Here is a 71,545-nt window from a genome sequence, read left to right as displayed (position 1 = left end):
CTTGAAAAATGAACGATTTTGAGAGAAATGTAAGTAGAAGACGACTGAGAGAAAAAGAGGTGAAAATATTTAAGAAAATAAATGAAGATGGGTATTAGTAGTAGTAGCCATAGTTTTGAAACCCGGGCCGGCCCGGCGGGTCGACCCGGGACCCGGCCGACCCGGGGCCGGAACCGGGCCGGGTTGATGAAAAAACGGGGGAAGGAAAAACCCGGTGTGACCCGGCTGACCCGGCGGGTCGACCCGGTGACCCGGCTGACCCGGCAAGACCCGGTGACAAACCCGTTGACTTTTGTTTTTTTTTTGTTTTTTTTTACTAAACCGACGTCGTTTTGATTTTTTTTTTAAAAAAAGAATTGACCCGGCCGACCCGGTCAAACCCGGTGACCCGGCCAAAACCCGGAACCCGGGCCTTAGACCGGGCCGGCCACCGGGCCGGGTCTTAAAACTTTGGTAGTAGCTGTTGTTTTATTTTATTTTTACTTTATTTTATTTTGTATTCTTATTGAAGAAGCTTTATAGTTGAAAGATGATTAGCCGATGCTGCTGAAAAATTATTTTAAGCTACTGTTTCGTTAGTATTTATACCTATAGGTGACTTAAAGGGAAAGTTTGTTTGCGAGGAGTGGTGCTATTGTGAGTATGATTTAAATAAATGGATTTAAAAAATATTATTAGTTATGATTAAAAAAAATTTAAAAATATATAATTAGTTAAAACTGTTGTCGATTTTTGCATACAAAGTAAATAAAAAATAAATTTTCATAAATAAAAAACATGTTATTTTTAACTTTTACAAAATTAAGATTTAAAATATAATTATATGTGAGACTCAATATAAAAACACAAACGATATGGCTATCCAAATAATTTTTTCTATGTGATTGAGTATAAAATAGAAACTATCATGATATCAAACGATATTTTAATTAATTCTAAGACTCTTTATATACGTTGTGTTTTTTTTCTATTCTTTTTTAATCAAAGGGGTTTCCTGTTTAATGTGATGATAGATATGAAATCCTTTTTTTTTATGGTAATTGTTATAATCCATTTCAACCTCTTCGTTAAAAAGTAAATTGAAAATTATTTTCCTCACCAAAGAAGGATTTTAAAGGAAAAATTAAACTATCACATTAAAAATCAAGCTTCTCATAAAAAATAGCTAAAACTATAATTTTACGATGAAAACAAAGTTCATCGCGTCAAAATTAATTTATCAAGGTCAACATTGTTATTTTATGGTCAAAATTGGATTTCTCATCAAAATTAGCCAACACCATCATTTTATTGTCATCATCACATTAAAATTAGTCCAAATCAATATATCAAGATCAAATATGTCATTTTATAGTTAAAATTGGCCAAAACTATTATTTTGCAGTCAAAACATTAAAACTTGTAAAAAATAATTTACATGGTTCAAATTCTTTAAAATATTTTTTATAAAAAAAAAAATTTTGATGGTCAAAATTGGTTTTCCAGTGGTCAAAATGGTTTCTTACACTAATTTTTAATGATTTTTTTTCTACATTAGCACAGTAGAAAAACTTATTTTTCAAACTAGCACAGTTGGGAAAATAATTCTCACTCTAGCACACAAATAATGATCATGCATATACTAAATTGGGATCGGTTAACTAACTAACGTTAAGAAAAAATATATATTCAGAATATAAATTGATGTATTGTTTTAATGATTGATTTTAATTTCTGTAAATGGATGTCTACTTAAAACCAAGATTTGTTCTCTTGATATGTTTCTGAATTGTTTAATATAGTTTGATTGTTTTATTCTACTATAGCCTAGATAACCTTAAAACCCCTCCAAATTGCATATCATCTAATATAAAAATCTGAAATATACCTTCGTTGAGGGATCGACCCCTTACTTGCTCTATAATATTTTGTTTATTTAAGCTAAGATAATTAATTTATGTGACCGCGACATTGCAGTATTGTTGTCAATACTTATTAGTGGACACATATATTGAAACCTCTGAATTGAAGTTCTAAATGCCCACAATTCTCTTCCAAATACTACTATATCACTATCATCCATCTTATGATCCTACTTAGCAACTATACTAAGATTTGATTCTTTTAGAGCTAACAACATCCTAGGAAGCATTAGAAAAGATTCCTCATATAATCCAAACAACCTTTCCAATATTTTTTATTTAGCCAGCCAAGCTTTTTTATACAATATCTCGTACAAAAATCTCTATGGATAGTTGCTTGAATGGTTGCAATTATAATACTTATTTCAACTTTGACAATGTTCAACATCATATTTGTAACAAAATCAGAGCCAATTTGAAGGTGAGCTTGCATAACTATTGGATTATAATATGTGTGGGACTCTTTCACTTTTGAAATATCAAATGAATCAGAATTCTTGTGATATTCCCCACGCAAATACTATTGACATGATGGTTCATGCTTACATTGTAACTGCATATAAGTTGTGGTTGAATGTTACACTTTATATTGAAATGAATTTTTTACATGTCACCACTTACATGCATTGATTAAATCAATCTTGGTTCAGAACATTTTTCCAACCTCTGACTCAGTACTTAAGTCTAAATTCCTATGACCCAAAGCCCAATCAAAAAGCTCATCTTGTAAGTAAATCCACTAACATCTTCAAATTCAGGAACATCGGGTCTCATTATTTGGTTTATTGGCTTACATTGCTTAACTTCCTTAACTACATCATTAACATGATAATCATCTTCCTTGTCACTCAATTCAAATTCTTTATAACAATATGGAGTTGTCATCATACCTAACTAAGGTTCCATATGGACCATTTCTTGAACTAATATTAAGTTTATTGTATCACTAACTGTCCTAGATGGACTTGCAACATATGATGATTTTATGGTCTTTTGACTGTGACTTAACACCCAAGTTAACTCCAAACTCGAAGAGTTTCCTACTTTAAATTTTCTACTTAAGTAAAGCTCTAATATTTGCAACCCATTTGCGGTGATCAATCCAACCATTGCATATTAAAACTCGTATCACTAGTAATGGGCACACCAATATAACAATTCAGATGACACCCACCTAACATCTTTCAAGTAATATCAACATCAAATTCTACCAAATTCCACCCAATTCCTCAACATATTAAATTTTTAAATTTGTCAAATGAACTGTCTAATCTCAAGCTATATAACTCGGTACTTCCTCCATGGTAAATAATATTGCTATCATTATCGATGATTTTACCACCATAATAACATAAAAATCCCACTATAGAAGACATGTTTTATAAAAATCACAATAAAGCACAAAGTTAATTTGTCAATATAGCAAATTATTCAAGTTACATTAAAAAATCCAAAATTAACAAAAATCATAAACTAAACTCTAACACTAACATAATTAACACAACATAACTCATTGATTCTTCTTACTGAATAAGATAATATACACACTTACTTAACTAATTTTATATCTAATTAATCTTCAATTAGGCAAAATCAACAAAAACCTTAACTTAAACCCTAAAATTTTTATCATAAGAAATTCACAAATTAATCAAGTAAAATAACAAATTAATAGAACGGAAGGTGAATATACTTCAAATTAGTTAAATAGGGCATTTATGTGTGGTGGCGGCGACAAAAATGGTGGGAGAAATCACTAGTTGCCGCAGGTGGATGGGTAGAGAAAGAACTAACGGTTGAAAGAGAGAGAAATATGAGGCCTGTCATGAGGATAAGATAAGGATTTTTTTTATGGTGAAGAGAAAAATCAGGTTGCTTAAGTTAAGAGCGATGCCAAGAGGATGAAGAACTAGTGGAAGATAAAAAGAAGTAAGGGAGAAGAAAAGAAAGAGAAATTGTCTTGAAATTAATTAACTGGGTGGCCTCACATTTGCTACATGCACAACCTATAGGTTGTGAATTTAGTATATGCGTAACCACTGTTTGTGTGCTAGAATGGGAATTATTTTCCCAACTATGCTAGTTCAAGAAATAAGTTTTTCCACTATACTAATGTGGGAAAATACTTGATTTTTAACACACACACACACACACACATATATGAATGGTTATAGCCCATGTGATTGGGCAGTGCAATGAGATCTGATTAATCATTTCTCATTACTCAAATGATATACTAGGTATAAATAGCCAATGCACCCTTTGAGGTTAGTTTCTTTTAAAGGATTAAAAGCTTTGAATGTTAAAAGCTTTACAAATAGCTGATTCCTCCCTCTTGTTTTTTTACTTTTTCATCATCCTAAAAAAGAAATATATCTTTTTTTTTAAAAAAAAGAACGAATCTAAGTTATTGATAAAAAGAAAAGAAATTAGGTTGTTAAACGTAAATACCCAATGAACCTTATAAATTGATTTAAGGATCTAATCTATATCACCCACACCCGATAAAAACCCAAACAAATCATAATGTCAATTCCAAAAATCCACTGAATCCCAACCTTTGGTTTAAAAATTTCTTATAGGATTATCCGTAATTCATAATGTTATTTCTATGTCATCTGATCATCATTCTCCTTAAGATCACCATAGAAAGTAACTCCTCCTCTATCTAGCCAAAGCCCAACCAAACCCTATTGTCAACGTCATTGATAATAATATAAAACCTAAGTCTTCATAATTGATAATCTCCCTCCTTGTAACGAGATCGAGATCCCCCTAGTTAATAGATTGGCATGTCGAAACCTCGTTAGGATCATCAACAATAGTGACATATGATGCACATATACTGAGTGAATAATGTAGGTGCACTGTTAGGGGCCAAACCATAATTTCATAATATTGACTAGGAAAAACAATAATTTCACTTGGCCATCTAAATTTTATTTTATTTTATTTTTCTTACATGTATTTGTGATTAAAAATAATTATACGTGCATGTGTATTTGTAAATATCTAGTTGAATGAAGTGTGTGCAACACACCAAACATAAGGGGTTTGAAATCCCATGTAATTATAAGGAGAGGTAAGTATTATATCAATGGTCCATGATGAAAATGAGAGGATAAGATTTTAACTTGAGGTAAGTATTATATCAATGGTCCGTGATGAAAATAAGAGGATAAGATTGTAACTTGATTTTTTAGGATTACCTATGAGCAATTTATTTTGAGCAGTAGATTTCAAAACCTATGTTTTTCTTATTAGTTCACCCATGAGCGGTTTGTTTTTAACCGATTTATTTTTCAAAAATCTTGTGTTTAATTAGTCCTCCCACGAGCAATTTATTTTGACCAATTGGTTTCTAAACCTCATTTTCTGATTAGTTCACCCAAAAACAGTTTGTTTTTAACTAATCCTTTAAAAACTTATGTTTTCTTACCAGTTCACTCGAAAGCAATTTATTTAACAATTTTTCCCTTTTAAATCTTGTGTTGATTCACCTTTAGCGGTTTGTTATTGATTGACCACTTAAAAAACATTTTTCCTTATCATCTTGTCATATATGTAATTTCTTATGTGATAATGTGTTGCATGCTATATATATATATATATATATATATATATATATATATATATATATATATATATATATAGTTGGTTAATGATGATGATACTTTATATAGCCCGTGCTTGATTCCATTAGGTTTGCCATATCTCCTTGTGTTAAAAAGGTGATAAAAATCAAGAATTCATCATTTGTGTTTAATAATTTGAATCTTACTTCCTTATGTATTTATTTTATTATGTGTGCTATCGAGTCCCGAGAACACCATGTTTTCAAGGAACCGATTCATATGTATTTGTTTTTGCTTCTCCCCACTCTTTTTTTTCTCTTGTGCATTATAACTGGTGATTTTTTTTTATGATTAATGAATACACTATAGTTGGCTTTAGGTCAAATGCTACTAAGGTATCATTTGTTGAGTTCATCTTAGCTCAACATAATCGACCTTTTCCCTAAACTCTAATAGATTAGTTATTAGGTTACTAGGATCAATGACCCTAAATGGTGACTCTTTTACTTATTTATGTGATTTGTGATCATTATGTTTCTTGTTTCATGTGGAAACCCTTATCCAACATCATCCCGCAATCATACAAGAATTGTAGTCGGACGGCCACCGACATTAATAAAAGTTATCAGAATTTTTTGTTAATAAGAATGTGAATAACATTTATGCAATAACTTTGTAATTAGTAATAGGATAAGTGATTAAGAATATTTTCTTCATGGATATAAAAAAATAATTTTATGATTTTAAGTCATAATTTCAAAAAGTAATTTATATGAGTTAAGTTATAAGTATATTTGGTATAATAATAATAATAATAATAATAATAATAATAATAATAATAATTCAAGGAAACATTAATAATAAATAAAAGAGATAGTATAAATTATAATTAACATATGAAAATAAATAATTTTGAATATAAGTGTGAAATTGTTTAAAGATAATATATTTTTTGTTGTAATTGTTCATGGTTTTATCAAGTTTATAATTGTGTTTATTTTATTATCTAAAATAACCAATTGGTTAAGAGTAAATATAAGATTTTAATAGAGTGTTTGTTTGTGAGGTGCCACGCGCAACACATCTTTCAAACAAGCATACGTCAAGTGTGTTTTTAGAAGTGTGGTAAGGTGAGGTTGAGTTTGAGTTTTTTGGTGAAGTATATAAAAAATATATTAAAAAGCATGTGTGTTTGAGAGTGTGGAGAGGTGAGATGAGTTTGAGTTTTTATTGTGGGATCTAAAAAAAAGTAATAAAAAGCTTATTTGTTTGTGTGGTTAGACCATACTTTTTAAATTTTTTGATTTTTTAGCTTCATACTAATTTTTTTTAGGTAAGGTGAGTTTGAATTTTTTTTAAAGGTACAAGTCATTTAAGCACAACCCACACCTATTACGTGTTTGAAATTGTGGTAAAAACTATTTTTAAAAGTATTTTTTTGATTAAAAATACATCAAAATTATAATTAAACTACAATACCAAACACCAAAGCATTACCACTCTTGTGAACAAAATTTATGATTTACTATTGATTTTTATTTTGATTTTTATTTTTTAGGCCTCATCCTCCTTAATAATCTCTTTGGAGCTTGGACCATTAAGTTTTCAACACAAAGAAAAGTCGAGCGTTTTAACTACTTTCTTTACATGATCAAATCTTTTTTCCCCCGACATTTCAGGTCTTGAATTTGAACCTCAGAAGAAAGTTCGTTGGCCTCTACTCTCTACGCACCAGCCGGTCCAACATCCTTTTCTGCACAATAAAATTCAACAGCCCAAGGCACCTAACTATTTATTTCTTCATTCTAAAATCTAAAGTTTTTTTATTTTTATTAAGAACCTATAATGATTGAGTAGATAGTAAATGAACTTTCCCTCACATTATTATTTCCTGAATAAGTAGTTTCTAATACATATATTAATTCAGATATAAATAATTCATATAAAATCCTAAAAGGATTTATTCTTATTACAAACCTTAATATCAAGAACAGTATTAAAATTTGATTAGTTGAATCTCTGGAGTGTGCCGTCGAAGATTTCGACTTCTTTTCTTACAGTGCCGTCTCGTGTTTTTCGTCTCACACACACACATACCAGATCATACCATTACCAGATACACGGCCTGTACCAGGCCAAGGCCACAAGAGGCACCCTTTTTTTTTTTAACTCAAAAAAGAACGTTGAGCTGGATTTCATGGCCGCCCACGTCAAAACTGCTTGGGAGAAAAGCAAGTGTTCACCAGCAGCACACTTATTTTGTACTAACCAAAATGAAGATGATAATTTTTTAAAAAATATTAAGATAATAATATATTAAATTGATACCTAACCCATCAAGAAAATTTTGAAGAAAAGGATTGTTTATTCCACAACAAAAAAATTTTGAACTAAAAATAACCAAAATCTAAAAATAACATAATTCTTTTTTAAATACTAAAATGGTGATATATTGGATTGACCTGTTTTTGCAACCTAACTCGTCAAACTCATAACCTGAGTTATGAACCTCAACATGTTTTTTTAGATTTTTTTTATTTAATGATATAATATAGAGCTAGGTAATGAAATCAATTTGGTTTAATAACTTTGTTATTTCTAAAACTATTTTTTATTTAATTATACCAAAAAAATAGATATAATGATATAATATCGAGCACAAGGTCCGGTGAAATATTATAGCTGGAGAATTTAGACCACCGAAGCAACTCACGTGTAACCTCAAGACAGATGGTTAACCTACATCCAAGTTCCTAAAGAATGTAAAAAAAAATAAAAACGATTGAGTTACAATTCAACACGGGACAAATACGTTTATCATTGAAGATATGATTCATTCATTGAACATAAACAAGTCACGGAGTTATTCAAGCGGAGAAAGCCTTGAAAAAAAAAGAAAAAAAAAGAGGCAAGATGAAAAAAAAATGCTAATATAGTTGAAAAGCTGTAGGAAGAATTTATAAGACTGTGCGCGCAAACAACGTTGATTTTTGATGCAAACGAGAAGAAAAAAAAGAACACTTGCGGAAGCTCTTTTATTTATAGGGATGAGATGGTGGAATTGCTTTGGCACTCATGTCTGATGAATTCTAGAGCAATGGGAGAAGTCGCCTTGAACATGCAATGTTTGCAAAAATAAACTAGAGCTGAGAGAACACCACATGAGCTATCAATTCAGGGCTGAAAATATATCATAATTTATGGTAGCAATGATTAGGGAGCGCTGGTGACAAGGATGTTGAATCCCTTGCAGCAACTTCAACCATGAATATGCCTGATGAACAAGGAATTTGCAATTCTGGGCCACTGGTTCGAAGATCATGTATATTCACACATAAAGCTTGAGAAACTATGCGAATGATACTAGTTCACAGACTGAAACAACAAAGTTGAAATTTTGCTAAGATTGGTTTGTAAGCATAATTGACATCCAAGTCAAGGTTTTGCAATGCTGACAACAGTAAGAAGAATGATTAAGTGGAATCTGTCTACATACAATAAATATCGCATCCAAACTTCAATCTTTGATGAGGTTATAAATCATGTGGAATCTGTCTACAACAGATGAATACATCCTATTCTATAGGCTTTTGAATTTGTCTACAACTCATAATTATATCCTGCATACGTACAAAAAAGAAAAAAAGTGCAGTTGTAATAAAACAAGAGGAGGATGGGGACGTTAGTGAAGAAACAAAAGTATTGCTAGGTTGAGGCTGCACCGTTAACTAAATTCAAACTCGAGCAGTACCACACTTGGTTTAATGATATCACCAAGCAGTCACCTGACCCGACATTGTTTTGCTTGACCTTTGACGGACCAATTCTGCCAGTAGATACTGACCGACACTTGACAATCTTCACAAAGCAGCCAAAAAGTTTGATATTGATTTTGAAGTGAGACGTTTGGTTGCTAGGTTGATGCTGCTGCACGGTTAATAAAAGAGCAACAGGAAGGGCTGCGTGGCTGGTAAAAGAGCAATGTCAGTGATTGTTTTATTCTGTGAGAGCGAAGTCGGCTTCCAGTACAGGAAATTGTTTTGTTCTCTTTCTTAACAATTCATTCATGTTGGACACTTCATTCAGGAAAGAATAAAGGTCAATAAAGCCAAGTCAGGCTACCAGTGGTAGAGGATCTGTTGTTTACTCTAAGCACTTAATTCAGGAAAGAAAGTCAATTAAGCAAAATAGTTTACGTGAAGAAGTTATCTTGCCTCCTGGAAATGCTTTAAGGAAAATATTGAAATTAACAAAGGATGGATGGCATGGCACGGTTCCTGAGGCAATAGGGAGTTGCAACTTTTATAGATCACAACTTACTAACAGTTACTGGATTGCGTGGTTGGATTCAGCACAATGAGATCTCTAAAACAAGATGTTACAGTGATCATTTCTAGTAAAAAAAAATTCCTGCAGCCCAGTCAAAGTGTTGGTTGTCATTTGGATATAAAAATAAATTTTGTTTGGTTCTGAATATGCAACAGTTTCAAGTGAGGTATTGAACTTGGATATTCTATCATTTAGTTCGATAAATTTTAATTAAGAGTGACACATAAATTTCAAATATTGACTATTATATTTTATTTTCATAATAAAATTTATTCATTTATTATGAAAATCTAATATAATCAAATTAAATTTTAATTGAAAATATAAAACCCTCTTAATTATATTTTTAGAGACATGCTCACTTGTTTTCGAGAGCAAGTAAACTTGTTTCGAGGGAATATCTATAGAAACACAATTTTTTTTACCAATCAAATTTCGTCATGTGTTATTTTATTTTTATTTTTTTAAAAAATAAAATAAAATTGAAATATATGACATGGAAAATAAATGAGTCTTCATATATTTCTTGGCCAATAAAAAGTTACACTTGGGATGAGATATTTAAGATATCTTGTCATAAATACAAGATCCCGTTGAGATATTTTGTCATAAATACAAGATCCCATCAATAAATATCAACCAATAAAATTATATCATGTGACATTGGAAAAGGACCTAAAAACCCCTATAGATCTCTATAAATAGAGGGCCTCAATTTAGAGAAAGGAAGTAATTCTCAGAGATACAAATTTCTTTCAAAACAAACTCTTCAAGTAAGGAAGCTCTCTTAAAAGTTCTTAAGCCTCCTTCATCTACGCTTGAAGTCATCAAAAAACAAAGCTCTATTGGATCAAGTTAAAACGCTTCATAAGAGTTCTTCAACAACACTTTGAAGACAAATCAAAGTTACTCTTTAAAGTATCAAATCATCATATTTCACTTCGCAATACACGTTCAAATTTGCATTCTTACAAAGTACAAACGTTGACTTGATTTCTCAAATAAATGAAGTCATTATACATCAAATCCAAGAAAAGAATAAGAGAATTGTTATATTTTTTTGAAAGAATATATTATATAGAGATTATACCCGGTTATATATATACATATATAACAATAGAATGTTTATTTACATAGTAAAACTCGGATTGTGTTAATTTATTCACGTGCTTAGGCTAGAGGACAACATGCCTGCCTGATAAAAACAGTTTGACAGAAGCAATGCCAAGAATTGCATGGATCATGCCCACAAGATAAAGAGACAAAGTGACGTTAGGCATGTCAAAGAAAAGAAAAGAAAAGAAAAGCTTTGGAGTATATACCACACGGGCGGGTTTCCATTACACCTCCGAATTTGGCATTTGCAAGATTTTATGCCTCTACTTTACTCCCACTTTTCATTTTCTTTCTGTGGCAGGGAGACCAATCTATGTCCATGATGTTACTTGTTCTAAAATCTTGACCTCATCGTCAATTGATCAAACCTGTGTGGCAATATTTATCATCCCCGTCATCAATTTAATTTCTTCCTACAACCAAGCAAAAACCTAGTTTTTTAGATGTTCGGAGTCTTTTTTTTCCCCGATTGGATCATGGTTCAATCGTTACATCTAGACCACTATTCATCATCAATTTTTGTTTTCTTTCTTTCGGTTCTAAAAAACCATCTTTGAATCACATTTCACGTAGTTAAATCAAGTCCTTGGGTGATCGAATCTTGATATACCATCCATGTCCTAACTTTCAAAACCAAGAAATAATGACCAAGTGAGAAGCAAAAGGGATTTGCTGCCCCCAAAATCAGGAAATCCGGGATGGAACTGCGTTTTATGACACTCCCTCATGTTATCTTGAGAAGCTGAAAGGCCTCCTCTCCAATGTTGTGCAAATGCCGACTACTAATAAAATAATACTTTTTTTAAATATGCTGGTAATAAAAAAGTATTATTTTAATAAAAAACTATTCTTAAACACAGCAGGCCCTAACACGGACGACGGCCGGGATATAATTCTTGTTCCATTCAGGCATGACGCTCACTCTTGTCTCTCTCTCGTCATGTCTTTATCCTCCGACTACCCGATTCAAATTTAAAAGAAAAATACCTCCTCCTTGAAATCTCATGGAAAATAAAATTTTATTGGAGAAAGCCAGGCTAGTCCTCAAATTAAATTATTACAAGTAGAAAGTTTAACGCTAAACCTTTTCAGTTCTCAACCCCAAAAAAAGCCAGGCATTAAAATTAAATTTAATTACTAAAAAGACACCCTAACAGTCACGACGTGTCACCTCTCATGTTACAAGCTAGCTAAGACTTCTTGTTGTCTTCGCCCTTCTCTTACTATAAAAGCATAAATTCCTCCATGTTCAATTGTACCCTTTTTCACAATCTCTGAAAAACCCCATCAAAATAATAATTAATGGCTGAAAACTCCAGTCACAAGCAGCACATCTACCTTCACGGTGACCTGGACTTGTTCATAGTACAAGCCAGATCTTTACCAAACATGGATGTTATCTCCAAAAACATCCGCCAATGCTTCGGTGTTTGCACTCCTTCTTCCACCACCACCATCACCACCACCACCACCACCAAATCCATCGGCCACCCGCACCACCACCCCAGTGATGCCGCCAAGAAAATCCGCCACCACCGTCACATAATCACAAGTGATGCATACGTGACAGTGACAGTGCCTCAGGTGACACTCGCCCGCACGCGCGTGTTGAAGAATGCAACAAGCCCCATTTGGGAGCAAAGGTTCAATATCCCATTAGCTCATCCTGTTAAAGATATTGAATTTCACGTCAAAGACAATGATTTGTTCGGTGCAGAGTTGATAGGCACTGCGAATATACCTGCATCAACTGTGGCGTTGGGGGAGGATATTAAGGGATGGTTTCCTATAATTGCCCCATCAGGGAAACCACCAAAGCCTGACACAGCTCTTTATTTGGAAATGAAATTCACACCTTTTGAGAAAAACCCTTTATACCGGAATGGATTTGGAGGTGACCCTGAAGTAAAAGGGGTGAGACATACTTATTTTCCGGTCCGAAAAGGTGGTCATGTGACACTGTATCAAGATGCTCATGGAAAGGATCATGACTTGCCTGAGATTGAGATTGATGGGGGGAAGGTTTATAAGCAAGAGAATTGTTGGGAGGATATTTGTTATGCAATATCCGAAGCTCATCATATGATTTATATTGTTGGTTGGTCTGTATTTTGTAAGATTAAGTTGGTTAGAGAGCCAACTAGGCCATTGCCAAGAGGTGGGGATTTGACACTTGGGGAGTTGTTGAGGTATAAGAGTGAGGAAGGTGTGAGGGTTTTGTTGTTGGTTTGGGATGATAGGACTTCTCATGATAAATTTGGGATTGAAACTGTAAGTGAGGATTTTATTTTAATTGGTACCATTTAAGTTATGTTATTATGTGGGTTTGTTTGGTTGTTTTTGCTATTATGTATAATGTTTGTTTTGTTTAGTTAATTTAGCTATCAATGGTCAAATAATTAAGTGATAATTGTTTAATTTAGGTGATTGTTGCCACTTCCTTTTAGTAGAAAGTTTAAGGTCAGATTTTGTCAGAAAGCTTTAAAATTTAATGCCAATTTGTTCTGTGATGGTAGGGTACACATGGCACTTCTATTGGTAATTGTATATTTCTTTTTTTTATTGTTTTTAGAGTAGTGATATTTGATAATGAAAGCTATCTGCAATAGTTTCATAACGTGAAGGGCTATTTCGGATGCAGGCAGGAGTTATGGCAACACATGATGAAGAAACCAGGAGGTTTTTCAAGCATTCATCTGTCACTTGTGTGTTGGCACCTCGATATGCCAGCAGTAAGCTCAGTTTTCTCAAACAACAGGCAAGCTTGATTTCATTGTTGTCTTATAAGAAACACATGCAGCTAGGTGTGTTGATCGTTTTATGAATGCACATCCTTTCATTAAATGGGTTCTTATTTTACATCTCTTTATACGTACAAATAATTATTGTTTGGAAAGTTTTGGTTGGTGGAACGAATTTGGTTGCTCAAACTCTGTTTGATTGGAGAGGTCATTTTTTACTTTCTCTGAACAGTATATTGATGTGCAATGTTTTTTCCAGACTGTTGGAACAATCTTTACGCACCATCAGAAATGCGTTCTTGTGGACACACAAGCATATGGTAATAATAGGAAGATAACTGCATTTATAGGAGGCATTGATCTCTGTGATGGACGGTACGATACCCAAGAGCATCGATTGTTTCATGATCTCAACACTGTCTTCAAGGATGATTTCCACAATCCAACATTTTCTGTAAGCGATAAATGAATCAAACGACTAGTTTTTAGTTTCGGTTGCCTTTTGGTATCTGCTATTTCTATTCATATCAACAGTGCACAAATGGTGCTGTTTCAGTTTGTTTTCCATGGCAACATGCATCACTTTTTTCTTATCCATGCAATGTACCTATAATTTCAATGTGACTTGATGTTTAGGTTGCAATGAACTCAATCCATCACTTACAAGTGATATTTTCTTTTTCTTTCCAAATTCCTGTTTATTTTGCTTTTGATATTCTTATACCTGATTCTTTTGCTACTGTCATGGTGTTTTTTTTTTTATCCTTTCCCTTTTCACTTCTGTTGCCTTATCTCTCCTTTTTTGTGTATGAAAGGCTGGAACCAAGGCCCCAAGGCAACCCTGGCATGACTTGCATTGTAAAATTGATGGGCCTGCTGCATATGATGTTCTCATAAACTTTGAGCAGCGTTGGAGGAAGGCAACAAAGTGGACAGAATTGGGACTGCATTTCAAAAGAACATCTCATTGGAGTGATGATTCATTAATAAAGATAGAAAGGATTTCTTGGATACTAAGTCCTCCCCTTTCTAAAACAAAGGCTGGAACCACTATAGTTCCAGGGGACGATCCCACGGCTTTTGTTTCCAGCGAAGAAGACCCTGAGCACTGGCATGTCCAGGTTCATCACGTTTCTCTAACCTTTTGTTTAGTTAACAACCCTACCTTATTATCATCATTATCATTATTATCTCATTGACTCATGTTTTTACATTTTTTTTTTTTTGCAGATTTTTAGGTCCATTGACTCAGGATCATTGAAGGGATTTCCCAAAACTATTGATGAGTGTCAGGCTAAGGTTTACAGCAAGTTGAACATTTTATTTTCTGTTTTTCTTTTCATATAAGCTAAAGTTAGCATAACTTTATTCTTTGTGTTCCAGAACCTAGTTGTTGCAAAGGATCTGGTTGTAGATAAAAGCATTCAAACAGCATACATTCAAGCCATCAGATCTGCTCAGCATTTCATATATATTGAGAATCAGTATTTTCTTGGATCTTCATATGCGTGGCCATCATATAACGATGCAGGTCAGGATTACTTTATTTCATTATACCGCATCCATTTGTTTTTATTTGTTTGATGATTCCTTTTTTGAGATCCATGGTGATGCAGCGTCTGTATGTACAAAATTTCATGGATATTTGCATTTTAGGAATATATCTTGGGAGAGGTTCTTCAGCTTGATAAGATTTGAATTTTGGACCTCGCCAAATTCATAACATATCTTTTACCACTACCTATGACATGCTGGTCTCTTTACCTCGACAACTTTAACTGTTTATATTCTACCAGTCATCAAAGTTGTGAAATGATATAACTTATATATGTATAATTTTTGAAGTTCAAATTCAATATGGCAATTCCAAAATTCAGGAACAGTTAATGTCTCACAACTTCATTAGCCACTGTCATCATGACTGCTGTTTTGCTCACCATCGCGTCTTATGTCATTGTCAAGCTCTTTTGAATGTAACTTTTTGCTATTTCTATAGACAACAATCATGGCTATAACTACATGCCTTCATTTTACACAGTTGTTCTCAAGTTGTTTCCATTTTTATTATGTACAGGAGCTGATAATCTAATTCCAATGGAGTTGGCGTTAAAGATTGCTAGTAAAATTAGAGCCAAGGAGAGATTCGCAGTATATGTTGTTATACCATTGTGGCCGGAGGGTGATCCCAAGACTAACACCGTGCAAGAAATTCTCTTTTGGCAGGTAGTGTATTAATTAACTATGATGACTTGAAAGATCAATTCATTTGTACAAACATCGAGAATGAAACGGGCAGTATATTTGGAAGCCACTGACATTTTTATTATTCCTGAATCATGCCAGTCCTTATGCACCTCTTATACACGTTGCCTCAATGAATTTGGGATAGATGCACCTTAAACAATCCTGGAGCCAGAATAAGTATCTAGTTGCTGTCTTTAAACACAAGAAGTATTTAATTTTCGGTTCCATTTCTATACCTTCAATTGGCAATTGTTCATGATAAGATGTTAAGGGAATTGCAGCTGAGAATGGCTATGCTGCTGCCTATACTGTTATTATCCTTCACATTGACATGACCATGGTTTTAAATACATAACATAGTAATTTTCATATTTCATTCCATTTTATTCTATACAATAATAAAAAGAACTGTTACTCAATTTCTTGCTGCATCTGAAAGCAGCTTTGTTACGAAGTTCTTAATATAAGTGCAAATTGATTGGGTGGTTATTGCCTTGAATTGTTAGTTGTTTTCTTTTAGCAATTTTGTCAGCCTGTTGGATTTGATTGTTGTGAGATGCCAAGGAATTTCTGTTGAAGTATTGCAACAATACAAAGCATTTTTTCTCTCTAACTTTCAAAAGTTTATACTTTGCAGAGCCAGACAATGCAAGCAATGTATGAAAAAATTGCGCAGGAACTTAAATCAATGGATCTTGTAGATTCACATCCTCAAGACTACCTCAATTTCTATTGCATTGGTAAACGGGAAGAAATTCCCCAAGAATTGTCAAGTGATAATGGTGGATTGGTAATTATTTAATCCTTTCATGGTTTTTGAATTGTATCACCTGTTTTCTTTCTCTGTATAGATAAAATAGATGGTAGGCCGGCATGTGACGTCTATTATGGTTATAGCCGCCCCTGCACTTGCCTTCAAGTTTACACCTATAAATTGGTGTGTGGGGTATTTATATTGGCTATAACCCAATAGTTGCTTATAGGAACTAATATTTATGGCCATTGAAACTTTGAACTTTTGTTTAAATAAAGCCCAGTTCCATTTCCCAATTTTAATTGTCATAATAAAATGTCCACACAATGAAGCTATTAAATGGATGATTTTCCCTTTGAGATTTCGTTATAGCTCATACACTTTTTCCTTCGCTTGGAAGTGCATATGGATAGGTATCTGTGCTCCTGTCTGCCTCGTACTCTGGCAAATTCTGGATTATCCAGGCTGCACAGACTGCTGAGATTTTAAGTTTCTGGACATAGATTTATAAGGCTATTTTCCCTTTCATATCTATCTTGGTTTTTAATATTTTCTTGTGGCCTAAATGATAGGAGAATTTTCATTGTTTCTTTTTCTGAAAATGGTAAGGCAGATCTTCCATAACCTGCTTCTCCAAGGTGCTGTTAACTTTATTTCGCAAAAAAAAAAGTTGTCATCTACTAATATACCCTTAAAAATTGACCTCATGAGATTCATTTTGGTTCCTTGCTTCTTTAAATGCTTTATGGTAGATATTTAACACTGCTTTCAATCTTGTAGCAGTAGTGTTGGCTATCTTTGAAGTGTGATAGTTGAGGGTTTTTTTTTTCCTACACTGAACTCCTAATAATGTTCATGATTATTACATTTCAATCAGATCTCCGAGGCTTTTAAATTTCAGCGGTTCATGATTTATGTCCATGCAAAGGGAATGATAGTGGATGATGAGTATGTGATAGTGGGATCTGCAAATATTAACCAGAGATCCATGGCTGGATCTAAAGACACTGAGATAGCTATGGGTTCATATCAACCCCATCATACATGGGTTACAAAGAAGAAACATCCACGTGGACAGGTTTGTTTGGTATTCTTAATGCTGTAGCAAAATTTTTATTTCTGGCCTCTTTTAGCTGTTGCTTAGGAGGTGGTCAGCATGACCAAATGTGCTTTGCAGGTTTATGGATATAGAATGTCACTATGGCGGGAGCATCTTGGTGAGGTAGATGAACTGTTCATGGAACCTGATAATTTGCTTTGTGTGAAGAGAGTAAATCACACTGCGGAGGAAAACTGGAAGAAATTCACAGATCCGAACTTCAAACTGTTGAAAGGACATCTTCTCAAGTATCCTTTGAAGGTAGATGCTGATGGGAAGGTAGGTCCCCTTCCTGGATCAGAGAATTTCCCAGATGTTGGTGGCAAGGTACTTGGAGCTCATTCTGCCACAATTCCTGATGCGCTAACAACATAATCCCCTTCCCTTCTCATGTTCTTACGAAGAAAATGTGCAGCATGTTTCTGGGTTTCTCAATTTGGTGAATTGGAGATGTGTTGCTTGATGTTTCGTATTTTTAATTCAAATTCATGCCTTGGGGAAGCTCTAAGTTTGTGATGTCATGTCATTGTGCAAAGTGTGACCAGGTGAGATGTGGTTAGCATGCCCGGTTTATAAATTGCACTCAGATTGGAGAAAGCTAACAAAACTGCAGATAGCAAGTTCTACACGCTTGATTTCCCATGTACCATTTAAAAAATGGACTAATCACATTTCTACGCTCACCTTTTTTTCGACTCACCAAGCTCTCACTGTTTACCGATCAAGCTAGGAGCAACCAGTGGGTTTTGCTCAAAGCCTCCAATGATTATCTGGGGATGTACTACTGTGATTAGTGGTTTGACAAAGGTTCAAGACTGTATGTAGACTGTACATGAGTTTCTACAAGGACCGATATTGTAATCCTTGCTTTAGTTAATAAATATATGTATGTATGCATGTATGATTACAATTATAATTATAATTACAATTACATTTCATTAGAAAAAAATGGGTATGATTACAATTATAAGCACAATTACATTTCATTAGAGGTGGGGGGGGGGGGGGGGGTTTCCTACTGTTCATTCTAGTGTGGAAGCAGACTTAGAAACACTGGATTTGCCTTCGTATGTGTTGGGGGAGAGTTGCGACAAAAGGTATTTGATGCTGGGTGGCATTGGTGGATGCGGTTGGGTCGAAGTTGTGCGTGAAACTGTTTGGGAGGAGGATGAATCAATGTGCATGGTTGGTTCCTTCCCGTGGTTCAACTATAGCTGGGTGGGTGGCATCTGCCGTGTGGTGGGCTCTCGATCAATTGACTCGGCTTGAGGCTAGGTTAGGGCTTTTGTGGTTGTTGTGTGACCATGCTAGATCAACGAGGATTGTTGGTGGCGGTAATACTTTAGGGATCTCATGACCTGTCTTGATTGACAGTTGTGGGTCTCCATTCCGCTTTAGGATTCAACAACCATCAATGTACGTTGCACTGATCATCCTTGGGAGTGCTGCTAGCATCCACTTGGTTGGCGTTCTTGCCTTTTTTTGCTTGCCTGCACGGTCGATTATTGGTCTTGAGGTTGAAATGACGAGGTCGTTTTTATGATATGTTTAGTTGTTTGCATTTTCTGGCTATGAATTTGCGTTTAAAAAGGGGATTTCAATCTTAGATTGGTCTTTGTTTGATCTGTTTGCATCTTTTTGGATTTCTTAGAGGGAACTCGGGTTGTCATCATTGCTATGTTTTGTTGTTTATGTTTGACATTCTGCGAAGAAACTGTTAGTGAACTCTTTATATCATCCAAGTCCATCCTTTCGGGACTGCGTGCATTTGCTCATCTATTATCTAAGAAGTGTTGTTTTTGTTAAATAATATTTATGTTGTCTTATTTATTAAGGATAGAATAGTACTTTTAATTTAACCTATATACACTTTATTTGTATTTAGATTAAGACTAAGAATTCATAATATACAGATTATTTAGAATTATAGCCTCCTTTTTGTATTTGATCTCAATTATTTTAACATGGTACCAGAGCTGGTTTTATGAAACGAGGCTTAATCCTGAACACAACTTCGCGGATCCAACTATTTTTGTATTTCGTCTTCCCTTCAGCTTTTGCAATTTGGTATTTCCGTTCCGTTTCTGCAAATTTTTTTTGTGTTTTGGAGTAATCGTATAATTTTGAAAAGATATTTGTTTAGTTTCTGCAATCTCTGTTCAGTTTTTGCAATTTGGTATTTTGTTTTCCGCTGCTTTTGCATTCTGGTTCTCTGTGATTGTTGATTATGGCTACTGAAAGAGATGATTCGCTTCAGTCTGTGAGTGTGAGGTAGGATGGGAAGAACTATTCGTATTAGAGCTATGTAATGAGAAATTTTCTTAAGGGTAAGAAGATGTGGGGGTATGTTAGTGGAGCTTATATGATACCTAAGAATATTGAGGAGGGGGGTGTTGTTTTGATAGATACATGGGAAGCAAATAATGCAAAGATCATTACTTGGATCAACAATTCTGTTAAGCATTTGATAGGTACGCAGTTGGCGAAGTATGAGACAGCAAAAGAGGTTTGGGATCATCTGCAAAGGTTATTCACGCAATCAAATTTTGCAAAATAGTATCAGTTAGAGAATGACATACGAGCTCTTTACCAGAAGAATATGAGTATTCAGGAGTTCTATTCTGCCATGACAGATCTTTGGGATCAATTGGCTCTTACAGAATTGGCAGAATTAAAAGCATGTGGTGCTTATATTGAACGTAGAGAGCAGCAACGATTGGTACAATTTTTAATAGCACTTCGCAGTGATTTCGAAGGACTTAGAGCAATTCTGCATCGTTCTCCACTGCCTTCTGTTGACTCTGTTGTTAGTGAGTTATTGGCTGAAGAAATACGTCTTCAGTCTTATTCTGAAAAGGGAATTCTTTCTGCTTCAAATCCTTCTGTACTAGCAGTACCTTCTAAGTCATTCTCTAATCATCAGAACAAGCCTTCCACAAGGGTTGGCTTCGATGAGTGCAGTTTCTGTAAGCAAAAAGGTCATTGGAAGGCTCAATGTCCTAAGTTGAGACAACAGAATCAAGCTTGGAAGTCTGGCAGTCAGTCACAATTTAATGCTCATCGACCATCTCAGGGTTATAAACCACCACATCACAATACTACAGCAATAGCTTCCCCAAGCTCTATTACCGATCCTAGTACTTTGGCTGAGCAATTTCAGAAGTTTCTCTCCTTGCAGCCACAAGCAATGTCCGCTTCTTCCATAGGTCAATTGCCTCATAGTTTCTCAGGTATGTCACACTCTAAATGGGTCTTGGATTCTGGTGCTTCCCATCATATGTCTCCAGATTCCTCATCTTTTACCTTTGTGTCCCCTTTATCCTCCATTCCTGTTATGACTGCTGATGACACTCCGATGCCCTAGCAGGTGTTAGTTCTGTTGTCACACCTCACTTGTATCTCCCTAATGTTTATCTTATTCCAAAACTCAAATTCAATCTTGCGTCTGTTGGTCAAATATGTGATTCTGGTGATTATTTAGTCATGTTTTCTGGTTCCTTTTGTTGTGTACAGGATCTGCAGTCTCAGAAGCTGATTGGGACAGGCCGTAGGGAGAATGGACTATATATTTTGGATGAGTTAAAAGTGTCAGTTGCTGCTGCTACTACTGTTGATTTGTCTTCATTTCGTTTGAGTTTTTCATCTTCTAGTTTTTATTTATGGCATTCCCGTCTAGGTCATATTTCATCTTCTCGTTTGAGATTTTTGGCATCCATAGGAGCTTTAGGAAATTTAAAAACTTGTGACATTTCAGATTGTAGTGGATGTAAACTGGCAAAATTTTCTGCTTTACCTTTTAATCGAAGTATTTCTGTTTCATCTTCACCATTTGATTTGATTCATTCTGATGTATGGGGACCTTCTCTCGTTGCCACAAAACAAGGGTCTTGATATTATGTCTCTTTTATTGATGATCATACTCGTTATTGTTGGGTTTATTTAATGAAACATCGTTCTGAATTCTTTGAGATGTATGCAGCTCTTCGAGCTCTTATCAAAACTCAACATTCGTTGTGATCAAATGCTTTAGGTGTGATTTGGGTGGGGAATACACTTCTAATAAATTTTGTCAAATGCTTGCCTTAGATGGAACCATCCACCAAATTTCATGTACAGATACTCCTGAGCAAAATGGTGTTGCTGAAAGGAAACATAGGCACATTGTCGAAACTGCTCGTTCTTTCTTATTGTCAGCTTTTGTTCCTAGTGAGTTTTGGGGAGAAGTTGTTCTTACTGCTGTAAGTTTGATTAATACAGTTCCATCTTCTCATGGTTCGGGTCTATCTCCTTTTGAAAAGTTATATGGGTATGTCCCTGATTATTCCTTATTTAGAGTCTTTGGTTGTACTTGTTTCGTTCTTTGTCCTCATGTAGAACGCAATAAGCTATCCTCTCGATCCGCTATTTGTGTATTTCTGGGTTATGGTGAAGGTAAAAAGGGGTATCGTTGTTTTGATCCAATAGCTCAGAAACTTTATGTGTCTTATTGTACATCTCTTATTATTTTGCTAAGTGTACTTTTCTCACGCACGCACCCCAACCTCTCCATAAGAGTTTTAGGGTCGAAGTTTAACATCGGTCGGGGTTAATTACTTCACCTTAACACGGTCATCCACCTTGGATACTTTTAGCCATAGCTAATTGCAACATTAAACTCGATCATTCATCTCGGATGCCATTAACCAAAACTAATCACGAAATCAAACCCGTCATTTCTACAAATACTGTTAGCCGAAGCCAATCATCATAATCAACTCGACCATCCATCTCGGATGCCATTAGCTAATCATCAAACACAACCCGATCATTCATCTTAGATGTCATTAGCCAAAGCTAATCATCAATGTCAACTCAGTCATCCATCTCGGATGCCATTAACCGAAGTTTCACAACCCGGTCATCTATCTCGGATGCCATTAGTCGAAACTAATCATCAATCACTACCTGGTCATCCATCTCGGATATGTCATTAGCCGAAGCTAATCATCAAACACAACCTGGTCATCCGTCTCGGATGCCATGCCATTAGTCGAAGCTAATTATCAAACACAACTCGGTCATCCATCTCGGATGCCATTAGCCGAAGCTAATCAACAATCACAATCTGGTCATCCATTTTGGATGTCATTAGCCGAAGCTAATCAATAACTCAATCAACATTCCATAATCAGTTTAACATTCGCCAACAACCCAATTTCATCAATTATTCAATCACATTTCATAGTCGGTTTAATATTCATCACAATGCAATAATATATCATCCTCAAACAACCCATTTCAGAACATTAACATTATACAAGAAAAAAGGTGGAAAGCACCTACCTGCTCCTCCCGTGGGATGTCCTTATCCGGACGCGGATCCAATCTCGGTCACACCACCTACCACATCAATGGTCACAAATTAGTACATTTGCATCTAGTAATCACATAACTCATCACCATACATTTTCAAGAATACACGTGATCACATTCTACCGTTCATATATTACAATCATATAATGCAATCATTTTAATCATTTTAATTAGCAGAAATTCATCAGTGAAGCTGGTTCGCTAGTGACATAGACTCGTCAGCTAACTGATTCGCTAGAACACGGAATTGAAAGCGAAGCTGGTTCACTAATGATGCACACTTGTCAGCGAACTGATTCGTTGGAACACATAATTGTCAGTGGAATGGGTACGCTGGTGATGCAAATTCATCAGCGAACTCAATATCTAGCACACAGAATCATCAGCGAAACTAGTTTGTTGGTGACATAAACTCGTCAGTGAACTGATTCACTAGAACACGAAATCGTTAGCAAAACTAGTTCCCTGCTGACGCAAACGCGTTAGCGAATTGATTCGCTGGAACACAAAATCATCAGCAAAACCGGTTCGCTGGTGACGCAAACTCGTTAGCGAACTGATTCACTGGAACATAGAATTCAACAGAAATCACCGGCTCAATACTGCTACTATCCCTCTCTTCTTGGATGCCTCAAACACTCCACTTTTTCTCTTGTTTGGAAACAGTGGTCTGCTGGTAAAATCATCCCCATCTTTCTTTTTACTTACTTCGTGATGCCCCTGATGGCCATCTCCGATACAAGCTTCCAAAGCTTGTGCTGCCTTGATCAATTCTCTCACTGACTGCAACTGTACGACAATCAACCCTTGCCTCAATTCATGTCGAAGCCCATCTCTCGGCTTCTCAATCATATGTTCTTTGATGGGAATGTAGTGCAAAACAAATAGTGAGAAGTCAGGGAATCTCCTTTAATATTCCAATACCGATGTATCACCGTGCCTTAACGTCAAGAACTCTTGTTCTTTCACCTTGTGATGGTATTTGAAATAGAATTGATTTTCAAACTTGGATTTGAAGTCGTTTCAGGTCAGTGTTTCAAATGCATGCCTCAGTTGAACGGTTTCCCACCATGTCATAGCCTAATCAAACAGCAACTAAGTGGCACAATTTACCTACAAGTCCTTGGGTATATTAATATGGATCATAATCTTCTCCACTTTCTTGATCCACCTTCCTGCTCTCTCAGCATCTTGCTCCCCCATAGAAGGTTGGCAACCCATTTCCCTCATACTTTTGACCAACCGTACAAGTAACACCACATTATTTGTGGTTGCAACAATTCCTAGGGTTGACCATGTGACTTGTGTAATTGGAGTTCTCTAAGCTATAAAGCCAGCCATGCATTCTATTACTACCTTGACTATTTGAACCAGAAGTCCTGGATCATTATAAGGCAGGGGCACCCCCATGGGGATGGTCAAGGGGTGTACCTCCGTTCTTTCTTGTTGTTCCCACCCTTATTGGGGGTACTTCTTCCATCTGATAAGGTACCTATTCTTCTTCCACTTCTGTGATTCTTTCCTGCAAGGACTTAGACACTCTCGCTGGAGAGTGGGAAGAAGTATCATCCAATGGATCCTCATCCTGCCAATCTTGGGCATTTTGACCTTTATTCCTTTCCATGAAGGGTGGTTGGGTTCGTGCCCCTTGTCAAGTGCGCATCATCCTGAAATAGATTACAACAACTTTATTATCATCAATCCTCAAAATTCTAACCAAGTGCTCTGATATCAATTGTAACAACCTTGCTTTTTCAAAGCCAAAATCTGTAAATTTTTTTAATTTATTTAGGTTCTCTATACTTCTCACAATGACATTTCATGAATTAGTAATTAGGTTCCCTTTCTTATCATGGCATCATAGGGATATAGTCTTTGTAAATAACCATTCTCATAAGATGGATACTCAATACACATGTCTATAATATTATATTTTCATATTCATACATTTACATTACATCATATTGACATACTCATAAGTTTGCATTCCTGTTCTAATCTCGTTATCAACACGAGTGTTGAACAATACTTTTACACAACTAGTATTTTCAATCATACGATCCTAATGTGATTTCACAACACAACGTTCTCATAAAAGAGCATACCACATAAATATATTCATAACACCGTATCTATATGTCTGCACATCCACATTCATGTTCCATTACAGTTTTCATTACAAGTCCTTACAAAAGTGTCAAATGACAAATATTCAACATAACACCTAAGACATACTATTACATGGCACCTTTCAAAATATATGAACCCGTGGAACGGGCTTTCCTACATACCTTGATTGTGTGATGTCCCTGTTGCAAAACAACATGGATACTAGAATTATAAATAATTTAATATAATAATAAACAACTAGAAGTAAATTATTATTACTTTACATTATTAACTTAGAATAGGTTGATTTCTTCTTTTACTTCTTATATGCATTGTACATCTCTTATTCTTTTGGTAAGTGTACTTTTATCACTAACACACCCCAACCTCTCTATAGGAGTTGTGGGGCCAAAGTTTAATATCAGTCGGTGTTAATTACTTCACCTTAACCTGGTCATCCACCTTAGATACTTTTAGTCGTAGCTAATTGCAACATTTAAACTTGGTCATTCATCTTGGATGCCATTAACCAAAACTAATCATGAAAGCAAACCCGTCATTTCTACGAATACCATTAGTTAAAGCCAATCATCGTAATCAACACGATCATCCATCTCAGATGCCATTAGCTTCCTTCACAACCCGATCATCCATCTCGGATGTCATTAGCCAAAGCTAACAATCAAACACAACCCGATTATCCATCTCGGATGCAATTAGCTGAAGTTAATCAACGATCACAACCTGGCCATCCATTTCGGATGTCATTAACCGAAGTTAATCAACAACTTAATCAACATTCCATAATCGGTTTAACATTCGTCAACAAACTAATTTCATCAATAATTCAATCACATTTCATAGTTGATTTAACATTCATTACAACACAATAATATATCATCCTCAATAACTCATTTCAGAACATTAACATTATACAAGAAAAAGATGGAAACCACCTACCTGCTCCTCCCATGGAAAGTCCTTCTCTAGTCGCAGATCCGGTTCCAGTCGCACCATCTAACACATCAATGGTCACAAATTAGTACATTTACATCTGGTAATCACACAACTCATCGCCATAAAGTTTCAAGAATATATATGTTCACATTCTAGCGTTCATATATTACAATCATATAATGCAATCATTTTAATCATTGAACCAGTTCTGATATATAATCTGCCTTAGAAATTCATTAGCAAAGTAGGTTCGCTGGTGACACAAATTTGCCAGCAAACTAATTAGTTGGAACACAGAATTGTCAGTAAAGTTGGTTCGCTGGTGACACAAACTCGTCAGCAAATTGATTCCTAGAACACAGAATTGTTAGTGAAACTGGTTTGTTAATGAAGCAAACTCATTAGCGAACTAATTCACTAGCACATACAATCGTCAGCGAAACTGGTTCGCTGGTGATGCAAACTCGTCAATGAACTGATTTATTGGAATGCATATTCGACAGAAATCTCCAAAACGCGCAGGTTATTGCTAACGCAGACATCGTTGATGAAAGCTGAGTCGCTGCCGATTCAAAAATCATCAACCCAACACAGTTTTGCAGCTAAATGGTCCATAACTAGCTCAGAAATCATTGACAAAAACTGAGTCAATGCCGACTTAGAAATCATCAACGCAACACAATTTCACAACTGACACTAACATCATCAGCGCATATGGTCCACAACTAACTTAGAAATCTTTGATGGAAACTGAGTCGTTGCCAACTCAGAAATCGTCAATGCAACACAATTTCACAGCTGATTTTGAATTGTTAGTGCGATCCATATCCCTACCGATTCAAAAATCATCAGCAACGATGGAGTAGTAGAGGAGCAAAAGCATACAGCTGGTCTTTAGGAAAAGGAAGGGTCACCTATTCTCTCTCCTTGTATTTATAGCCCCTATTTGTGTTGGGGTGTTTAGGGGTTGTTCTACCTTATCTTTGTTCCTTATTAAGTTATCCCAGAATGATTTTTTCCCCCTTCCCAAGGCCTCTCAAGAGTAAACCGGTTTGGTCCTCTTAATTTTATTTAGTGTTGGTTGGCCTTTTGTTCAAGTTTTCGTTAGAATTTACATTTTTTTTCTTCAAAGTTGGTCGGTTTTTCACCCCTTAATTCTTCCTAGTATGGTTCGGCCAAAGACAAGATTTGTCGAGTTTCACAAAACGCATGGATTTATCAGACCACCCAACCACCGTTGACTTAGAAATTGTCAACGAAAACTGAGTTGCTGTCAACTAAAAAATCATCAACGTAACTGATTCCACAGCTGACGCATGGATTCGTCAGCGCACACAACCCCTGTTGACTAAAAAATCAGCAATGATAGTGGAGTCGTTTTTGGCTTTACCCCTTTCTTTTTTGTTGGGTGATTACACGGGATGTGTTCGCGCTATTCAGACGATGCGTGAGGGGATGTTTGGTTGCCAAACAATGGCTTTTAAGGCGGCATTTGAATCGTCGTGATGACCCTCCCATCCCTAGACGACGCGTGTAGCTGGTTGACCTCTAGTTTGATGAAGACAACCTTTTTTTCCATTCTTTTCTCTCTCCTCCTTGATTTTTGCATCCAACCCTCCAAATTTCCAACGCAACCCTTCAATTTGTTTTTCTTTTAGACTTGTTCTCTTTCCTTTTGATTACTATTTGTTTTATTTAAAATAATTTATAAAATTAATTTTTTTTTAATTTCATCCTCCTTTAATTTTATTTATTTATCAAATTTGATCCTCATTCTCTTTATTGCTATTTGTTTTATTTGAGATAATTTTTAAAATTAATTTTTTTTTTATGATTTGATCCTCCAATTCTTTTCCTTATTAGATTTTATTCTCATTCTTTTGATTACTATTTTTTTTTACCTTGACAAAATTTTTAAATTGAATTTTTTTTCTTCTTATTTCATCATTCAACATTAAATTGGATAAGAACTAAGGTTCTTCATTGAGTCCGGGTTTAGGATTTCACAAGTTGCAAGTTTAGGAGGTTTGTTTGGGTACGTTTGGTTTTTTTTTTTTTACTTTTTTTAAACTCATGTTTTTTAAGTTTCATCCTTTAACATTTATTTAATTAGAGATAAGGGTTCACTATTTTTTTTTTCTTTCTATAGGGTTTTCGACTAATTTTAAAAATTGCTTGTGTCAGTCTTTTTATTTATTTTTCTTTGTTAAATTTAGCTTTTTTAAAAGAAATTTTATTTTTGAATTAAAAAAATAATTGATTTCTTATAAGTATAAGATGCTCACTTCATAATATTTTTTAGTTTGTTTTTTGCCCTTCTAAAAAAATCAATGAAGTTGTTATTGGGGGGTAATATGGTCTTCTCTGCATAATCCATCGGTCATTATCAAATTGATCAAGGACATCTTGGTCTTTTTAGATTTTTACATGATAGTAAAATGACTAAATTACCTTTAAAAGCAAAATTTATGTAACTGGTGTCTAGTGGCTTTTTTAAATTTTTCACTTTTTAAAGAACAGTAAAATAACTAAATTGCCTTTAAAAACAAAATTTCTTTAGCTCTAGAGGTTATTCTATATTTTCATTTTTTGCTATATTCATGTTAAATGAGTGACAATTTGGTATTTTAATAAATATATAATATTATTTAAAAAACAATTTTTTTTTGCAAGTGCATTGCATGCGCTAATTCGTGGGATGTGTTCGCGTTATTCAAGCGTGCGTGCGGGGATGTTTGGTTGCCAAACAGTGGCTTCTAAGGTGGCATTAGAATCGTCGTGATGACCCTTCCATCCCTAGACGATGCATGTAGCTGGTTGACCTCTAGTTTGATGACGACAACCTTTTTTTTTTCATTATTTTCTCTCCCCTCTTTAATTTTTGCATCGAACCCTCCAAATTTCCAATGCAACCCTTTAATTTGTTTTTCCTTTAGACTTGTTCCCTTTTTCTTTTGATTATTATTTGTTTTATTTAAAATAATTTATAAAATTAAAATTTCTTTTAATTTCATCCTCCTTTAATTTTATTTATTTATCATATTTGGTCATCATTCTCTTGATTGTTATTTGTTTTATTTGAGATAATTTTTAAAATTGATTTTTTTTATGATTTGATCCTCCAATTCTTTTTCTTATTAGATTTGATTCTCATTCTTTTGATTGCTATTTTTTTACCTTGACAAAAATTTTAAATTGAATTTGTTTTTTCTGATTTCATCATTTAACATTAAATTAGATGAGAACTAAGTTTCTTGATTGAGTTTGGGTTTAGGATTCCACAAGTTGCAAGTTTAGGAGAATTGTTTGGGTATGTTTGGTTTTTTATTTTATTTTTAATTTTTTAAAACTCATGTTTTTTCAGTTTCATCCTTTAACATTTATTTAATTAAAGATTAGGCTTCACTATTTTTTTTTCTTTCTATAGTGTTTTCCACTAATTTTAAAAATAACTTGGGTTACCTCGAGTCTTTTTATTTGTCGTTCTTTGTTAAATTTAGTTTTTTTAAAAGAAATTTTGTTTTTGAATTAAAAAAATAATTGATTACTTATAAGTATAAGATGTTCGCTTCATAATATTTTGTTTAGTTTGTTTTTTAAGTCATTGCTTTGATGACACGTGAAACCTTTTTTGGTGTGGTTGTGTAGCCTTTATTAGTGGCGTTAGAATCATCTTAATGAACTCTTTTTAGTAGTGGGAAGGTGTCCACAACATAGTATAACAAAAAAAAGATTTTTTTTTAAAGTATTATATTAGCAACTCATTTTTTATAGCTAATTACTGTCAAAAAAATTTGTTCGCTAATATTTTTTTAATCTTATTATTAAATTAACTAAATCTATTAAATTTAGTTAAATTAATAATTTAAATATCAAATATTTTATCTTTCTTTGAAAATATTAGCGTCGTCTGAATAATTTTTTCAGGTTAAAAAAAAACTTTACCTGTGAACATCATTGCGCATGTAACCTGTATGGTGAAATTCTAGATTGAACAACATTAATATTCAGTATAGTGGCTGTCCAAGAAAAATAAGAAAAGAAAAAATTAACTAAAACTTGTTTAGTCTCACAGCATCAGCAAATTGTTCTGGACTATAATAACCCATGTTCTCAAAGACACACAGGCTACACAGCCGAAATCTCCTCCACTTCATACCTCAATCAGACAGACCATGTCCCTGCCAACTCTGCTAAACCCGCAAACCCCAAAACTACACGTTCCTCTATCTCTCAAGTTTCCATCTTTCAAAACTCTAAAAATCCCAACAAAAATCCACTCCTTCTCACCTTCTTTACAATCCCAATTCCCTATACGAAATGACAGTTTTGAAGACCAAGACCATGCCATTGGTGACTGTATAGTCTTTGAAGAAGGCATTTTTGAAGACCCTTATTTGGAAAACAATTCAAATGCCATTGAGGATTCAAAGTTGAGGTCTGTTCAGAAAAAGATAAAAAGGGTTGTTCCTAAAATTGAAGAAGAGAATTTGGTGCCAGAGAATTGGAGAGAAGTGCAAGCAGAGATTAATATTGGTAAAAAAGAAAGGAGAAAGATTGCTCAAGAATTGGAATATAATAAAAAATTTGAAAGGAAAAGGAAAGGGTTGGTTCCTATTAGGAATGTGAATTTAGAGGAGTATCAGGCTTTTAGAGAAGCTAAATTGGCACAGTTGAAGCCACTTGTGCTTGATTATCCACAGAGTATTAAGGAGGAGGAGGAGGAGGAGGAGGATGAAGTGAGGGAGATTGTTAGTGAGAGAGTGAAAGGGAAGAATCCTAGATGGGCGGTCTATGGGAGAGGTTTAGATGATGTTAGAGAGTTTTTTAACGGTGAGGGTTATGAGCCTGGTGAACAGAAATCTGAAGGTAATTGCTTTTCTATTTCAAGTTTTAAAATTGGGTTTCGTAGTGTTTGTTGTTTTCTTGTTGATACTATGGTTTATTGACTGAGTAATTGAATTTGGTTTTATTGGTTTGATTGATACAAAACTAGTAAATTTTAGTTGTAATTTGGTGTAAGCTGTGAAGAATATGTGATGTCAATTCTCTCAATTTCTCACTTAATGCTATTTCGCTGTATGTTACATAAAAGTATTGAGAATTCGGTGGAAGCTGATGTTACATTGTTTTGTTCTATGTTTTTGCATGCGAGCTTCAAGATCTTGCCGTTCATAGTGTTTTTTTTCTTTTTTGTGTGTTTGAATAAATAGGTAAGCGCAAGTTGTTTACGAAAGAGGAAAAGGTTTTGTTAAATAAGCGGGTACCTGATCTAGCAGTTGCTACCTCTGTGAGTTCACTTTCTGTTTGAAACACTCTAGTCAGTGTATTTGATTTTGATGTATATTTATTGCTGTATAATCATTTGTTGCTGCTTTCTCATTTCTTAGTTATCCAACTGCCAGCTGATGTTTCAATCTGATTACAGAACCAAATGAATAGTTTTTTACAGTCACAAAGACAATATTCCCCCCTGCATTTTTCAGCCATGTATGTCTTTCTTCTTTGAAGAAATCATGAAGGCTATACATGGTGCATTTTTATTTTTATTTTTGGATAAAAATACATCATGCAAACCAGCAAATCGTTTATAGTTTTTTATTTTTATTGGATTCTTTGCAGATAAAATGGCTGCCTGTCCACACACTTGCTGCATCAGGAGAATTCTACCTTATGGATGCATTGTTGAAGCATAATGTTGATATCAATGCTGTGGATGTGGTAGGTGGAATGACCTTATTGGATTCTGCCAGTCTCATCAAGTTTTATACACTTCCCTCCCTATATTTCATATTGGATGCAAAAATGCTTGGAATTGCTCAATTTTGAACTTTGGATCATTATATTTTCTCCAGAATGGCTGGACTGCACTTCACAGAGCAATAATATGCAAAAAGCAAGCTATAATCAGCTATCTGTTGAGAGAATCAGCAGATCCTTTTGTACATGATGCAGTGAGTATTGACACAATGACTATTTCTTGAGTTTATTTGCTTTCGATATAATCATTATATTTTTTTATCTTCTAATTTCAACATGTTTAACTTAAAAACTTATAATCTTCCTTTATGCAGCCATTTTCTCTTGTGATTCATACCATCTTTACCTTGCTCATTTCTTGCTGATGACAGGAGGGTGCCACCTTGATGCATTATGCAGTTCAAACAGCATCTGCTCCAGCTATCAAAGTTCTTCTGTTATATAACGTCGATATAAACCTTCAGGACAATGTGAGGATGATATATCCCTACTTTTTTTTTTCTTTCATGTTTTCTGTTTCAGTTTTGATGCTGTATTGGTGAGCACTCTCATTTATTACCCTTTTAGGATGGATGGACACCATTACATCTTGCTGTTCAAGCCCGAAGAACGGATATAGTGAAGCTTTTATTAATAAAAAGAGCAGATAGTACAATTAAAAACCTGGTAAATATCTAACAATTCGAGGGATCTCTCATACCATTGCATTGTATGTATATTCATCCAAGATGTTAGACTGCTGCTTGTATGTGTAGGTTTTTCATACTATTGTTTACGTCATTTAGATGATAGTAAAGCTTGGTTGCATACTGTCACAACTGGTAACGTACAAGAAGATACTGACAAAATTGCTTGCAGTTTGAAACCTAACGCAAACTGTTAATAAGGATCAGCAGACCTCTTTATGTGGAGGATCCATGATCAATAAATGAACATGATGCAATGTATTAGCACAAAGGATTTCTTGAACTGGTCTTGTTTAAGGTGCTGGATAGACAGGCATCCTTTTGTGTTTTCTTAAGCTAATAGTTGGGGATACAAAACAAGAAAAAGCTTAATAGTTGGGCATTTTTGGAAAGTCATCTTACCAGTAGTTTCCGCACCCTTTTTTTTTTTGTCACAATGTCATCATAAATTACTTTTATTTACCTCCATCTTCAAGTTAATAATGCATCGAAATTATTTGTTTGTCTCAGGATGGCTTAACAGCACTCGATCTCTGCCTCTATTCTGGCAGAGACACAAGGACTTGTGAGCTTATCAAGCTGTTTAAGCAGTTTGCGAAGAAATCAACTTTGGCCAAAAACCCTTATAATGCTTCAGCTTCCTAACTGCCTTAATGGAGCCACTTTATATCTTCCTAATATCCAGATTCACTGGAAAATCATTGCTCTGACAGTGAGAATCTATAATTTCAAGCTCCCTCGTGTATATGATTTATACATTGTAGTATGGAGAAATTGGATGGATACAGATAAACAATGCCAAACAACTGTGCGAAATGAACAAGAACATGGCTTCTCCACACTGCTTGATATTGTAAAATCGGCAGGTTTTTGCATGACTTTGTAATTAATGATGTGAAAACTTAGCATTGTAGTCTAAGTTATATTCATCAAGTAATTTTAGGCTGTGTCTGTTTTGTTAGTGAGCAGTCTTTCCTGTTTTAGAACTTTTTATTGACCTATCATTGGACGAGTCTAAACTTGAATTAATAAAAAATGAAGTACTAGTCTCTTGTTTACCCAGAAGAGTATATAATTGGCTAGGATTTGTATCCAGTTGCCAATTTTTTTGGTCCCTAGGAAACAAAGCACCCAGCTACATTGTCTTCCAGTCATAATAATAATAATAATAAAAACCTGGACAAAAATGTGCAAGGATGTTTTATTATCTGACAAAAATATGTCATGATATCTCTTATATTTCTTAATCGAATATGGTTTTATAACAAGAAAGAGAGGACCTTTAATATTTTTTCTACTGTCATTCCATACTAGTTTAATAGTTTCGAAAGCGTGGCATGTCTCAATATTATTCTCATCTCAATGCTATGCTCAGAAGCATCATCATGATATTCACATTTAATGTCTAGTTTATACCGATGAAAAAAGCGAGGTCGGGATAGATGTTATTTAGCTCATGCTAAGGAGATGCTAATACATTTCTCAAGTAATATAGAAAGTGGGTACATTTCATGTCTGGTTTATACCAATAAAGAAAGTGAGGTAGGGTTAGGTGCTATTTAGCCGATGCTAATACATTTCTCCAAGTAATATAGGAAGTGGGGGAAGGTGTTCATTGTTTCTATAAAAATCATTTTTGGGGTGAAAGGTTCTTTCAGTTGGAGTATTTTAGTTGGTTATTTGGGGTGTTGGTATGAGTTTTTAGGAAAAAGTTGAAAAAGTTTACATTGAATATAAAAAAGGGTTTCTGGAAAGGAATTGTGATAGCTCTCTTTTTCAAGGTTGTTTAAATTTGTGTCCTTTTTTTTCCCAGTGAATCCTTTAGTTTTAGTTGGATTTATTATTTTCTCAGCTCTAATGGTTTGCTCGATTTAAAATGTTGGGTAATGACACCTACTAGATAGTCAAAGAAATGTTCTTTGAACGGATTGGAAAACAAATTGATCATTTCTTTTTCCAATAAAAAGGGATCGATCTAGGTGAACTTCTCTCTCCATCTCTAGGCGTATTCCCGAATAGTTTTTTTTTTTTAATTTCCCTTCTCCATCATTAAAAGACTAGATTCGTCTAAAGTTATGTCCATATTGAATTTGTATTGTTTCATAAATGCTCCTACCAAGTCTTTCCACCCTTGAATGTTAATATTGTTAAGCCTCGTGTACTAAGCTAGTGTATCATCACTGAGGCTATCTTGAAAAAAATAGATAAGTAATTTCTCATCTTGGACCACTTGGACATGGATTAGCTTCTTTGAACTTGATTCATGACTTTCGTTTCGTTAATTTTAGGCAAGATTTCTAATTTTGGCTAATTGTTGCAAGGAGTATTTTGCCAAGTTCTTATCATGATTGAATTTCAAACACATATATAAGAAAGAAACTGAGTCGCATCCCTTTCATTACAAAAGCCAAATACACATATACATCACTACTCACAAAAAACAGTGCCTCTATTAGCTATATTCCTAATAAGAGCGGTTCATAGCATTATTCTCTACCTGAGTAGCCTGTTGTTGTAATCTCTCGGCTTGAAATGCTAGTTACTCAAACTACCTTGTCATTTATCTTATCCTGTCATGGAATAAAGTGTTATAAGTGATTAGAAAACCATTACTAGAAGCCAAAACCTTATTGTATCTTTCAAGCATTCGTAATGTGTTTTCCAGATAGGTTACTTAAGCCATTTCTCATCGCAACTCTTCTCTTCTAATTTCAAGCTTAACTATCGATGTAATCTTGACATTCATGACGCTCTGTTTTGACCTGTTTAGTTCTTTTTTTATTTGGAAGTACTGGCCTTTTAGCTCCATTAGTTCTTTCTCTCAAACTTTTAGTTCGAATTACAATACCATGAGTTGTTCTTTTGAACACTCTGCCCTTTTCTTGTAGTCTCTCATGTCAGATTCAACTGCTTTCCTTGCACTTCTTTCTTTTTCTGATTGTGTTATATATTGGGCTCGTATCCTTCTTTCTTTTTTAATATCAATTTCAATTAATCAATTCTTCTTTTTGTCATCGTCTAATTTTTTTCTAAGGTTATCATTTTTCTTCTTCAAGGAATCTATTATTTCTTTAGCCACACTCATCATGCTTTTAACTGATTTCTTGATTTTAACCCTTTCTTTTTCTATTTTCACATATTTGTTAACTAATTCATCGTGCTTGTCTATTTGAATTCCCAACTCCTTTTAGATCTCTTTAACTATTTCTTTAGTTATCTTAGCCCTTTTTTAAATTCTTTTTCCTCCTTGAGATCTTTTGCTAAGGTTGCTAGTTGTTCATCCTTTTCTTTTAGCTGTTAATTCAAGAAACTTATCATTTTATCTTCTTCTTCCAATTATTTTTCTAGGAGTTATTGTTGCTATTTGATGTTGCAAAGGTCAATTATAAACTTTTCTAACTACTTTTTCAGCTCTTTCTCATTGTCAATCCTTTTTCTTTTTAAGCGTTCTCTAGTTACTTGTGGCTACTCTATTTATAGGTATCTAGCAATCATTCTAAAAAGCCAGTTATTTCTCTAAATGATATAATTTTGGTTGAATGATGGTTCAAACTCATTTCCTTCATCCTTCTATACCATAAAAAGTTTTTCCTAGTCTTATTTAATAACCTTGAGCTCTTTCAATGATGACTGATTCCTGAAAGATCCCATGAAATCGGCTAAACCTAAGGTTCTTAACATGTATTGTATCCCATCAAGTTGTCTCATTACTAGTGTGAGAGCATAACCAATGTAACATGTGATCCCAATCAAAGGGGCTATATTTTACTACCACAACAAATTATACATGATGTATTATTCATCCAAAGTGCTTTCCACTTGAAGTTGCTTTGTGGTAATGCTGCATATTTCTCCACCCATGCTTTCTCATCTAGATTTTTCCAAGTTTCATTTGTAACAATCTTTAATGGTTGAAGATCAAACCACCAAAAAGATCAATTTGCAAGATGTATTATAAAATAATGATGCATTGAATAAGAAAAACAAATGAAGCATAACTTGAAATCAAACTCATCAACCAAGAACATAAACTCTTATATTTAAACTTTCAATGATTGATTTGCCCAAACTAAGCAATTAATGGATAAGAAAAGGGTAAAGAACAATAACATATAAGTTTAGACTTCGATCTAAATACATAAATCGAGCTAAAATATCAATTTATATATAAAAAAAATCTATAGCTATGAACATTTAAATCAAGAACCCAAAAAAACCCAAAATGTGCCTTAAACCCATAAAAAAGCTAAGTCTTATAAGCAAGCCTTAAACCAAATCAAATCAGCCTCAATACGCTTGTGTTGACTTACCAGAACTCTCAAGAACATGAAAAAGGATAAATTAGGAAATTAAAAAAACAACTTGATGTTCGCCTAAAAAACATGAGACTCGTTGATTAGGTTGTTCATGAAAATTTGACGTCAAACGCAAAGATAGAAGACTCGTCGATTAAGCCACCTATAAAAGTCCAATATCTTTCCCTAATAGTAGGAGTGATGCAGGATGATTTTTATGAAAAAAATATTTTTTTAGTTATTATTATTGCTTATTTAATTTAGACAATTATTTTCTTTTATGATTATTTTTTTCTATTTAGTTTAGAAAATCAAGTATTGATATTGGTAATTTTGTTTTCTTACTTTGTTTAGGACTTTTATTACTTTTCCTTTATTTCCAGGTTTCTTAGTTTGTTTAAGATGGTTTCTAGGCTTGTTTAAGGAGTTGTAAGCCTCTTAAAGAGGTAAGCCATAATAAAGTTATTTTTTCAACAATGAAAATATAAATTAGGGTTGTTGTGTTCTACACTATTTTGATTATTAATCTGTTTTCACTTTCTATTGTTCTGTTGTTTATGTTTTTGCCTACATCAGTTGTAATTAGAGCCCAAAGATCTCAGGTTATTGCTTGTTGTGTGTTGTATTCTCAAGTTATTTTTTCTTTGTTATGTGCTGTAAAAAAATCATGGTAGGAAGAGGTCATGGAGTAGGGTGTGTTTAGACAATAGAGGATGAAGAGGTTCCCCATAAGTAAAGGGATGTGTAGGAGCTTATGGTAGATGATTTACAAAGCTAGATTGCAAAGCTTACCTTACGGTTAACAAAAAGGCTCTAATAAAAAAAAAAAGACCCACTAAGGATCTCTTGTTAGCATACAAAACCCTTTCCAGAGGCAGATGCATATAAGGCAACCTCTTAATAGGGAAGAACATCATAGAGATTTTGGTTTTAAATCAAACTTCCTGATTTTGTAAGAACTTTACAAGCAAAGAAATTCATCCATTAGTCAAATAAAGTTGAATGACTTTTTTAGTATAAGGAGGTTCCATAATAAATGGGGATAAAACTGATTGTGATCAAATTAAAGGGTCAAGATTTTTCCTAGTATGAACAGTTAAAGAGGTCACAAGAGAGGCAATGGAAACCAAGAATCAATAACTAGGTCAAGATAAAAAAGAAGATGAAGAAGCATTTTTTTCCTTTTGGCTATAACCAAACCCTATACCAATGGATCTACATGTTGAGATAAAGAGGTAAATCTATCCATTATTATATTGATAAGTTCTATTAATTAATGGTCAGGAATGACTTGGCAAAATTGAAAGAAAAACTCGTGGTGAGATATCTAAGTGGTTTATCATGGTCCATTCAGGACATGTTATGCTTGCATATTTATGAATAGTTTTGGAGGTATATCAAAGGAATTTTACGGTTGAGAAATAATAGGCTGCTAGGAAAATTAGCAGGAGTTTCTAAGCATATCAATATAATAAAGGAGGACCTAACAATAATAAAAGGCCAACCACCATTCAAGCCAAACCTACTCAACAAACTTAATAAACATGTTAGAGTATAGGTCAGGGTTTTAATTCAACTTTTTGAATTTGTTGTTACAGATGTAGCAAATTAGGGCATCGAATTGATGAGTGTAGTAAACCAAAACGTCAATCAGGTAAGAATCTATTAATAGAAAAGCCTACATGTGATGTGGCTAATTCTATTTATGATGACTCGAATAATAGTGGGGAGATTCTATGTGAAGATGGTAGTGTTAACCTAGTCATTTGAAAGAGTCTGCTGACTCCCAAAAGTGATTCAAAAGAATATCGGCAACACACTAGCATCTTTCACTTGACGTGCACCATAAAGATAAGGTCTACAACTTAATAATATAGTGGTAGTTGTGAGAATATGGAGTTCGTTGAGGGAATAAAGAAGATCTAACTAAAAATCAAGAGTCATTCTAAGCCTTACAAGTTAACTTGGTTGAATAAAGACACCTAAGTAATTATGGATAGTCGTTGTCTCATTTTGTTGTTTATAGTCCAGGGATATTTGATAATAATTGATGTGATATGGTGTCTATAGTGTGTCATCTGTTATTAGCTAGGTCATGGCAATATAATAGGAATGTTATAAATTACGGACGACATAATACATATACCCTTCATATAAAAGGGAAATGTATAATATTGGTGCCTAGTTATTGGGAGGTGGTTGTTAAAAGCAAGGGTATAAAAGGAAACAAGTTAAAGGAGTGCAAGGGCACCAACACCACTTAAAATGATCAACAACAACAATAATATGAAGATCTAACCTCGAGGGTGAATTCTCTCCAATTGAGAAGATTGATGCAGGAGGATTTTTAGAAAAAAAAAATATTTGACTTAGTTATTATTATTTCCTATTTAATTTAGGAAAAATTTCTTTTATGGTGATTTTATTTTTTCCTATTTGGTTTAAAAAATCAAGTATTGAGATTGATAATTTTATTTTCCTAATTTGTTCAATACTTTTATTACTTTTTCTTTATTTTTGGGTTTCTTATGATTTCTAAGCTTATTTAAAGAGTTGTAAACCTCTTAAGAGAGATCATAATAGAGATTTTTCTTTCGCGATAAAACTATGAATTAGATTTCTTGTGTTGTACTGTATTTCGATCATAAATATGTTTTGGCTTGTTATTGTCCTATTGTTTGTGCTTTCATCTGTGTTAAAAAGACTCCTCAATTTGCTACTCATAAAAATTCAATGTCTATCTCTAAGAATAATAGACTCGTCATTTTGATTGTTTGTGAAATGAGCATTGGACCCGTATAGGTGGTAAAAATTGAGAATTTCCCCAATTCTTTTGAATATGTCTAGAATGAGCCCAAATGACGCTGCTCATACTCATTAGACCGATATGGCGTCACTATGACCCAACCTAGGTCTACTTGCAACAATATAGATAATATATTGTAACACATAAAAATCATCAAAACTATACTTACAAATAAAGATGATAAAAGAATATGATATTTTTTATTTTTTTTTAAATCATTTGTTGTTACTTTAAAGGTGACCCACTATATGATAATATTTTACTATATGATGTAAAAGTGAATTGAGAAGGTATCACCAAAAGCACCCTTCAACTTATTGATTCATATTCATGTTTAACAAAATATTTTTTTCAAAAAACAAAATCGCAATTCATCATAATAACATGCAATTTCAATATGATCCCACACTTCTAATTCTTCAATCATTCACAATAATGCATTAAAATATATTCAATCCAAAAAATCTCATCACAACAAACATCAAAATCAACAATAAACTAGGATAATTATTCAAAAAATATATGGGGTTTGAAATCAACCTTCTAGAGAAATTGAGGTGGACCGAAAGCGAGTGGAATCTGGTGAAGATGTCACTGGAATTGAGAGGATAGTGTTGGCATGTGGATCCATGTGCTACTATTGCTGCCAATGCATGGACCCATGAGCCACCTAGCATATAAAAAGCACCACCCTTCCCTTGTCCCTTCTATGTTGATTGTGTTGACCACCACCACCTTGAGGTGAAAAAACGAACAACAAGAAGTTTCAATTATTTCTATATTTTTTTTCTTTTTACACCGAGACTTTTCTTCCTCTTTTTCATGTGGTTGCTTCTGTTTTATGTGTGGAAAAGGTTTTTTGGTTATTTTTTTATTTTTTTCTTTCTATTTTTTTATATAATTTCACCTCCCAGTGGTGATTAGATTTATCTTTTGTACCCCTTCTTCTCTATTTTTTATTTTGACTTCTTTAAAAAAGATATGAAAGAGAGAAATAATCAAAAAAATTACAAAATGGAACATGTAGGCATCAAAAATATATTTTTTTGAATATTTTTGTTTTTTTTTTTTGTGGTTATGATACTTTTGAAGAGTTCTTGCAAAATCACAGGTATATGTTTTTTAATATGTTGATCACATTAAAAAAAAAAAATTAATGTGATCCGGCGTAATAACACGAAACAAGAATCTGGTGTATATCTCTCAAGGGAATGGGTTGGTAGGCAGGTTCACTATTCAGTAAGATCCTCCTTAGCCCTACATCCACCAGAAAATAGCCAAGATCAAAACTGTATCAACAAGATTCGTCGCCATTATTTAAATTTCATTTGTTTTTCTCAAGGCTTTAATGCTTCGAACCCACACAGAACTGTCAACAGATATTCATCCAGCCACGTTCTTCGTTCCTGACAGACGCTTAGCAAAGTAAACAAGCCCCTCAAAATTAAGCAAACATGGAGCGCACATCTCCTACCTTTTAGCTACCTCTTGTTAAAAGGCATTGAGCGAACAAGACATTAGATTTGGTGCTGCAACTTGTCAACAAAAGAGAGAACCAGGATATGGCAAGTAAGGGCATCTTGGAACTGGTTAGACGAAGTTCGCAGAAACTTTCTCCGGTCATCTCATACAAACATCATTCTCAATTCCAATGCTTGCTCAAGACCTTAATTAGCGTAGCTTCACCATCTTCAAAGAGAGAACTCACCATAGAAGGTACAGCAGCAATCACAATTCAAGCAAATTTCAGGGGTCACCTTGTATCATGTATGTAGCAAGTATAATCCACAGCAATTTTGTTCAGTGCCGTGATAATATTTTCCTGAGTTTTGTGGTTGAAACACTGACAAGCAAGACGGGCATTTCAAGCACTCCAGAGCCTGGTGAAATTGCAAGCGTTAGCTCGAGTTGTGCATGCAAGGAAACAATCTTGCATAGCCCTGCAATGCATACAAGCGCTCGTCCGGTTGCAGGTACAGGTTTGAGCAAGGCAGGACATCTTCATATCTAAGGTCTAAACTCATATCACTATACAATTCAAGGAGAGCGCTCTAAAATTCCATACCCCATGCAACATTAACACAGTAATCTCCCATCTTGACAAATTTCTTAGCAGAAATAGTCGAATTTGTGTAGCATCTGCAACTAGTTTAATTATTACTCGTACCTTCTATTTGACTTGCGGATCTATCTATGAATCATATTCATGGTAAAGAGTTGTCCAAACTATACCCACAACTGTCTACTAATCACCAATTAACACAAGGTTGAACAACACTCTAGAGCAGTCGTTTCCCAACCTGGCAATTGTTCATTGTGCATTGCAGTCGTTTCCCAACCTGGCAATTGTTCATTGTGCATACATAATGCAAACATTTACATGCCAATTAGCATAGAAAATTAAGGTGTGAAAAAACAAGGGAGAGAAGAAATTGGAACAAAAGAAACATTAGGAACCTGGAACTTTTAATTATGGGGAAAAAAAGACAAAGCTATAACTGAGCTAGGGCAAAGCCCTGTACAGTTATCGGGTAAGCACTATAAAAAGGAAATGAAAATGATGTTAGAGAGGAAAGAGAAAAAGAAGAATGTGTGATGGGAACCGGCTAAATTTGCAAACATTATTAACAGCATATGCTCCTTGTCAGTTAATGGTGACCCTTGATCAGTGCTGAGAAAAAGCTACCGGATGATTTATCCTTGCAGCGATCTTCTCTCTCATCTCCAACCTATTTCAATAAAGAAAGTTATAATTGTTCAATGGAACTGATGCGTAATTCCCTTACCTCCTTGGCTATTTGCTGAAGGATATCTATTATCTGAGAAAAATTGGGTCTTTGATTTGGGTCTTGCTGCCAGCAAGTCTCAAGCAGTTCTGCAAGTTTTGGATGAGTGTGCTTGGGGATTGTGGGCCGTAGACCCTACAGGAATGTTGGTTAAAAAGTGAAAGTGCCATTTAAAAATGAGAAAAATGCATTAGTTTTACGTTAATATGAAGAACAAAATGGATATACCTTTTGCACCACACCTACTGCTGCTTGCAATGGGGTCAAGTATGAGTAAGGAAGCTGTGATTTTGGTCATAAAATATAACGAATAAGTGGTGAAATTTTTACAATTATAACTAGTAAGTAATAAAATAAAATTGAAAAATAGAACTTTTTTTTTTTCCTCCTAAAAACTGCTGTGCTTACTTCTCCAGTTAGAAGCTCCCATGCAACTATTCCAAAACTGAAAACATCAGCCTTGTGATCATATGGTTTGTGTTCAATCACCTTCATGTAGTTAAAACAACTGTAAGTGTGTGTGTGTGTGTGTGTGTTAATAAAAAATAAAAAAAGCTCCTTTTTCAATTAGGTAGGAGAAACAAACAAAGACACAATCAAAACATAAAATCATGGCATGCAAGATCATATGTCCCAATAACATTCCAAGGTATGACCATGTAAAACAACATGAACAAGAAACTTAAAATTCACATACAAGTAAAATGTACCTCAGGAGCCATCCAGCGGTATGTTCCTGTTTCAGCTGTCATTACCCCAGATTGAGTCTGTACTCTGGCAACCCCAAAATCAGCAACTTTTACAACCTGTGAATTATGTTATTTTGGTGGAGATAATTCATTCCCTTTGAGTCAATTTCCACTTTGATTAAGGATGGAAGCTTAAATACACCCTTCTGTTTATGCAGAAAGTCGTATAAACTTCCTTTAGCCATGAACTCTGATAAAGCAAAAATATAACTCCAAAAGGTGAATATTGGTGAAGCAAATGAAAAGGCAGAGCAGAATTAGATGCATGATTGGTAAGTTTTGTCAAACTCACATTTTGCCACTTAACATACAACTATGCAGTACCATTCCATCTATTAGCAAAATACTTCATATCTAATAAAGGGGGGCAGAGGGGCAGGACAGCAATATCAAATTCATGAAACATCAACTCCTAAGGTAAGAATTCCATTGAGCAAAGATGTGAAAGATTTACTAGGATGTACCAGTCACAATGCACAAGTTTGGAGACCGGGCGGATGCACCTATGAATTGCACAACGTTCTTATGCCTGACTTTCCTGCAAACCAACAATTGCAAAAGGTTACAATTTTCACAAATATCAAGAGATACTGAGAGTTACCCCACCACAGCTTAGTGAAGAAGGTGGATCGATGCATGTAAAAGATTGTATACAAGAGAGAAGCTTCAGAAAAGGTGGACAATTGCATGTAAAAAGTTATTAAGGTTTACAAGGATGAGAGAGGGAGGGAGCACCATCATTTTATATAAAGGTTTATGGAAATTACAAATTAAGCATTAACACCATTCTCAACAGAAGTAACTTCAACGTGCATGTAAAAGCTTTCTACTTGAAAAGGCATAGCAGATACTCCTGAGTAGAAAGGTATGAGTTCTTTAGTTTTATATTTTGTATTTACGATCTTGTATATCTAGCTAGATAAGTATGTAGGCTAGCATTTCTACTGGAAAATAGGCGGTTTCCAAGTCCGCAAATTCAATGAAGCAACAACTAGTACCATAGAGAAGTGGTCAGGTATTGATTTTTTTATCAGTAAATTCTTATTCCCTTATCTTGATAATAATAGGAGACTTTCTTATTTTAATAAAATATTATTTTGAAGAAAGAATATCACAAATATTTGCATGTAAGGGTTTTCAATTCTTGAATTAGAAATGTTGAGTTTTTTGTTCATACAATTAAGTTCTTTCGTACATTTTTATGTAATTCTTTGATCCCTTTAGGTTTACCTAACTACAACTACATTATGCAAGCTCCACCAATACCTACCCCATATTTCTTCTAGCAAATCTCCTAATTGTTCCAGATCAACTAGAAATAGACCTTTTTCACTTGCTTATTCTGTTTAAAATGATTAAAGAAAAAAGAAATATCTAATTAAGGAGTATACAAACAAAACATTTTAGAAATGGTGGCTGGAGATCTTTCAGGCATATATTCTTACAGACCTCATTATATAAACTTCCTGGGAGAACTCCCTAAGCATTTCTCCACTGACACGCTCAGGCTTGAGCACTTTGATGGCCACTTCCTGACTACAATATGTGCCTCGGTACCTGAAGTGGTTAAATGAACAATCAACTGAATAACTTGCAATCAGCAGAGTAACATATATTTCAAATGACAGAACTTACAAATCACCATATGATCCAGATGCAACTTTGTTTTCAACTTTCAATAGACTTGTGTCAATTTCCCAGACATCAGTTCCATCACTAGGTAGTTCAACACAATCTGGAAGAGATTCAATCCCTGTTTTATTCTGCTCGCCAACAAGAGAAACAGAAAGCTGTTTTGAAAAGCACTGCTCTTGTGGAGTATTGCAAACTATCAAATATAGGCCGGCTATTACCGCTCCAGGTTGATCAATCATACAGCATTTCAAAATTAAAATATGAGTGGCTGATACAGGAAAAGAATTCCATTCAACTATTCTAATGTACACAAGTTAGTAGTTGGTACTTAATATTGCCCACCTTCATGGTTGCATACCCTATGAAATTAGTTCATATAATGAAGATGAGCCATCCTGTTACAATTTCCACAATCTAGATATCCTAATGAATACTGGTGTTTTTGAATCTAATGAATTTGGAGTACCTTCTTTTTTTTCAAAAACAAGAACAAAGAGAAGATTTAAACCTTCTTTTTTGGGCATTTTATCATTTCCAGTATGGGGAATTGTCCAGAGGTATTGGATTTGAACTCTGACTGGAATGGTTAACTATTCAGAGAACATGCTACCAATATCAAGTCTATTGAAGCATTTGAGTTGCTGTATACCCTAACTGAATGGCTATGAGCACAAACTGCAAGAAAATAAATAAATAAATAAATTTAAAAAAATATATTGTTTCAAGTTGAAGAACACAGACAGTATTTGGTTCTGCCCGCTAATATTACTAAGGACTTCCTTTAAGAACTAGTTGCTTAATCATCATGTAGCATATCAAGCAGAAGATGTAAATCACAGATATAGCCAACAACTACTAACACACCATAGCAAGACTGTAAACCTAGATATACATCACAGTTCCCTTTAAAATTGGGTCAACTCTTTCCCCCAAAGATCATTTCAGCAGCAACAAGTTAACAGGCTTGCCACATACACTGGCAAAGGAATGAGGATAGAACCATAACCTCCATGAGGTTAGTTTAACTTTAAATGATTTTTGAGAATGTGATGAAAAAAAAGTTAAGTAATCACTTTACAAACATAACCATCAACAATTCATACATCCTACACCCTAAAGATGGCTGATACACATATTAATTAAAACAAAGGGTGTTCTAGCACCAAGCATTCATAAAAAGATTTATTTTAGAGATATGCAAAACTGCAATTATGAATAAAAGTGCAGTATGAAGAAAAATTACCTTGGACTTTAAGATTTCCTTTTCTAGAGCTTTTCTAAGCTCCTCGGTCTCCTAAGGTTCCCACGCACATGACCAAGCAGTACAGTGAGCAAACAATGTCAGTCTGGCAATTATCTCAGTATTAAAAAGAGAATTTCATAAACCAAGAGTGCTGGATAAAATAATAACATTTAAAATCCACATGAGCAAGGAATAAAATTTACATGAGATGTGCATCTTTTACTTTAGACTAGTTTAATGTTGCCCTCATTTTTTTTCTTTATTTTTAAGCAATCAAGAAAAAAAAAACATTGAATAAAATCATGACTATAGCAGGCTGATACCACAAAATAACTAACACTTGATTTTTCTAACTGGTGAAAAGAATAGGACCATACCTCACGAAGCCAACCATCAACAACGAAAACATCCAGAGAAAACCCATCAACAGTGGAAAAGGCATGAGCTTCTTGGATGTTCAATCCAATCTCCGCAAGCAGGGAAGTCAACTGGAAAATTATTCACTAATATCTATTATCTGGTGCATGTGAGCAAGCACATGAGACAGAGAGTATAAATTAAAGTTAAATGTTCCAAATGATGCAGTTTTAGATATAATTGCGCTCTTCTTTCTTTTTTCTTGATACAGTCAAATGCAATCTTAGGCACTCGGCAATGTATGAATGTTTCCACATGGGAGTGTGTGCACGTGTGTGTTGCCATTACTAATTAGAGAATATATTATAGCTGTATCTCTACTAGCTGAAAGCCCGAGATAATCTGAAAAAATTTCACCATATTTGTCCTGAAAAACATATGTAGCATGGCACTATCAATCCCAAATTGTTCCCAGTACATACAAAATATGCTACACAGATGATAATAGGACTAGTCACCAACCTGACTAAGAAGTTTTGGCCTATCAACAGTTGAAAAGGTGATCTCGTGCATAGAGCTACAATATAGTCAAATGGATAATCTATATGTAAACATGAATTGAAGTTAACATCACAATAAGGCTAACATCAGAAAGTTCTCCACTTTTTACACATTGACACCAAACAATGTCCAGGGAAAAGTATAACCATTCACAGTCCATAAAAGCTCTTACTGAGAAAGACATGGCGTAGAATTTGCAGCACCATCTCCATCTTCAACATGATATCTAAAGGCTTGAAATGCTTCAAGATTAGGTGATGAGCCAAATGTAGGTGGTGGATGCATTCTGCAGATCAGAGAGAGAGAAACATGAATCAACAAAAAACAACACGTTATATTGCACAAAAATATAACGACGTACCCCTGCTTGTTTGAAAAATAAGAAGTTTGTGCATCTTCTTTCATTGCCGGATCCAAATGCACAGAAGCATAAGAATTTCCATTCAAGGCAGGATACACCTGTAACACAAAGAAGCCACCAATCAGACTACGCAAATGATCTGTTTTAACCCTATCAACATTATAAACACTTTATATTAAGACAAATAGCATTGTCTTGCCGTTGAATGAATGAGTGGGTAACAAGCAAATGGTAGGTAGTATTTAGTACAGAATTTCTTCGCTAAAAAAAAAACAAGTAGCATTTACTACTATTATTAACCTGCACCTGCACGAGATGAATTTCAAAAGCCGGTCGATTTGCAGGATCTTCAGCCAACTGAAGTAATCTCTTGTGCATAAGCACATCTTCAGCTCTCTCCACATTCACATCCAGCGCATATCTACATTATTGATCACTAAAACAAAAAAGTAAGAAATTACACAAAAAGAAAACAAGAGAAGCCTAACAGGACTTCAGACTATTAGAATTTAAGATCCTTGTTTTATTTACGCTTTACACAACACATGCGAATAGAGAAATAAATTCGCAGGCTTAACCGCAAAAAGCCAGAATGAAAAAAGAAGAAAAATCCAATATTTCCTTCTCTATTTCGCTGCTACCTGACAAGAAACGTGATATATATATATATATATATATATATATATATATATATATATATATTCAAGATTTGTAATTAGCGCTGAATTAAGTAAATTACCGAGCAGGTAAGCGATTGAAATGAAGCCAAAGGTTATCATCAAATCCAGGAAGATTCGTTTCTTCGAAATTCGAGTCTTGAATTCGCTTCAAAACTTCGTTATAAACTTCTAGCTTTTGCCTTTGGTGATGGTGTCGTGATGGTGGATTCGCTATTGCAGAGTACGACTCCACTGCTCTGCTTCCACAGCTCTCTACGTCTTCTTCTTCTTCAACCGCCATGCCAACACGACCCCGGATCGCACACGGCGGTTATGCTGCTGGAGGTGAAAGCTTCGATGAACCAAGCCACAAAGAGAGAGCGAATTTCCTTTTTTGTGTGTATTGTACTTTCTTTCTTTCTTTTACAGTTTTTTGTCCTTGTGCGTCTCTAACTATAAATGTTTTTTTTTTTTCGGATAACTAGATTTTAGCGCATGTCACACTTCGGTATTTATGAAAACATGAAATTAGAATCTTTATTCCGAAATATCCAATATAATTGAGTTTTCTAATAATATCTGTAATGAGACTGTCAATTTGAGTTCATCCATTTAATAATTGATATTATTTGAATAATTAATTGGGGATTGATGGAATACTCATTTTGAAAAAAACAATTTAATAACATCACTCCGAGTGAATGATTTTTTTATATAAAATATAGTTTCCAAATAATGAATAGTTGTTTTTTTTTTAATTTGCAAAATCGACCACAATCAAGAGTGGGTCCCATGATTTAAATGAATTTTTAAAAAAAAACAAATACTAATATTAAACATGGAATAGCATGGTTTATAAAATAGTTGATGAAAACTTATGGTAAGCGTATTGTTTTCTTGTTTTTTGAATTTTTATTTTTATTAGATTTTTTTTTTAGATATCTTAAAGCTTTTGTGGGATATAATAATCAAATGAAAAGAAAATGATTTTTACTGGTCAAAAAAACCCTTTATTCACAATCTTGAAATTATTAATACATATATGTTGGTTCTTAATGGTATCCTTGTGTAGAGGTAATTTATTCAAATTATAAACTTGAGTCAGTTTATGCCATTATAAATTATTTACAGGACTTTAAGGTTAAAGTTAGAAAAATGAGAACTATAAGGCTAGAATAGAATATATCTGAATCTACAAGGACTACAATGTAGTTCACAGTGAGTTTTGCTCCCCCTCTCTCTCTAGAGCTGTGAGTGAGAGGCGTTTGTGGGGATGAACACGTAAGCAAAAGGGTTGGTGGGTCCCTGTGTGTAGACAGCCAGCTAAAGGATCATAGGATTTCTATAGGATAAATGAAGCCAAAACCTTATTCAAAAAGAAAATCGTTTTTTGGTATGCCGAAGTCCAGACCAACAAACTGTCCAGGTAAATTTACTTTATTTTTATTTATTTTTTTTAGGTAATCCGGGATGTCCGGGCCAGCTTACGCGCACCACAACTAATCCGCGGACCCACTGAACACTCTGCAAGCCCAGTAGACATGTAAAACACCGCGGGGGTGACAGGCGTGCACGCTAGGGCTCGAACCCAGGTGATAGAGGCAAGGAAACCTTGCCTCTGCCGCTGGGCTACAAGCCCTGGTACGTAAATTTACTTTATTATTCCATAGGTGTGCGCAAACTATTCGAATATTTATATTAATAAAAAAAATTAACTTTATTATAATAAAGTAGCTCAAAGTTTAACTTTGAGAGATTAATGAATGGATTAAATCATAATAAATATGTTAAATTGACTTATGTAAATAAATTATCTTGCTAACACGTGGTTAGCATTCAACACCATAAAATTTAAAATGAATAGATTAATTGTTAATTGTCAATAATATTTTAAAATTAGTTGTGTTTTGCTTCTTGAAAATTGGTCTAAAATATAAAACCAAATCAAATTTGATTATCTCTATATATGTTTTGCTAATCAAGGACATTATAAGTAACAATGTTGTTGAATACCATAGTGATTAACACATATGTCGGAATATAAATTTTAAGTATGTGGCAACTATTGGAAAGATATCTATGTCTATAACATTTATTAAATAATATGTTTTTGTATTATAATTCTCGAGTCACTGCTTAAATGTATAATAATGCATCGAATATGTTTGAGAATATAGATGTGATTGTTTTTCAAAGTTCTTTTCACTCAGAAATATATCAAAATAATATTTTTTTTATTTTTAAAAAATTATTTTTAACATCAGCGTATCAAAATAATCTAAAAATATAAAAAAAAATTATTTTGAAACAAAGCAAAAAATAAAACAAATTAAATTTTTTAAAAAAATATTTTTAAAATATAAAAACAAATAAACATCTTGCCCGATAAAAACTTTGTTATTATTAGTGGGTTGATCTAATGTGAAAGAACATGATTCTACTTTAAGAATCTTGAATAAATATTTTTTCTCTGTTTTCAAGATTCATTGTCTCCACTTCTCTCTACTAGGGCACCATTACATGATGAGTTTTAAGAAAACGATTAATTGGTGTGTTGATTTTAGTGTGCATTGTGAAAAATCCATTGTTTTCTTTTTTCTTGGAATTTTTTATTGACTTTTTTTAAAAAATAAATTGGTTGTTTGGTATTATGTTAATTCTCTTTGTTAAAAAAAATTAATATTGAATTGATACTTAATTTTATAAAATTAAATCTAAATTATTGCTCGTAAAAAATGAAACGAATCAAATTTGATGGTAAATAAAAATTACATTCTTTTTTTAACACTATTCATAGGGCACCCTTTACAAATTTTAGCTTTCAAAATATTATTTTCATTGGTAGTCCCTTTAGTTTAAAACTTTAGATTTTTTGTTCATATTTATTTTGTTCACATTACAAACTTTGTGTTTGAGATGAGAAAGAGAGAGAATTGTCATAATTGAGGGGGGAGAGAAAGTTGATAATTATTCACATTCTGACAAGTAAAAGAACCGATCTTAGTATTAATAGGATTTATTTTGTAAGAAGAGTTTTATTTTGGTATTTTTTGACCTTTTATTTTGCTGGAAAAAAGTAAGTCGAGCATTGAGAATATTTTTTAATTTGAGTTTATTTTTTGTGTTTTAACTGATTTAAAATTAAAACTAGAAATGAACTTATTGTGGTATATAAATTTAAAAGTTGATTTAAGATCAAGTATGCAAGCCTAATATACAAATCTACTTGTGTCCCATTTTTTTTTATTGATGTAGTTACATTGACCCAACTAGATGTGGGTGAATAAGCTTTTTTAAAACAACTATTTATTTTTATTATTTTTTTAATTTTAATTTAAATAAATATAATAATATCATTGAAATTATATTTAGGATTTTATTCCATTACATACTATTTAAATTTAACTCTTTTTTATCAAATAAGGGTATAGTGTATGTGTCTAACAACCTCAAATTTCAATACTTAATTAAAGTGTATATTTATTCATGGTTTAAAAATGTATTGTATTTATTTTTGTAAGACTTCTATATCTTGCACTTTTATCTATCATAATTCTTTTAAAGATTGGTTCTTATCTTGAAATATTCATATTTATTTTTATTAAAATTTCAGCAGAATTTCTTCTTAAAAAGGGACAATCCATAATTCCTTCAAGTGCATTAAACAGGCATCAATCAACACAAATATAGTCCAATTACCCTGGATCATGATCTCACCACAAAAAAACATTTCTCATTTATTCCCAGCACAAAACTTACATTCCTTATCAATTTCTTATTAAAGTAATTAATAAGAAATATTTTATAATCAAGGCATAACTTAACTAATACTTAAGTCAAATACATATATTAGCAAACATCTCAAAATAGGATACCTTATTATATGACATCGAGTTTTACATCTATAGTCTAGGTAAGTCTTAAAGTACTTACAACACTAAACTATTACATACTTTCACTGTTTCAAGATAACAAAAGATAATATATTAGTCCTTCCATTATGCTTGATTGTAAGGATCATGAAATTAGATAAGAAAATAATAAAGATAATTCTATAAATATAAACATAAAAAAAAACACAATAATCTAATATATTGATTCATTTAACTCTCTTGGATATTCTTCGCATTTTAGTCGATCTCAATAATTGTAAACTATCTCAATTATTCACATAGTTGATAAAACTCTAGCTAACATAATGGTTGTCAAATCACCCATTTAACCTCGCAGTCATTTATAAATCTAGCCACCTTAAATGGATGACTCCAATTTCAGAAATTCCATATTGAGCTTATAACTCCAGTAATCTCACACGAATTCCAACACTATAGCAATCTCACTCAAATTCTTATGACTTCAGCAATCCCTCATGGATGTCAATGCTTCGACAATTTCACATGGATGCTAATATTCTAGCAATTTCTTAGTTTAACTCCTTTTATTTTCCCATCCAACAATCATAGTATCAAAATAAACTACTCATATAGCAGAAAGTTTCTAATAAATAACTTAAATTATCGAACACCTACATCTAATCATAGAGATCTGAACTAAGTGATTTTATGACATTGGTTCAAATCTCTTTGGTGCAACTAGGACTATAATTCTTAAATTTCTACGCGAATTAAGATTGAGAAAAGGAAGTTTTTCAAGCATTAACTCAAATCTATTGTCGAGCCTTATTCATCAGAATATAGAGGTATTTATAGCAGAACGGGTCAATCTCTTCTTTCACAATAAAGTGATAAATGAAACTGCCATTAAATGAATTATTAGTCGATTCATACATCACTTCGGAATAACATATACATCACACATCCTGGATCAAGTAAAGACTCCGGTAACTTTTAACTTTTAGAGGATCATTTGGTAATGTTTGTTGATTCTCACCATCCTTTGTGTTAATCGGTTGGTTTGTATCATCTCTTCTCTCCTCAAAATGATTTAACCTCAAATTGTCACCTATATCAATCAAAGAGAGAGAGAGAGAGAGAGAGAGAGAGAGAGAGAGAGAAACATTGAAAGTAGCAACAACACCATACTCACCTGGTGGATCTATTTTGTAGACATTGTCATTAATCTTTTAAAGTATTTGGAAAGGCCCATCTCTTTACGGTTGCAATTTTAATTTTCTATAAGCCAGAAACCTCTCCTTGCGTATATGCACCCAAACCTAATCATCTGGTTGGAAAATAACGCGTTTATGCCCCTTATTTGTCTTGAATGTATATTGGTTATTCTTCTTTTCGATATGATGCCTTACACTTTCATGAAGTGCCTACACTATTTGTGCCTTTCTATTACTATCAAGACTAACCCTTTCATCAACAGGTAAATGAATCTAATCTAATAGAGTTAATGGGTTAAAGCTATAAACAATTTCAAATGGTGAAAAATCAATAGTAGAATGCACACTACGATTATGAGCAAGCTCAATGAATAATAAGCAATCTCTCTAATTCTTAAGGTTCTTTTGTATGTAAAAGTGTAGTTAAAATCCTATTGACTACTTTTGTTTGATTATTAATTTGTGGATGACAAGCGGTCAAAAACAACAATTTAGTTCCCAATTTTCCCCATAAAATCTTCCAAAAATAGCTAAGTAACTTTACATTATGATATGAAATTATGCTTTTAGGAACCCTATGAATTCGTACTATCTCTTTGAAGAATAATTCAACAATGTTGGTTGCATTACCAATTTTATAACATACTATGAAATGCATCATCTTATAAAACTTATCAACAACCACAAAAATAGAGTCCCTTTTTTTTTTCTTTTTCTTTTTTATCTAGGTAAACCTAAAACAAATTCCAAAAAAATATCTACTCAAGGTTCTTTAGGTACAAGTAAAGGAATATACAAACCATATAAACTTAATGCATTTATCACACACTCTTTGCACATCATGTTTCATTTTAGGCTAGTAAAAATATTTATACAATACATCCAAGGTCTTAGCGACACAAAATGACCCATTAAATTGCCCTCATGAGCTTCATGAATAAGTAATTCGCGTATAGAACTAATAGGCACACAAAGTCTATTTTCTTTAAACAAATATTCAGGAAGTTTATAAAACTTTTCAAAAGCTGAATTTTCATATGCATGAAATACATTAGCAAAATCACCATCATTCACATCCAATTCCTTCACATACTCAAATCGTAACAACTTAGCATTCAAGGTAGATAGAAGAGCATACCTTCGCGATAATGTATCAACCACTATATTTTCCTTACCTTGCTTGTATTTGATCATATATGGGAATGTTTCAATGAATTCCATCCATTTTACATGCCACTGATTCAGCTTACTTTGTCACTTTAAATGCTTTAATAATTTATGATTCGAATGAATCATGAATTATTTTAGCTACAAGTAATGATGTCACGTCTTTAAATGCTTTTGTAAAGTTAGATAAAGTTAATAAAGGTGTTGAACAATGTTTTTTTTCCTAACAAGTTAATTGCTTTATCTTATTTAATACCCCATTTAAAACCATCTGATTTTTTGACGACTCAGTGAGTGGTGCAACTAGTGTGCTAAAATCATCAACAAACCTCTTATAAAAATTAGCTAAACCATGAAAACTTCTTATGAGTTGTGAAGTTGATTCATCTCAATACCCTGTACAGTTACAACATATCCAATAAACACAATTTTCTCCATGCAAAAGGTACACTTCTTAAGACTAACATACAATTTCTCATAATGCAATATACTAAGTACACTACAAAATGATCAAGATGTTCATTTAGACTCTTCCTATAAATCAAGATGTCATCAAAATACACCATAAATTTACCTATAAATGCACGCAATACATGATTCATTAACCTCATAAATATATTAGGTGCATTTATAAGTTCAAATGATATGACTAATCATTAATACAAACTATGCTTAGTCTTAAATGTAGTTTTCTATTCATTACCCACTTTTCAAATCAATTTTAGAAAAAATACATGATTTATGTAACTCATCTAGCATGTTATCAAGCCTACAATATGATGTTTATACTTTATCATTATGTTGTTAATGGCTCAGGAATCAATACACATCTTTTATGTTCCATATTTTCTAGGCATAAGCAACAATGGCACAACACAAAGTCTCATATTCTAACAAATGTACCCTTTCATCATCAGCTTATCAACTTTCCTTTGAAGCTTATTTGTCTATTTGAGATTACTTCTATAAGTTGGTCTGTTAGGAATCGCAGCTCCGGGTACAAGGTCAATCTGATGTTCTATTCCTATCAATGGTGGTAAATCGCTAAGAATATTTTCAGAAAATACATCATCAAACTCCTACAATAAAAAACAGCCACACTAGAAACAACATGATCAAGAAAGTTAGCATTGAAGCAAGCTTCCTTATACATAACTAAAATCATTGGCTTGTTAATATAAAATAAAATGTAGATTTGAACTCACCCTCTTTTGCATAAAGATTTGGTTATTTCCTTAATTGTTCCACACAATGATCATCACTCACACTTATGTTCTTCACTCCTCAAGTTTTACTTCCATTTTCAACTAGTTTAGCTATTGATTTAGAATTAGTTGAATCTAATGGTCTTCTTTCACATAGTATTCTTTAACCATTGTCCTAACATTAATTTTTACTTTTCTCCACCTCCCTTTCCAACTAAATTCTTGGCAATCCTTATTATAATATTCACAACCAATTTCAATACCCTCAACATCATTAAAACATTAAAACAATTCAATTTAATCTCCCACACTCCGAGTGTGTTTAGGAACGCGGTGCAAACCGTATTTCCTCAAATTTTGAATTTTATTTTTTGCTTAAAATGATTTTTTTATGGTTTTGGATCATTTTGATATTCTGATATCAAAAATAATTTTTTAAAAAAGAAAAAACTTCATTTTAATGCGTTTCTAAGTGAAAAGCACTTTGAACCGTAACCGCTACCACAATCCCAAACATACCCTTATAATTCCAACATAAAACCATAGTAAGTAAATTTTAGCAATCCAAATTTCATCATTCATAATCCATCTTAAGCATTTCCAATATCGTTAAAATACTAAAACCAATATAATTTAATCAAATTTCCAAACCCCCTGAATTACTTGTTGACAACTTAAGGTTTTTATTTTCTAAAAACTAGTTTTCAATTTCTCCCATTCAATCTTTATTCATGTCTTCACAACTCCGATTTGCTATAAATCTACACAATTTGCTATTTTCATTAAAGTTTATATAACAATTAATTGAAAAAAAAACCTATTATCATAACCAATTGATACAATTTTGTGAGCTTTTTCAACCAATTCTAAGAATTCTCCACTCTCTTACAATTTGCACACTTAAATAATAAATAATAAATAATAAATAATAAATACTGTACTTTTATTTTTAAAATATAAAAATTTATTCTAAAATTATTTATTTTAATTTTAATTTTAATTTAATTAAATATGTTTTTGTTTTTATTATTTTTATCCTGGACGTAACCAAAAGATACTTTAAAGGTTTTTCTTTTAATTTTCAAATATTTAAGCATTTTTTTTAAATCAAGGAGCGTAACTATAAAGTGTATACAACAAACAGAAGAGAGTCGCCTCTCCAAACCGCGTCTCTTCTCTTATTAAAAATTAAAAAAAGAAAAGAAAAGATCAGAAAAGTCTATCAAATATTAAATTAGACTGCTGTCATTTCTCTCACCGATCTCTTTCCCGATTCCGACTTTTTACGAAAATGGCGAAAGCGAGATACTCACGAATTTCAGCACGAAAATCACCGTCATCGACACTTATACTAACTCTTCTATTAACGTTCACTTTCGTGATTTTAATTCTTCTCGCTCTCGGAATTCTCTCGATTCCGAGCACTTCTTCTTCTGATGCTTCGCGTAAAGCTAACGATCTCAGCTCCATCGCTCATAATAGCAAAATTCATGAGTGAGATTGATTTTCGTGTTTTTGTTGATTAGTGTTTGGTTTGAGATTGGATGGCATGGTCGTAATTATCTTGATTGGTTTCATTGTTTTTGTAGGAGTGGAGATGATGAAGGCAAAGCAGAGCAATGGGTAGAGGTTATCTCGTGGGAGCCTCGTGCTTTTATTTATCATAATTTTTTGGTCAGTTTTTTTATAGAGATTTTGGACTTGATTTAATTTGATGTTTATATTTGTTTAACTGAATTAAGTGTTATTTTAATTGTAATTAGTAAAATAATAATTGATTGTATTTACTTTGATGCTCTTTGGGGATTTCTTTTTTAATTTTGAATTATTATTTAATTTATCTTAGTTTTGTATTTAGTGATTAAAAAAAGATTTAATTAATAATGCAATGTGATCTCTGTAACATTTATATGTGATAGTGTTTTTTAGGATTTTGCTCCCTTATTTGATGTTTAATTTTTCATATTTTCTTATTTAATGGTTTGTTTCTTGGTAATGGAATGCTATTGATTAGTAGCATTTTTCGCGTAAGAAATTTTGCTTTGATTGAATAATTAACCAATTAGTTTGTTGCTTGTTTGGACAGACCAAAGCGGAATGTGATTACTTAATCAATCTTGCCAAGCCACATATGCAAAAGTCGATGGTTGTTGACAGTTCATCTGGGAAGAGTAAAGATAGTAGGTGGGTTTTTCTTTCTTTAAATTGTACACTCTTGTTCTTGAATTTTGTGGATGGATGTTCTTGTTGCTCTTCTTTCAATTAGTTTGCTTGTATACTTTGTTGATATTAATTGGAATTAATGATGCTTTTTGATATTTAGAGTGCGTACGAGTTCTGGAACATTTCTACCGAGAGGTCGTGACAAAATCATTAGAGATATTGAGAAAAGAATCGCTGATTTTAGCTTTATTCCTGCGGGTATGTTGTTTGAGCTTCATTTATTTGGAAGGTCCACCGAAAGAATGAGATAGAATATCAGCATCAGTGAAATTTTGTTTTGTTTTCTGTTAATTTTTTTAATATCAAATAGACGACTGGAAATTTAATTTACTTTGAAGGCTAGGTTGCCACCATAAGCACAGGTTTCCATAATTTCGAACTTCATATCCTAACGCATCCCTATAACTAACTAATTGCATTACTTCATTGCCTTCACATCTTTGTTATTCATTCATGTATTTGCAGAAGTGAACCATGACCGGCTGATACATTGTTTCTGGTGCTTCTGTAGTGGAATCTATATCAACTTTGTTATACTACCACCTCTATAAATCCACTTGACTACCACAATGTGCAATCAGCCAAAGCATCACCAGTTCCCACTAAGCACCTCCACTTTTCTTATTTGGTGTTAGTTATTTGGGACTAGTTTTGTAGCACCTCCACCACCTCAAGCATCACAAAATCAAGAAAAGTCATTGGATAACAAAAAAACTGTACTTTACAAATTTATGTTAACCAAAGCTAACTAGGTTTAATCCAAATTCTTGGGTCCATCATGGTTAACTTCACCCTAATGCATCTTTTAAGGAAAAGAAAATTATACTATTTTGGAAAGAAGAGATCTGTTAGTGTTCAAAGGAAACACCACCTAATAACTTGCCTTTCAGTTTGATTCATCACCTGTTACCAAGCTGACATGGTGTGCAGAGCATGGCGAAGGGCTTCAAATTCTCCACTACGAAGTTGGGCAGAAGTATGAGCCTCACTTTGACTACTTTATGGATGATTATAACACCGAAAATGGAGGTCAACGCATAGCCACTGTTCTCATGTACCTGTAAGTGAGATCCTATCTGGTAGTAGAATTTCTTTGAATTCCAGCGCATCCTGCATTTGTTCTTTTGTAATACTTCTCTTTCACTATTCTACACAGCTCAGATGTTGAAGAAGGGGGCGAGACTGTGTTTCCTTCTGCCAAGGGGAACATTAGTTCAGTGCCTTGGTGGAACGAGTTATCTGAATGTGGAAAGGAGGGCCTCTCTGTTAAACCAAAGATGGGTGATGCATTGCTGTTCTGGAGTATGAAACCTGATGCCTCTCTAGATCCATCAAGTTTGCATGGTTAGTTACTCTCAACCAGCTAATCGCCTTGAACATGTGTAGTTCAGGTTTTAGTATAACCAAGCTGACAGGACCACATTATTTCAAGAGGGCATACCTACATGTGGTTATAATTTGATTTTGCAGGTTTTAATGATATCAATCTTTAAATAATTCATGTGTTGGATTGTTCTTCCATGCAGGTGGTTGTCCTGTGATTAGAGGTAATAAGTGGTCATCAACCAAATGGATGCGTGTGAACGAGTACAAGGTCTGAAATACTATCATGAAGGTAATTAACTATACCCAAAAGAGACTATTAACAATGTCATTTGTGAAGATATTCCTTAGTGACTGGTATTGGTTGTTAATGGTTGCTCTTGTTTTGGTTGGTAATAATATCCTCTGGTGGCATTGGCATTTATTTACAGACTATTATTTAAATACTGAAAACAGTTTGTTGATCTACACAGTGAAGCTTCTGTGCGCTTCCTTTTCTTTTTGGGTGGTGGCTGGGTGGCATGTGATCAGCTCACAAATTGTTCTTGTTAATCTCTAAATTTCCTGCCACAATCTTAGCCTGGTTCAGCATATGTCTCGTGCAATAAATAACATGTGACTAACAAAACAAAGAGCCTCTTTTGGTGTTGGACTCATTCTAAAAGCATCTTGGAACAAAACAATTTGCCCATGCACGATGAAATCGTTATTTTCTCCCTAACAATACCACTTCTTCTTCGTGCAGGTGACCACATCGTATTCCTGTAATTTGCGCTTCCCAATATAGAGGCTCAAACGCCGCAGACGGTTTTTACTTGAATATGCAATCTTTGTAAACAACCAACACTTTCTTGCCGTAAATTTTGATGATTTCCACTGTTGGGGCATGGCACCCCATGCTCTCAGGAGTCTGATAAAATTAGTCCGAAATTTTTCACTGTTCTAGCAGAGCGAGGTTCCTTCACATTTTCAGTTGCTGTTAGAGAGACACGTGCCCTAATTTCTTTATTTATTAGAATCGAAAGAGATGCATTCATTATTCAATTCCTTGTAAAGTTCTGTGGGGCATGCGCATCTCGCTGTTATTTTACAATCTCTGATTTAAACCAGAATGTCTTGACTTGATCGATCCAGCACTCACGTAACTGGGATTTGTTATGAGCTTCCACAAAATTTTTTAAAACGACAAGCATGTAAATGCATCATCAAGTATCAGGGATTTGTTTGTATTCATGTGATCATAATTGTCCAGACACTTTTTAACCAGTAGACATCCTTCCGTGGCTAAGATCATTTCGGATTTCTTCCGGGATAACAAGTTTTATCAAAATGTTGAGTATAATAATACCTTTTAACCCTGGGAGTCGAGCTTAGGTTGGTTTCTCCAGGGTCAAAGGCCACTGAGATACAGAGCACGTTGCCTGCCAAATTTAATGCATCCTTGAGGGCAACAAAAGGATACTGTGAAAACCAAAACAAGCGGCGTACACTTGAAACAGAACAGGAAAAATACTACTCGGTTCTGACTCATTAATGATATAACCGGCTCAGCACTAGAACTGAGATTATATCCTGCGCTGCCACAATCTTTTATTACTGGTTTGTTTGCAGCTGATTCAATGTTTGGTGTGAATCAGGTTTCTGATGGCATATTGCAGAATGCCTCCATGATCAAAATATGCCAGTTCCACCTGCAAGCACGCACGCAAGTGGCTAAACTTAGGGGCACTAGCATACCAAGGAATCAAAGCATTCATGAAATAAGAAAATTTTGTTTTGTGGTGAAAAGTCAGGTCGAGTTTCCATCATCATCACCTACCTCTGTATCATAACGCAAGGTACATGTAAATTGCTTGCCATTGTCTGTCACCACTGTAACATCTTGACCTGGTCTAATCTCACTCACGTTGCTAGGAAGATCAAGGCTGTAGCGCTCATGCCCAGTTAAGCCAAGTGTCTCAGCATCCTCCCCGGACTTGAAACAAAGTGGAATGATACCCATTCCCACCAAATTACTGCGATGAATTCGCTCAAAGCTCTTGGCCATCACTGCTTTCACACCCTGGTCCCATAACAATTAAAAGGATTACTAAAAGCTTAAAAGACATCTGGAAAATTAGACGGGTTTCAGATGCTGGCAGAGACTCACCAGTAGCATTGGACCCTTGGCAGCCCAATCACGAGAACTTCCACTCCCATACTCAGCACCAGCCAAAATAACTGTATCATGTCCCTCACTCTTGTACCTCTGTTGACAAATGCAATAAAACCAGCAACAGTATCATTATGGGACCAACACAAGAAACGTGATGCTTGTTCATGGATTCTTTATAAATTTGTTTCAGTACTTATGAACCCCAAACTCTAAAGCACTACATCCAAGCAATATGAAACTAGCAACTGAAGACATCTATCTGATTAAAATTTATGGATGTACTGTTAATACCACAGTAGAGTGTAGACTTAACCCAGAACATTACTGTTTTAAACTGTGGCTACCTATTATAGTTTAACTTATTTGTTTTGCTAATTACAGCCTTCTATTCTTATGGCCTTAACCACCAATAAAGCCTAAGGTTAATGCATAACCTAGGATATTTTTCCTCCCGGCTTTTTTCAGTCAAAACTTAAGGCAGGACTTGACTTCATAGTACATGAAGTCTATGAAGTAACTTGAAAGAAATTACCATGGCAACATCAAACACAGATAGTTTCTCTCTAGTGGGAAAATGAATTGTTTTAGGCCCAACTTCTCCTCCCAGCAGTTTGTTGACAATTCGAATGTTAGCAAATGTGCCCCTTGCCATCACGTCATCATTACCACGGCGACTTCCATATGAATTGAAGTCCCTTCTATCAACCCCTCGTTCCATGAGGTATCTAGCAGCAGGACTGTCCTTGTGGATGCTGCCAGCTGGTGAAATGTGATCAGTTGTAATACTGTCCCCGAAGTTGAGTAAGCAGTAAGCATCCTTCACACCATGTGGTCCTGGAGGAGACATAGTCATGCTTTTGAAATATGGTGGCTCATGTATGTAAGTTGATTTGGGGTCCCAATCATACAGAGTGCCCGAAGGAATGGATAATTGATTCCACATGGGATTTCCCTTGGTGATTGCCTGATATGTAGCCTTAAACATATCAGGTAGCACACTTGAATGGACAACCTGCAGGTCATTCAAGCATAGGAAACAATGAGATATCTGGTCTATAGTCTAATCAGACAATTCAAAATCAAACTATAGGAAGCTGCTGCTTACTTGAGCAATTTCGTCATTAGAAGGCCAGATATCCCTGAAAAATATCTTCTTTCCATCTTTTCCTACACCAATTGGCTCTGTTTCAAAATCAATATCCACCTGCAGTATTGTCCCCTCACGAGAGACATTGTCCAGAGTACGTAAATCAACAACCAGAAAAGGAATGCGGTACCCACACAGTACGAGGAAGAGAAACTATACAATGGAAAATAATGGGTCCAAAATGATTTTAAGAACATATAGTATATAAGTTGAGTACCGTTCCAGCGAGTGCATAGGCTACCACAAGTGGAGGCGAAGCAAGATAATTAGCTCTTGTTAAAGGATGGACACGACCCTCAAAATTCCTATTCCCAGACAACACAGCAGCAGCCACTAAATCTGTATATGAGTACAAAATCAAAATCATCAGCTCAAAAGATTATTAGGAGGAATATCAGGAAAAGAATTGCGTTTAGAAAGAATTACCATTTTCAGTGATAGCTGATGCCACAGCTTCATCTATATCTCCAGAATTCCCAATGCAAGTGGTGCATCCATAACCAACAATATGAAACCCTAGCTGATTCAGATACTTCTGCAAGCCACTGCAGAGGAAGTGCCAAAATCAGAAATGTATTGCCATAGCTGCATGAAGTTTTCAAGACATGAGATCATAGTTTTAATTGATACCTCCTTTCCATGTATTTGGTTACAACCCCAGAACCTGGAGCAAGACTTGTCTTAATCCATGGTTTCACCTGATAAGAGAATGAACTTATAAATCCAATCACATTCCATTAACTCATCAAATTGATGTGATATGATCTTCTACCATGATCATATCCTTAGAAAATCAGCCAGGGCATTTTCCAATTCAAGCTTCACGTGTCATTAATCTGGAAAATCTAAAAAAGCTAATGGATAAAGTTAAGCCTCTCTAATGTTACCGGTATTCAGCTGGAGGAAAAGCATGCAGGATACTAGCATAATCCTTTTAAGTTTTTTTAAGCTAACTGTTTAAACCAGCATTACAGTGGAGTCTAGCATCCTGAAGCTTTTGGAATCCCATGAACATAACAGATGTTCAGAATTTATTACATTCACAAATTTGACTCTTGAAAACATAACAAAGAAACAAACAAGGGAAGCTACACCAATATTATTCGTCAAATCACACTGTATTACAGATCAGATACAACATTCATAATCGAGGCAACAATGCAATAACAATTCCTTGATAATTAGCTCTGGAGTACGTAATATATAATGCACTTCATCTGTATTAGGCTTGTCAATATTGTTATACTTAACTCTAGGGATTACTATTCCCATCTGATCTTGCAATTGTAACCTTTTATTCAGTTGGATATTGTTATAATCAGGGTAGCTAAGCTGAAAGGGGAGAAAAAGGAATTTAAAAGGAGAGACATCCAACCTCCAATCCTAGTTCACAAGCTTTCTTTGCAACCAAAGCAGATCCAAGCATGACACTAGGGTTTGAGGTATTTGTGCAACTAGTAATAGCAGCAATAACAACATCACCATGTCTCAGATGGCCTGGAGTCCCGTGAAAATTGAACTCAGCAACCTTGCTTTGAGATTCTTTTGGTATAGCAAATCCCTGTATTGACATGCAAGAAAGGTAAGAGACAGATTGAATGGGTGTTTGGTTCAGGACAGAAAATTGACATACCACAGATATTAAACTATTTTACAACCAGAAAATAATATCCTTTGGAAAGAAATGAATGCCTGGTTTGTTGGTTTATTTTGGAAAAAAATTCTAGATTTTTCTTCAATGTACTTTGAATCACTTGTAAGGTGATGCAAAAGAGAAAATGCAAAAGGACCGCCCCTTGATTTCTGACATCTTATGTTATAAAAAAAAATCTACCATTCTTCTTTGACTAGAGCCAAAATTGCAGAGCTTCCTCAATTTTGATTTCTGCCATCTTTCCTTTGATGACCTTCCAAGTAGCCTCCATGAAAATGATGTCTTTTTATGTGGCCTTGTTTAGGTTGATACAATTCTCACCTTAAATCCAACCTTGTTGTCCAAGCATGCATGCCAATCAGCTTTCATTTCTCTCAAAGGAACTCGATCATGTGGCCTGCAATAATATGATTAAAGGGTTGACCAAGAAATATTGGAATAAAACATTCAGGCAAAGAAGAAAGGAAATTTAAAAATATTTATCAGCATCACCTCTTAGGTCCTGATATACAAGGTTCCACGTCCCCAAGGTTCAATGCTATATAAGAAGAGTACACTCTTTCAATCTGGGGCTGAGGTCAGACAAAAAAATTCAAAACGACATAATTATTTTAGATAAAAGAGAATGTTTTCACAATGACACGATAAAATACATTGAATGAACACGTGATGAATAAAGCATTTATTGTTTACCTCACTGTAGTCCACAAACATCTTGTTAGCTCTTAAATAGGATTCTATCATAGAGACCTGCATTTCTTAGGTTCCCAAATCAGTATGTACAATGGCCGTATGAAATGAAATGAAATATCGTTTTATAACTTACAGTTCCATCGCTTCTGCCTGTCAGTTTCAGATATTGCAGAGTGACATGATCCACAGGAAAGAAACCCATCGTTGCACCATACTCGGGAGACATATTGGCAATAGTAGCACGGTCTGCTAGTGACAATTCACTCATTCCCTCACCTGCAGACATTAGCAAAAGCCAAAATCCAATGTGAGAGAAATATATTACACAGTGATAAAACACAAAATAATGCACACCAAGTATAAAAGGGTGTACCGTAGAACTCCACAAACTTGCCAACAACCCCGTGCTTTCTCAGCATTTGAGTTACTGTCAAAACCAAATCGGTGGCTGTAACACCATCTCTAAGTTTTCCTGATAACTTAAAACCAACCACACCAGGCAGGACCATGCTCATGGGCTACATGGAAATGAAGATACATTGGAAAAAGTATCGAAGAATACTGTCCAGGTAGTAAAAGTTTATAGGCATGAGATAGACTAACTTGCAATTATAAAAGTTTTCATTAGCTAATTGAATTCAGGTAGTAAAACTGTCCAGGAATCAGTCAGGGGATTGCGAAGAATTTATGTCAATTAGAAACTTGTTCCAAATTGTACACATATGATGTAAATATGACAACAAATATTTTACCTGGCCAAGCATTGCAGCCTCAGCTTCTATCCCACCAACTCCCCAGCCAGCAACACCTAATCCATCTATCATGGTAGTGTGCGAGTCTGTTCCAACAACACTATCAGGATAAAGTAAACCATTTGTGTTGAACACCACTCTCCCAAGGTATTCCAAGTTGACCTGGCAATCAAATTATTGAACTTCAAACATCTGCATAGAACACATATATACACCACAGAAAAGAAATTTGCATTTTTGAAACTGGCATAGCTCATTTGCCTTGATTGCTGCCAAGCAATCAACATTTTTTTTTGAGAAACATAGCAAAACATGAAATGCCAACTGTGTTAACACTCTGATGAAAAAGATGCCTCACCTGGTGAACTATACCAGACCCAGGCGGAACAACAAGCATGTTTTGGAAAGCATTTGAACCCCATTTAAGGAAAGCAAATCTTTCTTTGTTTCTTTGGAACTCAAACTCCATATTTGCCTGCACTGCATTTTCTGATCTTGACACATCAACCTGAACTGAGTGATCAATAACAAGATCAACTGGAACCTGTGCACACAAATTTCACAGGTTAAGTCCCTGAAAAAAAAAACATGGCAATCAAAATGCCTTGCACATGTTGAAGCAGATCCGATTAAAAAACAACTCAGAAATATCAAATTATGTAAATTGAAAATGGCAATTGTTCTGTACATGCATAGAAGAAAATAAGCTCACCAATGGGTTGATCTTATTAGAATCACCTCCCAGATTACTCATCGCATCTCGCATGCAGGCAAGGTCAACAACAGCAGGAACACCAGTGAAATCCTGAGAACAATATCATAACAACATCAATAATAATTATAGCTATGGTCAATAACAATGACAAATATTTTCTCTATCAAAAAGTCCACCGATTGAATAACAATGTCAGTTACCTGAAGAAGCACTCTTGCAGGCTTGAACGGAATTTCAACTAGTTTAGGAGAAGTATTCTCCCAATCAATAATCTTCTCAACATCCTTACTCTTGACCTGAAACTCATCGCAGTTTCTAATCGCCGATTCCAAAAGGATCTTAATCGAATATGGCAATCTATCTAAAATAAAAAAACACTAAACTCAACATCAAAATATCCAAAATCCCACATCAAAAAATCAACTTTTCAATAAAAAAAGAATAAAGTAAACTTTAGCCAAAGAATTAAAAAAAAGTCCGATCCTTTTATCCGAATAAAAAGATTCTCATTCTTTGACAAAGTCAACAACAAACATAAATCGCATAAAGCTTCAAACTTTATCTATTCTTTTCCTTTCTCAGTAACCAAACTTAAGCTCAACAATTAGAAGGAAAAAAATAATCACTAACCAATTCTGGGGTCATTGAGAGCAGGCAAGCTATAGTACTTGCCAAATTCACCACCAGGTTTCTCTAGTGTCTTCAATATAGACTTGAAAGGATTTTCATTCGCTGTCAAAAAAAATAACCACGTCAAGAAAAATCAAAATCAGATTCGCTTACATCAAACTAATCATTAAAGTTACAGAATTTAGTTATAGATTGGAATTTTTACCCATTTTGATGATCAGGGTATTCTGAATCTACAAAGAAATGAAGATTCAGTGCACTAAAAAGGAGATCTGTATAGTGTTAATAGTTAAGAGAGAGACAAAGTGAGGGTAGGTAAAGGTGGATAGGATAATAGTCTGTTTTGATTTTTAGGATATTTTTCGAAAAGTCGGGACTGAAAATGTGTTGTGCTGGGCACAATGTGGAGTTTTGTCCGTATATTTTCTTGCACTCTCAGTTCAGATCAGTTCAGATGCCTCTCTCGTTCTCTCTCTCTCTCAAGTCTCAACTAGCTTATAGCTAGTTCATGCTTTCACTTGTGTATCCGGAAGCTTTCTTTCTCTTCCTTTTCTTTAACGATTCTTCCCTTCTTCGTAGATTTAAACAAGTGATTCATCTCAAAATTAAGAAAAATCTCGTCATTCTTCCACGTCGTGAGTCTCTTATACCATGTTTGATAAATAGTATTTTTTATTTAAAAATATATTAAAATAATATTTTTTTTATTTTTTAAAATTTATTTTTAATATCAATACATTAAAATATTAAAAAAAATATATAGATATAATTACATAAAAACATAATTAAAAAAATCATTTTTTTTAATATTTTTAAAGCATAAAAAATAAATAGATTGTAACTGTTTTAACTATACTTTTAAAATTTCATGAGAAAAATTTTAATTTTAAATTATTGTTTTATGTATTTTTATTGTTTTGATGTAATGATGTTAAAAATATTTTAAAAAAAAATAAAAAAAATATTTTAATGTATTTTTAAATAAAAAATATTTTAAAAAATAATTTATAATATATTTATAAACAAGCATTTAGATACTTACCTACATTTATCTAATTCACATTTCTCTTTGCCAAAAATAAATGCATGGTATCTCTCTTTAAATTTTTTATATCCAATTACCATGCAATATCACGTTTTTTCTTATATTATTCCTTTTTTTCCCCTAACAAAATGGACTAAACTATGGATAGCAAGCATTTTCTTTTTATTATTAAAATATTAAGAAATTTGATGTACCATCAAAGTCAAGGCTTGCCACAGTTTTTGCTAGGTTCCATATTATAACCCGAACACGCCCCAATAAGTTGAAGGATTCATTGCATAACATGATTTTTATAGCATATTATTTCATTAGAGTTGAGTTTGAATTTGGAATTTGGAATTTTTTTTTGTTCTTGAGATGAGGCTAATCAAATCCTAGCTCCTTGATAAACTGAACTGAGATACTTTATAAGGATAGGAAAACAAAATTAGAAAAAGAAAACCTAGCTCATGCATCACATCTGCCATCTAAAAATCTTCTTAAGTTCAATTTTTTTAGGCTTTTCTGGTTTGCCTGGTGTTTCTTTTTTAGGCTTTTTTTTATTTTAATTTATTAATATGAGTGTTCGAGTCAGCTTGCATGCACCTTAACTAATCCAACGAACCCTGAAGTTAACGACCATGTAAGTCTCCAGTAACCATGAGATTTGTGATACTCGAATTGATGATTTCTAAAAAGCAAACTTAAGGTTTGATGAGTTAAGTTATACTCTTCATAGTTTTTTTAGATTTTTTTGGTTTCCCTTGATGTTTCATCTTCACTTATTACTTTGTTGAGCTTTTGTGTCTCCATTGGTACTTGTTAAGATGTTTATACCCTTATATTTGTTGGACTTGTACATTGGCTATGCTTAAAAATTGATGGAAAAAATAAAATAAAAAGCTTTTCTTATAAAAAAATTATTTATTTTAACAATAACAAAGATAGAAAGAGATTAAAAATTTATTTATTTTTGCTTTTTAAAAACACTTTTAAAAAAAACCTTCATTTCTTATACACTAGGGTTACTATGGTAGCCTTCATTTTTCATGTGTTAAAGTTGTTATAACAACTCTAAATTCCTATTGTTTGGACTGTCATGATAGCCCAAACTTTCATAATTCCAAGTTGCCATGATATCCTTATTATTCCATAGATTTAGATTATTCTAACAGTATTTGTTTTACATGTTCATAATAATGCTTAACACACTATACTATACTTAGAAACAACCATTATCCACTCTAAATATACAAGTTTTCATCATAACATACAACATACACTTTATTATTACTCAACCCAATCTTAGTCAATGAAGCACTTCAACAATTTATTAGATTTTACATTCTAATACTTTCTCAACAATAAGTTCATATGCATGTTATACGAGTATTCATTAAGTTTTACCTTCTTTATCATCAGTTAGTCTTTCACAAATTTGTGTATAACACAAGAATTTGTACTACAAACACAAATTTCAAATTCTCTCAAACTCTAAACTCTATATACATGGCTAACCACTTCTAAATATTTTTTAGAACCCAAAGTTTTCTTTAATTTTTTCATCTCAACCCTTAATCATGCTATATACCTTACGAACAATCAATAATTAACTAATTTACATTAATATTCTTTGTCATTACTCCATTTCTCAAAAATCCCTAAGTAGCAACTTAACCAACTTTTATCATAAACATATAATTTATTACCTCTTCCACCTTTATTATGAAATACATTAAATTCACTACTAAAATAAAATTTGCATGCATTACGCTTACCATTTAATACATTAAAATTTCAAATTTCATCATCAACTTTTCCAACATATCCATTATAACACGTATCTTTATACAAAACTTACAATTCTACAATCATGGTGTTTGGCCTTCCACTAACCAATTCCTTCTTTTTTCAACGAAGTTTAGTTCCATTCATAAACCTCTTTAATTGGCCATCTACATGTCCCTAAAATCCCCTACTTTTTATTTATTTTTTTTAATTTTATCATTTAAACCAATTATCATCACATAATTTTAGAATAAATTCGACAAAACAAACATTCCAAAAAATAAATCCCATAAATCTTAAAGCTCAAGATTTGGAGCTTTTCAATCTATATGTCAATTAACCAAATTGAAACCTTCCCAGGTTATTTTCATAACCTAACATCAATAGTAATAAAAAAACTCAAATATACATTCTAATATACACACATTATAAACCCTAACTTCAAGAATTGAGTAAATTTTAACCCAAGCATAAAAAATCATTAACACGAGAAATAAATTGGTTAGAACTTCTTACCACAACGAAAAACACCTAATGGAATGAGTTTCTTGCCAAAATTCTCCAAGTTTCCCATTTCCTCTTCAATTTAACATACTTTCCCTCACTAAAAAAGTGCCTTCAAATATTGTGTTTATTCCTCTTAATCTAACACACTTTAAGAATCCATTTGGATAAAACAAGAAAGAAGAGAGCTAGAAGAGAGCTTTGCTTTTTGTTCATGGCAGCTAGCATTTTTTAAAAGAGAAGGAGCTAGAATGTCTGAGTTGATTTCAATTTTATCTTTACTTATTATCCACAAGCTATTTACTATATTTTTTCTCAGCTACTAGTGATTTTATTTGGATTGACGGTCGGATTGAAAATTATACTTGATATTATAAAATTGGATAATAGATTTGTTTTGCAAAAAATCTAAAATTTCTTATCGTTTCATTACTTAATTCATCACGATTTTAAAAATAATTCATTGGAGAATCTCATCCATAATCATAAAAAAAAATTTCTTCAGAGTTTTCATCACTTTTAGTCTAAATGGAGCATTATAGCAAATGTATAATAGGCTTATATTGACGGGTCATTGTTATTCACGTGTAAAACCATATATTATTTTATTCAAAATTCCACTTCATTATTATTATTATTATTATTATTATTATTTTCTAATAATTTTCACTTTAATTTATAAAACTTATTCTTTTTAAATAATTATTTCACCTGGTTGGGAAGTTTGCGTGATTTATTAGTAGTTATCACTTCGCATACTGAATTTATTATTTTATTTCATTTGAAATTTAAGTTGATTTACTAGGGAATTTCATCCCACATTATGACAATTTCCCATTTTAATCTTCAATTTTTTGTTTTTAGAAGATTACCTTATTTATCACCGATTTACCTATTTTTGTAATGGGAATTTACAATCTATATCAAAATTAATAGTGTTTTTTTATAACTCTATTTTTTATACAATTTTATTGAAATGAAATGTCTATATATATTATCATCCTATTGATTTTTTAAAAAAAACATTTTTAAAACTTAAGAATTACTCTCTTAAATAATATGGAGATATGTGATTAAGTTTAAAAGGTTATAGATAATTTATTATAAATAAAAAATATATATTAAAATATTTGTAGCATTCTTCAATCCTTATTGGTTGTTATACATCTTAGAAGCATAAAAATAAAATTTTATGAAATACTTTTTAGCCACTTTAAATATTTATAAGCATGACACAACTACAACTACTAGTTATCAAACATTAAATATTCAAATAACTAAAAGCTCAACCACAAATTGTGGAATCTTTTTATTTTTTATTTTTTTCAAACCAAAATGACAATTTTCTCCATTGTTTGTTTTTTAAAATGACATGTGTCAAAGATACTAGTAGTTTAGGTAACCTTACTTCAAAATTAATTT

General features: G+C 33.6%; 6 protein-coding genes and 1 pseudogene across 11 annotated transcripts in view; 4 read left to right on the top strand and 3 right to left on the bottom strand.

Moving 5' to 3' along the window:
* LOC133673471 (protein S-acyltransferase 10-like) overlaps positions 1–102 on the bottom strand; it is a 6,911-nt gene extending 6,809 nt beyond the window's left edge. Inside the window, exon 1 of one of the 3 annotated variants that reach the window (XM_062094306.1) lies at positions 1–102. This exon is cut by the window's left edge and continues 168 nt beyond it. The gene's annotated coding sequence lies outside the window, so the exon portion shown is untranslated. The other 2 variants (XM_062094304.1, XM_062094305.1) reach the window with 2 other exon arrangements.
* An 11,970-nt stretch (positions 103–12,072) lies between these two features.
* LOC133673188 (phospholipase D delta-like) lies at positions 12,073–18,656 on the top strand. 2 transcript variants are annotated; one of them, XM_062093889.1, is made up of 10 exons: positions 12,075–13,192; positions 13,563–13,679; positions 13,922–14,116; positions 14,478–14,783; positions 14,893–14,961; positions 15,046–15,193; positions 15,737–15,885; positions 16,544–16,696; positions 17,538–17,738; positions 17,838–18,656. In XM_062093889.1, exons 1-10 carry the CDS (start codon positions 12,224–12,226, stop codon positions 18,132–18,134), a joined length of 2,604 nt encoding a protein of 867 aa, XP_061949873.1. In that variant the 5' UTR covers positions 12,075–12,223; the 3' UTR covers positions 18,135–18,656. The 2 variants fall into 2 exon arrangements, with proteins under 2 accessions (XP_061949874.1, XP_061949873.1); XM_062093890.1 differs by lacking the exon at positions 13,922–14,116 and having other exon boundaries at positions 12,073–13,192.
* A 117-nt stretch (positions 18,657–18,773) lies between these two features.
* Positions 18,774–21,584, top strand: LOC133673190 (uncharacterized). Of its 2 annotated transcripts, none has more exons than XM_062093892.1 (2): positions 18,774–20,965; positions 21,273–21,584. In XM_062093892.1, exons 1-2 carry the CDS (start codon positions 20,359–20,361, stop codon positions 21,308–21,310), a joined length of 645 nt encoding a protein of 214 aa, XP_061949876.1. In that variant the 5' UTR covers positions 18,774–20,358; the 3' UTR covers positions 21,311–21,584. The 2 variants fall into 2 exon arrangements, with proteins under 2 accessions (XP_061949876.1, XP_061949875.1); XM_062093891.1 differs by having other exon boundaries at positions 18,774–20,989.
* An 8,671-nt stretch (positions 21,585–30,255) lies between these two features.
* LOC133672616 (ankyrin repeat domain-containing protein, chloroplastic-like) lies at positions 30,256–33,584 on the top strand. 2 transcript variants are annotated; one of them, XM_062093078.1, is made up of 7 exons: positions 30,259–31,046; positions 31,391–31,467; positions 31,800–31,898; positions 32,033–32,131; positions 32,309–32,407; positions 32,505–32,603; positions 33,134–33,584. In XM_062093078.1, exons 1-7 carry the CDS (start codon positions 30,353–30,355, stop codon positions 33,266–33,268), a joined length of 1,302 nt encoding a protein of 433 aa, XP_061949062.1. In that variant the 5' UTR covers positions 30,259–30,352; the 3' UTR covers positions 33,269–33,584. The 2 variants fall into 2 exon arrangements, with proteins under 2 accessions (XP_061949063.1, XP_061949062.1); XM_062093079.1 differs by lacking the exon at positions 32,505–32,603 and having other exon boundaries at positions 30,256–31,046.
* Positions 33,585–42,173: 8,589 nt separating this feature from the next.
* LOC133673416 (serine/threonine-protein kinase STY17-like) lies at positions 42,174–48,532 on the bottom strand (annotated as a pseudogene).
* Positions 48,533–56,662: 8,130 nt separating this feature from the next.
* On the top strand, positions 56,663–60,105 carry LOC133673509 (probable prolyl 4-hydroxylase 10). Its single transcript, XM_062094364.1, has 8 exons — positions 56,663–57,009; positions 57,105–57,189; positions 57,602–57,699; positions 57,839–57,936; positions 58,669–58,798; positions 58,895–59,082; positions 59,265–59,353; positions 59,807–60,105. The coding sequence occupies exons 1-7, from the start codon at positions 56,807–56,809 to the stop codon at positions 59,336–59,338; spliced, it is 876 nt and encodes a 291-aa protein (XP_061950348.1). The 5' UTR covers positions 56,663–56,806; the 3' UTR covers positions 59,339–59,353; positions 59,807–60,105.
* Positions 60,106–60,342: 237 nt separating this feature from the next.
* On the bottom strand, positions 60,343–67,423 carry LOC133673508 (aconitate hydratase 1-like). Its single transcript, XM_062094363.1, has 20 exons — positions 67,013–67,423; positions 66,808–66,909; positions 66,378–66,538; positions 66,175–66,267; positions 65,821–66,006; positions 65,463–65,624; positions 65,084–65,228; positions 64,844–64,986; positions 64,711–64,767; positions 64,510–64,589; positions 64,339–64,414; positions 63,739–63,924; positions 62,994–63,061; positions 62,790–62,908; positions 62,581–62,702; positions 62,322–62,420; positions 61,749–62,228; positions 61,211–61,309; positions 60,881–61,123; positions 60,343–60,752 (listed from the first exon to the last, which is right to left on the bottom strand). The coding sequence occupies exons 1-20, from the start codon at positions 67,014–67,016 to the stop codon at positions 60,678–60,680; spliced, it is 2,700 nt and encodes an 899-aa protein (XP_061950347.1). The 5' UTR covers positions 67,017–67,423; the 3' UTR covers positions 60,343–60,677.
* Between the last annotated feature and the right edge of the window lie 4,122 nt (positions 67,424–71,545).

Source organism: Populus nigra, chromosome 14, assembly GCF_951802175.1.
Source record: "Populus nigra chromosome 14, ddPopNigr1.1, whole genome shotgun sequence".
Classification (NCBI taxonomy): domain Eukaryota; kingdom Viridiplantae; phylum Streptophyta; class Magnoliopsida; order Malpighiales; family Salicaceae; genus Populus; species Populus nigra.
This window is presented reverse-complemented; position numbering and strand designations above follow the sequence as displayed.

Coding starts and splice junctions, on each gene's coding strand:
- LOC133673190 (XM_062093891.1), top strand. CDS start 20,359: ATGAGTATTCAGGAGTTCTATTCTGCCATGACAGATCTTTGGGATCAA. Junction 20,990..21,272: donor ATTGCCTCATAGTTTCTCAG/GTATGTCACACT, acceptor TGTTGTGTACAG/GATCTGCAGTCTCAGAAGCT.
- LOC133672616 (XM_062093078.1), top strand. CDS start 30,353: ATGTCCCTGCCAACTCTGCTAAACCCGCAAACCCCAAAACTACACGTT. Junction 32,132..32,308: donor ATCCTTTTGTACATGATGCA/GTGAGTATTGAC, acceptor TGCTGATGACAG/GAGGGTGCCACCTTGATGCA. Junction 32,408..32,504: donor ATATAAACCTTCAGGACAAT/GTGAGGATGATA, acceptor TTACCCTTTTAG/GATGGATGGACACCATTACA.
- LOC133673188 (XM_062093889.1), top strand. CDS start 12,224: ATGGCTGAAAACTCCAGTCACAAGCAGCACATCTACCTTCACGGTGAC. Junction 14,784..14,892: donor CTGAGCACTGGCATGTCCAG/GTTCATCACGTT, acceptor TTTTTTTTGCAG/ATTTTTAGGTCCATTGACTC. Junction 16,697..17,537: donor CAAGTGATAATGGTGGATTG/GTAATTATTTAA, acceptor CATTTCAATCAG/ATCTCCGAGGCTTTTAAATT.
- LOC133673509 (XM_062094364.1), top strand. CDS start 56,807: ATGGCGAAAGCGAGATACTCACGAATTTCAGCACGAAAATCACCGTCA. Junction 57,700..57,838: donor GGGAAGAGTAAAGATAGTAG/GTGGGTTTTTCT, acceptor TTTGATATTTAG/AGTGCGTACGAGTTCTGGAA. Junction 58,799..58,894: donor GCCACTGTTCTCATGTACCT/GTAAGTGAGATC, acceptor TATTCTACACAG/CTCAGATGTTGAAGAAGGGG.
- LOC133673508 (XM_062094363.1), bottom strand. Junction 63,925..64,338: donor ACAACAAGGTTGGATTTAAG/GTGAGAATTGTA, acceptor ATGTCAATACAG/GGATTTGCTATACCAAAAGA. Junction 62,909..62,993: donor ACCAAATACATGGAAAGGAG/GTATCAATTAAA, acceptor CTTCCTCTGCAG/TGGCTTGCAGAAGTATCTGA.